The sequence below is a fragment of the Lissotriton helveticus genome, chromosome 5_1 (assembly GCF_964261635.1).
Source record: "Lissotriton helveticus chromosome 5_1, aLisHel1.1, whole genome shotgun sequence".
NCBI classification, from domain to species: Eukaryota; Metazoa; Chordata; class Amphibia; order Caudata; family Salamandridae; genus Lissotriton; species Lissotriton helveticus.
In genome coordinates, this window is record NC_136065.1 from 794,677,266 (window position 1) to 794,749,354 (window position 72,089).

The following is a 72,089-nucleotide window of genomic DNA, read 5'->3' on the forward strand; positions in this document are numbered from 1 at the left end:
TTGTTTGGGAAGGCAGAGAGGTGTTGGACCCAGGAGTGGGGGCCTACTGAATTGGGAGTGTGCCCAGCCCCCAAGTTGGCAGACCGCAACTTGGGGATTGTAATAGACAGCACCCTGTCAATGAAAAATCATGTCGCCAAAGTGACTGGCACCTGCTACGGCATAATGCGTAGCCTTAGAAAGATTTTCAGGTGGCTTCCCACCGAAGCCAGAAAACTACTGGTACAGGGCCTCATCATTAGCCATCTAGATTATGGCAATGCCATGTACTACGGCTTGAATGAGGACTTGCTGGCAAAACTGCAAACTCTGCAGAATGCCACGGCCAGACTAGTACTGGACCTGCCGCCTAGAACTGCTTCATTGCCGTGTTTGAAAAAATTGCACTGGCTCCCCATTCGGCAAAGAAGCCAATTTAAAATCTTGTGTTTAACTCACAACTCATTGTACAATAAAGGACCTAGATATAAAAAAAAAAAAAACTAAACTGGTATGTCCCTAAGAGGTCCCTAAGGTCCAGCAATAAGTCTTTACTGACACAACCCTGCGCGCTCACCTCTAGGTATGGGCAGCGCTCCTTTTCCTACCTTGCACCGACACTTTGGAATAAATTACCCTCTCATCTTCTTTCCATTGGAGAGCACCAGCAATTCCGTAAAGCCTTGAAAACCTGGCTCTTTCCTAAGTAATATCTTGATATTGCCACTTTTCCCATCTGGTTTTCCTATGCTGCAAGTGCCTTGAGACATTACGGTGATAAGCTGCGCTATATAAGAACCTTTGACATGACATGGCATGACACCTCAAGGAGCCTATTGTACAGGTTTCAGGTGATTTTTCTGAGGTCAGATAGATAGAGTTGGTGTGGGGGGTTACGAGGACCAATTACAATTCTGTTGTTTTTCTTCACTGGTCTCCCTCCCCGTGGTTCCTTTCCGATCACCCTTTCCCTCTCCTGGTCACATCAATAATCTGCGCCATAACGGCATTCAGACTTGGTGGTGCCTGAAGGTGGAACGTTCTGGCAACGAGCAAGCCCTGAGGAATTACAAGTTGACAAAACACTGTCATAAAGTTGTGACCTGTGGTTAAGTAGTAAAAGAATATATTCAAAGTGTAAGGAACAGCATCTGCAAAGAGAATACAAAGACTTATGTACAAAATAAAAGAAGTAATACAAAGTTAAAATAAATATAAAAAAATTTACAAAAACAATAAACTGCTAAAAAATGTGGAAAACTAAAACTGTACAACAACATTTAAACATGTTATAAAAGCAGCAGTTATAAACTTAAAAGAAATTAAATAGAAATGTGAAAACAACAAAAAAATAGTATCTACTCTCTTCTGCAGAAGGGTTTGGGCGCAGTGCCTGACCAAAAAGTAGTCCCTGAAGCTAAACCCTGCATTGCATGGCCATGGACCTTCCTGCACATACACAATCATAGGCAATTTGCTATTTCTCTGTGTGCAGCACAAGGCAGCACACATGGAAACAGCAAACACTAGGAGAAATAAAGCATTTCTCCGCTGTTCTGCTGTTTAAGACCAGCTTTTTCCTGGTCTTAATTTTGGTGCTGCCTCCTATTTACGCTGCCCTTGTAAATAGAGGGCTGCGTCAAAATCAATGGGTGTTGCAGTGGAATGCCCACCGCAACACCCATTGCCCCCCCTTTCACGCTTAACACAGCGTGAAAGGGTGACTTATTTACAAGACAGCGTTAAGCCACGTTGAGTGGCTTAGCGCTGCTTTGTAAATAAGGCGTGGCCCCTATCACCAATACAACGTCACTGGTGGTGATAAGGGCTTGTAAATATGCTCCAGAGTGTGGTTTGTGTGCAGTGTTGGCTATGGCAAGGCCCTTTAACAACCATTGAGGGCTGTGTTTTAGCATGGCCTTTGCATGTGAGCAGGAGGGGGCTCCTGGCAAAGCCTGACCTTTGCCTGGGTGCTGTACTCAATCTACAGGGAGTAGACAATGGGTAGGCACAGGGTCTGGTCATGCAGATGTCTTACCGCTACTGGTGACAGCATTTAGTCATTTAGTAATCTATAGATATAGATCCAAATTTTAGGTGGAGAGCACCTCCTTTATATGAAGAAATTCCAAACTGCTGACACTAGATCTGCTCACAGACATTTGTTTCTATAGCAGAGTTTTTAAGCATTGAATTAGCACAGTGTCATCCACACAAAGCTAGAGAGTGACAAAGCCTTCTGCCATGTTTACAGCAAAGTCTTTAAGTATAAGATTAGCAAGTGCCAAGCAGGGAAAAAAAATGTCCCTGGCCACACTCTAGCAAGCAGGGAACGGAGATTGTTCCTGTCACGTGGGAGCAAGGAGAAATACCTGCTCCCGCCAGGTGGGAGCAATGTCAGCTCTCTATGGCTGCCTGCAAGAAGCCAGCAGGGCTGCAGGGGCTCTGGAAATGGGGACTTCATAACCTGGTTCCCTTGAGAAAAGAACAGGGCCCTGGAGAATAGGGTCCCCGGGCCCCTAAAGGCTCAGGGAGGAGGGCTGCGTACCCTCTCCCCATAAAACTAAATACAACCCACGGGGGTGGAGTCCCTAGGGCCTGTAAAGGTTCAGGTAGGGGGCCACGCCCCTCTCGTTAAAAAGTAAATTTAGCCCCTGGGGAATGCGGTCCCTGGGGCCTGTAAAGGCTCGATGAAGGGGGCTTCACGCCCGACCTCCCCAGTACTATTTAAATTTAAAAAAAGAATTGCAGGCTCCTGCTGGCTGGGGAGCCAATAGACTGCACGAGGGTCCTGGGACTCCCCCGGAATCCCCCAACAAAAAATAAGCATCTGGTTGCCCAATATGAGCACCGAGGTATCCAAAATACATATATTTTTTAATGAATAATAATGAATTATTATTCACTGTTCCTAGCCAGGAGTGCCCCCTAATGCCTTAGCACGTTTTAACTATTTCCATGCTTGTGGCTCTCCTATAACTCACGTCCTTGTCATGCACTGCTAGTTTCCCCACATATTACATCAGTCATGACGCAATCTATTACATCATTGATACCATGATTGCAACATCTGAAATAACATCATTGATGACTCTACTGTGCATGGCAGGAGAGCGAGTTATAGTTATCTTCGGGCACAAGTTATAGTTACTTGAGATAACTATGACTTGTGAATTTCAGTAGTTTTGTTGGTTCAAAACGGTATGTTTCAACTGAAATTTTCACATAACTATAATGTCCCTTTAACCTTTTCTTTTTTCAGTGAATTTCTAATATTGTTTTTCTTAAATGGAAAGTAAGTTATTATTACTATACTTAATTATAACTTCAATCTTCTTTTTTTGCAGCGAATGTGTGTGTGTGTGTGTGTGTGTGTGTGTGTATACACACTTTCAAATATTTTCCATTGGCATGACATCTATCTGACCGTCATCCTTCCATGAATCGAGGTGTATGTGATTTTAAGAATAAATTCTCATGGAACATACTTCTAATAAAAAGTGGAATTACATACATGTTTACAAGACAGCATTTGCCTATACTATATTGCATTTACAGATTGCCAACTTTTGTGGTCTACATATTACCGTACGTAAGTGGATGTATTTGGATCGATCAGGTTATAGGTGACGGTTCTGTGTCTAACCAATGAATTTGTATGTGTTATAGTTTCCACCCTTAGTGGTTTACAATAGGTCCTGCCTGGGTGGGATTTTTTACAACATTCGGGCCCGTGTTTATCCTCTTTTCGCAAACCCCAGCATACGCGGCTTGCCTTTCGTCTCCTGGGAGCAGTGGAGCACGCTTCTTTTAACGTCTCTGTTCCATTCTTGTGCACAGAACCGGAAAGAATTAAAGGATTCCGTACTGATCATTAAGTTTTATTTGGAAATTCCTTCCTTTTATAGACAGCTCTGTCTTCGAGTGGAGGACAAAACTAACACCCAGTGTGACACTAACACACAGGTAAGGATTGACACCCCTTCGCCCGCTCCCCACACACACCTACACACACAAACACATTATTACTTCGCCCTCCTGGCCCTAAAAGAGAAGAACAATCTCCAAGGAATCGTCGCCACTATTTTCATATGAATTCCCCGTACCCTTTAGACCCCTGCAGCTTTACTGGTTTTAGGCGGCATTCTTTCACGCACTGCGTCAGAAACCTGTGTGAAAACTCCTCTTTGGAGCTTCAACAAGACAAAGGTGCCGATTTTTAATATTGGGTTTTTATTGTGGGCAAGAGATATCTCTGTCCGGGCTGTAAAACTCCCTACTACGCTCTACATGGCCCGGCCACAAAGAGAAAGAGCTGCATTTGCTGTAAATCTACTTACGATGTTAATGGGGCGCGGCCCTGATCTGTCTCTCGGCACAGAACGGTGCCAGCCACGCCACGGCACATTAACCCGATGAAAATATATCACTAATCCTGCCTGAGCGAGGCTTAATGAGAAAGCTGTGTACGGCTTGTCGTACGGCGCAGGCTTTGCATGTCAATATTGAGGACCCTTTTAAAAGCTAAAGCCCCAAAGAGCAATACCATAAAGACTATGCAAATCAGCCACTCCTAATGAGTATGTCGACTTCAGTTAATCGGGTTTGCCCACAGCTTCTCAAGTGGTAAACGGCAGAGCGGGCCTCGGATCTGAGTCACGTGGTTGAAAATGTGATCTTTGAGCGACGTGCACATGTCCGTCTATTTATTTGTATCATTGTTGTTGTGCCAGGCTCCTCAGCTCTTAATAGTGGGGGAAACCTGCTTCGACACATAAGCATAAAAAAAAACAAAAATGACGAAGTGGACTCTACACTTCATAACAATAAGCATGGTTAGATTCGTGATAAATTGTGGCTGTACCCATTGTTCACTTGTATTAATTTCAATACAAGGGATCAGATACGGCGAGAGCCAGACATCCTTAACATTGAGCAAAATAATAATTTGTTCACTAGAAGAGGTAGCAGGATGGATGTCTGATCATTGCCTGAAATTGAACAGTAATAAAACAGAGGTGATGATAGTGGGCAATGCACCGAATATATGGTCCTCTGCATGGTGGCCAGAAACTTTGGGACAAGTCCCTACGCCTAAATCGGAAGTAAAAAATCTGGGAGTCTTGTTTGATCCCAAATTGTCTTTTGAGGCTCAAATTCGTAAAGCCTTAAAATTCAGAGGAAAATTTTGGACCTCTTACCACCAAATGCAAGGAAAACCGTAGTGTATGCCTTGGTAACATCACAATTGGACTATGGTAATGTACTGTATTTGGGAGCTCCCAAAAGGAGGCTAGCCAAATTACAGGTGGTGCAAAATGCGGCTGCACGGCTTATATTGAATCTGCCTGGACGAGCCCCCACAAGGAAAGCTCTGAAATAGTTTCACTGGCTGCTGGTGGAAGAAAGGGTCCTCTTTAAGTCTATGTGCTATTGCCATAAAATACTTGCAAAAAAAGGACCCCGTTACCTGCACCCCCTAATCTCTAAATATATCTCAGGCCGCAATCTGCGATCAAAAGGAAGGTCGCTACTGAAAGTTCAGAGAGTTCGGAGGGCAAGAATGGGGGCACGGTCCTTCAGCTGTCTTGCAGCAAAATACTGGAACGGGCTCCCAGAAACCATAAGAATGGAATCATGCTCTGGCTATTCTCCTCTGCGTACTCAAGTATAGGAGAATCGCAAGAATGCATTAGTTGGTAAATTCTATATGAGGTGCCTAAAGTTGCTCCCATTTAGCGAGTCTGCTCAGCGCGGGGACACACCAGTTGGCGTAACCATGTGCTTTAGAAATGATAAAATAAATAAATAAAATAAAAATAAAAAAATAAATAAAATATGTGACTCGCACTGGTATCACACACAACAAGCATTTGCAATGCAATAGGTTTCGCATTTGCAAGAGTTTGAGCTATTTTTATTGTAAATGACATTGCCTTTTATTTATGTTTTGGTTTTTGAAACATAAATAAAAGCCATTGTCATTTACAATGCCAATAGGTCAAACTCGCGTAAATGCGAGACCTATTGCATTGCTAATGCTTGTTGTTACCGGAAAGCCCTTTCTACAGCGCATACTGGCTCTTTTAATGTTACTCACAAAAACAAACAAGTACAGGTAAAGCACGAGATGGCTTCATGTTACCAAAAGCACAATGCTCCAGCACTGGAATTATAATCAACATAGTGGCAGAACTTAAATCCCAATGGTAGGAGTCAGGAGGCCTCACAAGGAATATATTAACTTGTAACAATATGCTAGAATCTTTTGGAGGAATATGGTTAAAGACAAGTGTGCACACTGATGAGAGACATGTGAGTCTAGGACAGTGTCTCCTATGAATAATGGACCCTGAGCGGACCCCGAGTAACAGTCTCTTAATCATGCAGTTTTGCCATCTGCACTAATCCTGTTATCATCAGCGCTATTCTTATTGTTGTCATCGGCAATAGTCTCGTTGTCATCGGCACTTGTCTCGTTGTCATGGGCACTAGTCTCATTGTCATCGGCACCTGTCTCGTCATCGGCACTAGTCTCATTGTTATCATCAGCGCTAATTTCGTTGTCATTAGTGTTGTCATCAGCACTAGTTGCATTGTTGTCATCAGCGCTATTCTCACTGTTCTCATTAGCACTAGTCCCACTGTCATCAACAGAGCTATAGTCATTGTTATCATCAGTTCTATTCTCACTGTTGTCATGAGCACTAGTCCCATTGTTATCATCAGAGCTATTTTCATTGTTATCATCACCATTAGTCCTGTTGTTATCATCCGGGCTATTCTCATTGTTGGCATTGGCATTAGTCCCATTGTTATCATCAGTGCAATTCTCATTGTTGGCATCGGCACTAGTCCCATTGGTATCATCAGGGCTATTCTCATTGTTGTCATGGGCACTAGTCCCATGGTTATCAGTGCTATTCTCATTGCTGTAATGAGCAATAGTCCCATTGTTATCATCAGCGCTAATTTCGTTGTCATTAGTGTTGTCATCAGCACTAGTTGCATTGTTGTCATCAGCGCTATTCTCACTGTTCTCATTAGCACTAGTCCCACTGTCATCAACAGAGGTATAGTCATTGTTATCATCAGTGCTATTCTCATTGTTGTCATGAGCACTAGTCCCATTGTTATCATCAGAGCTATTTTCATTGTTATCATCACCATTAGTCCTGTTGTTATCATCAGGGCTATTCTCATTGTTGGCATTGGCATTAGTCCCATTGTTATCATCAGTGCAATTCTCATTGTTGGCATCGGCACTAGTCCCATTGGTATCATCAGGGCTATTCTCATTGTTGTCATGGGCACTAGTCCCATGGTTATCAGTGCTATTCTCATTGCTGTAATGAGCAATAGTCCCATTGTTATCATCAGTTCTATTCTCTCTGTTGCCATCAGCACTAGTCTCATTGTTATCATCAGTGCTATTCTCATTGTTGGCATTGGCATTAGTCCCATTGTTATCATCAGTGCAATTCTCATTGTTGGCATCTGCACTAGTCCCATTGTTATCATCAGTGCTATTCTCATTGTTGTCATGGGCACTAGTCCTATGGTTATCAGTGCTATTCTCATTGCTGTCATGAGCAATAGTCTCATTGTTATCATCAGTGCTATTCTCATTGTTGGCATCAGCACTAGTCCCAATGTTACCATCAGTGCTATTCTCATTGTTGGCATCAGCACTAGTCCCATAGGTATCATCAGCGCTATTCTCATTGTTGTCATGGGCACTAGTCCCATGGTTATCAGTGCTATTCTCATTGTTGGCATTGACACTAGTCCCATTGGTATCAACAGTTCTATTCTCATTGTTGGCATCGGTACTAGTCCCATTGGTATCATCAGTTCTATTCTCATTGTTGGCATCAGCACTAGTCCCATTGGTATCATCAGTGCTATTCTCATTGTTGTCATCGGCACTAGTCCCATTGGTATCATCAGCGCTATTCTCATTGTTGTCATCGGCACTAGTCCCATTAGTATCATCAGTACTATTTCATTGTTGGCATCAGCAATAGTCCCATTGTTATCATCAGTGCTATGGTCAATGTTGTCATGGACACTAGTCCCATGGTTATAAGTGCTATTCTCATTGCTATCATGAGCAAAAGTCTCAATGTTATCATGAGTGCTATTCTCATTGTTGGCATCAGCACTAGTCCAATTGTTATCATCAGTGCTATCCTCATTGTTGTCAGGAGCACTAGTCCCATTGGTATCACCAGCACTATTTTCATTATTGTCATGGGCACTAGTCCCATGCTTATCAGTGCTATTCTTATTGTTGTCATGGGCACGAGTCCCATTGTTATCATCAGTGCTATTCTCATTGTTGGCATCAGCACTAGTTCCATTGTTATCATCAGTGCTATTCTCGTTGTTGGCATCGGCACTAGTACCATTGTTATCATCAGTGCTATTCACATTGTTTTCATGGGCACTAGTCTCATAGTAATCAGTGCTATTCTCATTGCTGTCATGAGCAATAGTCCCATTGTTATCATCAGTGCTATTCTCATTGTTGGCATCGGCACTAGTCCCATTGTTCTCAGAAGTGCTATTCTCATTGTTGGCATCAGCACTAGTTCCAATGTTATCATCAGTGCTATTCTCATTGCTGGCATCAGCACTAGTCCCATTGGTATCATCAACGCTATTATCATTGTTGTCATGGGCACTAGTCCCATGGTTATCAGTGCAATTCTCATTGCTGACATCGGCACTAGTTCCATTGGTATCATCAGTGCTATTCTCATTGTTGGCACCAGCACTAGTCCCATTGGTCTCATCAGTGCTATTCTCATTGTTGTCATCGGCACTAGTCCCATTGGTATCATCAGCGCTATTCTCATTGTTGGCATCACCACTAGTCCTATTGGTATCATCAGTGCTATTCTCATTGTTGGCATCAGCACTAGTCCCAATGGTATTATCAGCGCTATTCTCATTGTTGTCATGGGCATTAGTCCCATGGTTATCAGTGCTATTCTCATTGTTGGCATCAGCACTAGTCCCATTGTTATAATCAGTGCTGTTCTCATTGGTGGCATTGGCAATAGTCCCATTGTTATCATCAGTGCTATTTTCATTGTTGGCATTGGCACTAGTCCCATTGTTATCATCAGTGCTATTCTCATTGTTGGCATCGGCACTAGTCCCATTGTTCTCATAAGTGCTATTCTCATTGTTGGCATCGGCACTAGTTTCCAATGTTATCATCAGTGCTATTCTCATTGTTGGCATCAGCACTAGTCCCATTGGTATAATCAACGCTATTAACATTGTTGTCATGGGCACTAGTCCCACGGTTATCAGTGCAATTCTCATTGTTGACATCGGCGCTAGTTCCATTGGTATCATCAGTGCTATTCTCATTGTTGGCATCAGAACTAGTCCCATTGGTATCATCAGTGCTATTCTCATTGTTGTGATCAGCACTGGTCCCATTGGTATCATCAGCGCTATTCTCATTGTTGGCATCAGCACTAGTCCCATTGTTATCATCAGTGCTGTTCTCATTGGTGGCATCGGCAATAGTCCCATTGTTATCATCAGTGCTATTCCCATTGTGGTCATGGGCACTAGTCCTATAGTTATCAGTGGTATTGTGCTATTCTCATTGCTGTCATGAGCAATAGTCCCATTGTTATCATCAGTGCTATTCTCATTGCTGGCATCAGCACTAGTCCCATTGTTATCATCAGTGCTATTCTCATTGTTGGCATCGACACTAGTTCCATTGTTATCATCAGTGCTATTCTCATTGTTGGCATCAGCACTAGTTCCATTGTTCTCATCAGTGCTATTCTCATTTTTCGCATCAGCACTAGTCCCATTGGTATCAATAGCGCTATTCTCATTGTTGTCATGGGCACTAGTCCCATTGGTATCATCAGTGCTATTTTCATTGTTGGCATTGGCACTAGTCCCATTGGTATCATCAGTGCTATTCTCATTGTTGACATCGGCACTAGTCCCATTGGTATCATCAGCGCTATTCTCATTATTGTCATGGGCACTAGTCCCATGGTTATCAGTGCTATTCTCATTGTTGACATCAGCACTAGTCGCATTGTTATCATCAGTGCTATTCTCTTTGTTTGCATCGGCACTAGTCCCATTGGTATCATCAGCGCTATTTTAATTGTCATCAGCACTAGTCCCATTGCTGTCATCAAGGTTACTCCAATTCACCTAGAACAGGTCTTGAAAACACTGAAATGGGGTGCCTGTTGTGATTGCTGTTGTCTTCCTGCAGATTTTGAAAAGCCCCTGCTGTTGACTTTACCTAAAGAGCAGATCTGCCTTCTGAAGAATCGGACACAGTCTGCTACAGGTGATTCTGGAAGGAAGCCAGGCGCTGACCAAGGCAACCTCCATGGGTGACAATGTATATGCTACGAATGTTGTCTGCTGTGAAGATTAACGATTTCACTGTCTACCAACCACATAAAAATAGGTAGACTTTGTTTTATAAACATCGCTATACTGGGAGGTGTGAAAGTGGCACCGAACAAAACACGTCTTCTTTTATTTAGATGCATCCTTGAGAAATGGAGTAAAAAAAGAGAACAAGCCCACAAGTGGTGGGCGCACGAGCCACTGCGAGCCATGTGGTTTCAATTATCGTGCCCTTGTCTGGGCTCGATAATTGAAACCACATGACGGCCGCTGCACGTAATAGACACCAATAGGCCATGGGCGGAGCAATGCGCCCGCCTTTGGCCTATTGCGTGCTCTCTTGGTAAAAAACACGTACGCAAAGCCCAATAGCGTGCCACAAAAGGAAAAGCACACGCTCGTGCGTGTGCCATTCCTAGGTCAGCTTCTGAAACCCAATTTTTACCTACTAAATGTCTCATGCTGCGCGAGTAATGCTGTGCACTGCAGCGCTAGGCGCGAGAGCTAAAAACTGTACATTTGTAGAACACGAGCTAAACACCCGAAAATAAATTAAACCCCAAATTCCCCATGTACAAGGACACCAGGAGAGTTGTTGTCAGGGTCTATATTTATTTCAACAAGTCATTTGTCCTTAAATGCCTCGAAAGTCCTGAACCAAGAAGGATACTGGGAGCGCTTGTGTTTTGTAAATATTCATTAGAGTAGCATTTTACAATAGCTTTAGACAAGATAACTAAATATAACTGACGTTTTTTAAGGTGTGGATATAAAATGAGCATGGAAGTGCAGCAAATAACTAACCACCTTATTTACAGATTGGCGGAGAGGCTACATTGCTCTCCAAACTGTCTGTTCAAAACTCTATTTGGAATCAGAGCCACTGTGTTTCTGCCGACGGAGCCCCCACTTGCCTTGCCGGCACAACAGTAGACCACAAGCCTTACGTATATTGAGCAGCAGGTCTAAATACCTCGCACTATCCGCCCTATTTAAGGTGGATGTTCCGATTCACTTTCTTTCCTGTTATGGACCTCCAGGAAAATCCAAGTGCTTCCGAACTAAAAAAACCTAAAAATTACCTCCACATCCTGGGTCACTCACAGTGTGTCAGGGGGCTATTACTTGCTGTTTTAAAGAAAGGAGTTTATTTTTGAAAAACAAAAAACTATGCTGAGCGGTGGCATGAAACATGGAGACTGCTTGGTAAACTACATTGCCTTCAGCATCGCTCATATTGCTGCAGTTCCTCTAACGGCACAGAGTTTTTCGCCAGATAGGCGGGGACAGGGCCGGCCCTAAATAGGATTGACAAGGTCATAGCCTTTAAACTTAAAAACACCCACTGAAATTCACCTGTGATAGTTAAGTGAAGTAACTATAACTTGCACACTATCCATGCGTAGTTATGTAATTAATGATGTCATTTCAGATGTCATCAGTGATGTTATAATAAAACATGCAATAACTTATGAAATAAGTGAGGTTTTAGGCAGTGCATGCAAGGGTGCAAGTTTAAGGTACGTTAGTTAACTATCATTGTTGAATTTCAGTCCCCTCATCCTAAAAAAGCAGGCACAAAATTTCTCCTCATGTTGCAGCCAGCCAATCACAGTGCTCTGTCTTGTGTGCCTGGCCCAGTTCCATGGGACCAGCCAATCGGAAGGCTTATTTTGTCATATTTTACCTCAGTACTCCCACGGTACCCCCTTGGTGCTCACTCGGTACCCTCAAGAGTACTGCAGCATTTTGGAAAAAACGCTTTTTGCACTATGAACCAGGAAAGCCTTCTAGGACCCCAACTAGGGCCAGGGGGTCAGCGTACCTTTGCCCTGCATGCTTATATGTTGTTCACTTTTAAAATACTGGAGAAGGGGACTGAGTCCCAGAGTCTTATAATGGCAGCTGCAACATTTCTCTTCATGCCAACTAAACACAGCTCTTTGTATTGTGGGAGTGGTCCGGTCCCACGGGACCATCAAATCAGAATGCTTTATTTGCTGTTTTTTTCCTCTTTAGTACCTCGGTACTCCCTCTGTAGTACTGTGTTGCAAGATATGTATAATCTGTTAGATTTGGGGGTCTCTAGTTGGCACAGGTAGGTACTTGTGACAAATAGGGACCCTCTCCTCTAGTCAGGATAAGGGGATTACACTCCTAAAATAACACCTGCTCACCCCCTTGGTAGCTTAGCACGAGCAGAAGGGCTTTACTTCAGAGGCGTTGTAAGTTAAGCAGTTGTGACCACATACAGTAACCCAGTGACAACACTACAAATGGACACCCTACAGGTTTTATATAAAAAATAAGCAGACTTTATATAGAGTTACCACAAGACCATAAACGACAAAAATACACACTATGATTACTTTAAGATGGTAGATTTAAGCTTAGTTCCATTCAGTTCTTAGATGCGACACTCTGCGTCAATGTACCTTAGGTTGCGTTGCGCTTCCACGACAAGCAATGTCGCAGCGATGGGAAATGCGGCAAAGTTCAGATACAAAGAAATAAAGATGTGAAGATCTTCCAGATGCGGCACGCTTCTCGGGGATGCGAGACGTTCTCGGTTCGATGCGTGGACTGCAGCTGCGACACCCTTACGATGCGACAACAACAGCTCCAGCGTCGAAGCTCTTCTCCCACGATGCGTGAAGCTTCCGCTCGATGCGACAACTACAACGGCAACATCCAAGATGCAATGGCAGCAGCTACGACGGCGGCACGCTTCTCCGGAACGCAAGGTGCTCTTGGTCAATGCGGTGCAATGCGACAGTTCCAGTAGCGACACCCTCCTTCGGAGTTGCGATGGCAGGCACAGCAACGGCGACATGCTCCGACCTCGTTGCGAGATTCTTCTCCTGATGCGGTGCAGTGCGACAACTACAGTGGCGACACCCTCCTTCGGAGTTGCGACGGCAGCAGCAGCGACGGTGACACACTTCCTCTTCGTTGCGGCACGCTTCTCTCCGATACGGTGCAGTGCGACAGTTCCAGCGGCGACACCCTCCTTTGGAGTTGCGAGGGCAGGCACAGCGACGGTGACACGCTTCTTCTCGTTGAGTCACGCTTCCAGCTCCTTGCAACACGCAATCCCTCAGAAGGCCCAAAACAGCAGCAGGCACTTCCACACGAACTCTGGGGAGCTGGGTGGTGAAGTCTGTTGTCCCTGAGACTTCAGCAGGAGGCAATCTCTTTTCCAAGCCCTTGGAGATCATTCAAAGCAAAGTACACACAGTTCCTTTCTCCTTCCTTTGGCAGTAAGGCAACCACTGCATGCCAATCCCCCAAGCAGCACTTCAGCTTGGGAATAGTCTCTCCTAACTTTCTTCAAGTTCCTCTCCTCAGTAAAGGTTTCTTCTTGTAGTCCAAAGAGATCTAATTTCATGGGATCAGGGTCCCAATATTTGTACCCCAAAATCCTTTGTTTTCCAAGGGGAGAGGGGCATTTTCCTAGTCCAAACCAGTTCTGAAGCATTCTGTTTACCAGACTTCTCCTTTCCTTTTACAGTGCAGGGCTTGCACATCAGACGCCCCACAGGAGGTGGAGCCAGCATTGTGGAAGGCAAATACAGTCCTGGAGCACTTTGTTTACAGGACTCCTTCTCTTCTTTCATTGTGCAGGGCAGAGACATCAGCCGCTCCCCAGGGGGTGGAGCCAGCATTGTGGAAGGCAGGCACATCCCTATTCAAGGTTCAGGTGCAATTCCTCCCTCCCATCTAGATGCAGATCTCTCTATTCACCACCTGGTGACTCAGCCTGTCTCCTGGAATTCCCCAGCCCTGTCACTCACAAAACCAGACATAGGAATACACAACCTAGCAGAGGCAGGTTTGAATAGTTAGACAAGCAAATACCTTCTTTCTAAAAGTGGTATTTGCAAACACAGAATATTAAAACCAACTTCATTAAAATGTGTATTTTATTATTCTGAGTTCAGGCATACTAAACTCGAATTTCTACCATGTTCTCTGAGACAGTTAGGATTATAAAATGTAATAACTCTAGTAGCCCATTCTGGCCTATGGAGAACAGGTAGCCTTGCAATAGTGAAAAACGAAAATGGCTGTAATACACTATTAGGAACTGCCACACACACCAGGGCTTGTCCTACCTTATACTTACAATGCACCCTGCCCTGGGGCCTACCGTAGGGGTGACTGATATGAAGAAAAGGGAAGGTTTAGGGACTGGCAAGTGGGTGCTCTTGCCCAGTCAGCATGACAGTACCAGACTGCATGCAGGCTCTGCAATGGCAGACCTTAGACACATTTTACAAGGCTGCTTCTGTGTGTGGCACCAGTGCTGCAGGCCCACCAGCAGCATTTGGATTTACACACCCGGGGCACACTCAGTGCACTGTACTAGGGTCTGACAAGTAAACCAAATAGCCAAACATCGAACCACTGATTAATACATCAATTTACAATAGGAAGCACTTGCACTGTGGCACTGGATAGCAGTGGCACCTTTCCCAAAGCATCTAACACCAGGAAAAATACATGAGGCCACAGCAAAAATGGAAGGGGGACCCACGCCAATGGTGCCAGGTCTAACATAATTATTGCAGCATTTCAGCATGTTTAAACTGCCAATATAACCATCTTGTCAAGTCTAAAAGTCACTTTTTATTTCGTGTCAGTCACTCCTAAAGTAGGCCTGAAACATTTCATAGGGCAGAGTGCATTGTAATTAAAAAGCTGGACATGTCCTTTAAGTTTTACTTGGTAGTGAAAAATTGTGAGGCAGACCTCTCCCATAGGATAACATTAGGTGACCTTTTTGCATTTAATGTGTGCTAATTATTTGATTAGAAATAGGTAGAAAAGTCAAGATTGGTGTTTGAGTAATTGTAATTTAAAATCTTTAAGGGTAAACTCAGATTTTAGGTCACAATTCTGAAAATGCCACTTTAGAAAGTTGGTATGTATTTGTCCTGATCATATGGGACACAAAACCTGTTCCTGGGGCACATGACTGGGTGTAGTTGGCAGTTGGCCTTTGTGTATTCCTCTGAGACAGCATCACAATAAGTGTCTGGGCGTTGACAGGGTGGGACTTTTCTCAATTGTTTCTGGAGGGCAGAGCTGCCACCTACCACAGTTGCACTTCAAAGGCACTGGCTCTGCTTACTCACACTGGACTTCTCATCAGCCTATTGTGCCTCTACTCAGACTGGGTCCAGGGCAGTGAGGTAGAAAATGCAAGAAACCGCTGCAGGGAGAACTCCAGAAGCTTCTCTCGCTACAAAGTGAGCACCAGGTGTAAAATTTGACCCTCAAACCCACTCTTCAGATCAGTTCAGGACCTGTGGAAGAATCAGAAGAAGGACTGTTCTGCTGCTCCGCTGCACTGAGGACTGGTCTGCTACCCTGTTGCTCTGCTACCCTGCTACCCTGCTGCTTGAGTAAGAATGACTGGACCTGCACCTTGAACCCAGGACCTATAGTGGCATATTTATGAGGGCTTTACATTATGGTTGCACCACGCAACGTGGTTCATGCATGAAGCAAACCTCTAAGGCATATTTATGAAGCCACTCAAAGCCCCTTTGCGTGGCTTTGAATGGCTTCAAAAATATGGAGTAATGCAATGCAGAGCAAATAAATGTGTTGCATTACTCTGGCAAGGTAGGCGTTCAATAGGGTTTGCGGTGGGTGTTCCCACGCAAATCAAATGGTTTTTGATACATTCTCAGATTTATCCAAATCTAGTAAACCTGGAAATGTGCCAAAAACATACACCTCCCCAGGTGAAGGTTAATGAGGAGAAATATGTTTATTTCTTCTCTCTTTTCCTCTTTCTATGTGTGCTGCCTCTATGTACTGTTTTTGTGCAGGAAAGTGTCTATGTATGGCACTATAACCATACAAGTCCCAGATCGCACTGAACACCAATGTAGGAAATTGGGTTCCTCTTTGAACAGGGAGCGGAACCCCTATTTAAGCACCAAACACAATTCGTGGCAAGGCGACACTCAAGCATACCTCAATTATCCTGTGCTTAACCCTCTTGTAGCTTTTTACAAAGCAGTCAGGCTTAACTTAAAGGCAGTGTGTAAAGCATTTGTGATATACACAAATAATAATAGAGTGTAAACACAACACACACGAGACAAATCAAACACCAATTAAAAAAAATATAGTAAAATTTAATATATGATTTAAGACCAAAATAACACATATCAAATTATATGAAGCAGACATATGCAGTTTTAAAGATTTAGGTAAAATGGTTCTTAAAAGCACAAAGCACCAACTGTGGTTAACTTGTCACCACCAGACCAGGACAAAGTCACAAGTTCAGACAGAGCATGATAGAGTAGAGGCCAAGCACAAGACCAAGTTTAGCCTAGAGAGGATTGTACCCTAGGTCCTCAGTGCATTATGAAGTTCAACACACAGTTGGCAATTTATGCTTTTAAGCAATATTTTTTACCTAACTCTTTATAATTGCAGCTCTTTAATTCTAACAATTGGATTTTTCGTGTTTTCATGTCAAAAAACGTATTAAAAACGTACTCTATTTTTTCAAATTGGTGTGGGATTTCCTCATGTTGTGTTTTCACTTTATTTTGCTTGTATGCTGGCTAGGTACATTACACATTGTCTCTAAGTTAAGCCTCACTGCCTTTTTGCCAAACTACATGAAAGTTAAGCAGCGGCTATTTTAATTACTTTCGTTGTTCACATGATTGGGATTGTGGTGTTTTTGCTTGAGAAGATCTTACACCCACCTCATCGAACCATTCAATTTCTCACTCGGAAAAACTCAGAAAGTCGTGAGAGTCAAAATGTCAATTGAGGTGGAGATGTGAGTTTATAGTTTAAATCTGATTTATAGACTATTTAAATTGGGGTGACACATACTCCCACCTACATCCGCTGGCCAGTGAGGCTATTAAAGCTGGCAAAGGTAGGAAGGGGAAGTGCGGGGAACAATGGAACTGTGGGAGGGAGAAATTAGGAGAGGATACCAAGAATAAATGTCCTGTATGCTTACAAGCTTGGTAGAAAAGGAGAGGCCAAGCTGGTCGCATGTGGTTTGTTAGCAGCGAGTCAGTGCACACAGCTGTATGCTAATCCAGGTCCATGAGGTGCAGTATTCGTAGATATTTTGAACAAGTGAACTCTTGAAATTCATTGGCAATAAAGTTTACGCAGGGGTCCCGTTTCTTCTCAAATTGTCACAGTTGGTGATTTGTGGTGGAGGAGATTTTTCCTATACCCAGAGTGTCCTGATTTTACTCTTATGTTCTTTGAGTCTGGTTTTTATTTTTCATTCAGTTTGCCCTATGTATGCTAGCCCGCATGGGCATTTAAGGAAGTATATTACGTTCTTGGTATCACAAGTTGCAGTAACCTTGAACTTAATTTTGTTGCTTTTCCTGGGATGAGTGATGCATTCACCTTTGATTACATTATTGCAATTGTTGCAATAATGACAAGGAATGGTCCCCTGATGTTGATGACCAATGTGAGTCCTTTTAGGTGCGGAGAGTATCTCTTTGAAATTTCTACTCTGTTCATACACGAAGAGAGGAAGTTCAGTGAATATTCCCTAAAGTCTGGCTCAAGCTGTATCATGGGCCAGTGTTTCAATAGGATTTGCTTACATTTAGGACTCTCTTTGGAAAATTTAGTGACAAGGATGATTTTGCCTTTCTTCATTTGTTGGGTATTTGTTGAAAGTTCTTCACGCGTTTTCATAGTGGACCATTGTACGGTAGACTCAAGGATGTCCTGAGGCTACCCTCTATCTTTGAATCGTTGGAGCATCTTACTGGTGTTATTGGATAGTTTAACCAGATTGGATGTGATTCTTTTGACACAGAGAAGTTGGGAGTAAGGCAAATGTTTTTTAAAGAGTGTTGATGAAAGCTGTGGAAATGCAGTAAGTTGTTGCAATCGGTTTCTTTCCTGAAAGTGTTGGTTTCCAATTCCGTGCCCATCTTTGTAATGGATACATCCAGGAAGTTGATGGTGGTATCACTAATGTTGTGTGTGAATTCATTCCGGCCATTGACACAATTTAGCTCTTGTATGGCTGTTGAAAGTTCAAGGCGAGAACCTTTCCATAATAAGAAGATATTGTCGATATATCTGATGAACATCATAAGGTGGTTGTTCCAGGGTTCAGAAGATAAAATGTGATCCAATTCAAACTTATGCATAAACACATTAGCATAGCATGGTGCTGCGCAAGTGCCAATCGAAGTCCCATTAAGCTGTAAGAAATATTAATTATCCCAGATAAGGTAGCTGTGGTACAATTAGTAATATAGTAATTCAAGAATGAAAACGTGAGATCCTGATCTAACTCAGTGGTAGTTACGAAGTGTTTAACAGCATCCATTGTCAAATCATGCGGGATCGATGTATATAGTGCCTGTACATCTATAGTACATAGTAAAATGCTCTGGGCATCCTCCAAATTAATAGAACAGATCATGAGCAAGAGTCATTGGTGTCTCTGATATATGTAGACATCTGTTGTACCAAAGGTTGAAGATATTTGTCCAAGTATCTCCCTTTGGGTTCATGGTTTGTTCAGCAAGTAGACACAATGGGTCTGAATGGGGGCTTAGTGAGATTTGTATGAATCTTCTGTAACATATATATCTTAGGACTCCCAGGATTATCCAACAGTAGGAAACGTTTGTCACCATCAGTATTTGTCCCATTCGTGACTGTGGCATCTAAAATGTTTGCAAAGAATTGCTTTGAATTCATCAACAGGATTATTTCCAAATTTCATATAAGTCGTGCAATTGTGAATGTCTTCTTGAAAATTCTGTAGGTAGAAGGCTGAATCCATGATTACCAGTGCTCCTCCTTTGTCTGCTTTGCTACAAGTTATAACAGGGTTATTGACAATTTTTTCCAGAATTCTTCATTCTTTTACTGTAAGATTATATTGTTTTAATCTTTTGCCTTAAACATATTTTGCATTTCTTATTTAGTCTGAATTTCAAAAGAGCCCAGTATTTTATCACTGACGGGAGGCATGAAATTGCTCTTTGGTTTCAACCCTCTTAATGTACCACCTTCAGTGCGAGGTTGACTGTCAACAATGTTGGGAAAGAAATGTTTCAAACTAAGAGTGCGCATGAATTGGAAGAAGCTAACTTCTAATTCAAGAGGATTGGGATAATATGTCGGGACAAATGAGGTACCCTTTTGAAGGGTCTTGATTTCCACGGCGCGTAAAGGATGGGCGGAGATGTTGATAACCAATTCTTGCACCATTAAGTTCTGTGGCTTCTGATTACTCTCTTGGAAGATGAAGGATCTGTTCTTGTTTCTGTTTTGTTGCTTGCCCCACCTGGTTCGTCTAGGGCGGGTGGGCCCTGTCCTAAAAAAGAGACTTGAGAGGGAGTGGCACTAGTTGGTTGGTTGCTCATAGGAGGTAGTTGTTGGTTTGTGGAGGTACGAATCGCATTTTGGGTGTCACTTCTAGGTTTTCCTGTTTTTGGATTCACCATCAGTTGAAGAGGTTTCTGTTTCAGAAGCTTTATAAGATGGTCTGCTTTGACGTCTTTTAGCATATATTTCAGCCCAACTGTATACCTCCTACTTTATAGTTGATTGTGTCTCTTTTAAATTTTCTTATCTTAAGTTTATTTGATTTCTTCGGTGTGTTTCTCAAGTTAGACATTGATGTCATCCAAAGTCTTCACTCAATCTTCTGCTGTTTATGTTGTAGACAATTCTTGTTTGAGTTGATGTATTTTACTGTTTAGTTCTTCTAGCAGTTTAGATAGCTCCTGCATAATTAATAAAATCAAATCAAGAGTACACTCTTAAGAATAGTGTTCCATTTTTCGATAAACTTAGTATTATTCTTGCAAAGTGAAGATTTCAATGGAATTCCTAATCCTCTGGAGATGCGTTGTACTCAGTGGTATTTTATAAGAGTTCTGGCATTTAGGTGTTGCCTGATTTCTCGTTTAGTCACATATAGTAGTTGTTTGATGTTACTTTGAATACTGCCCGTGCTGGAGCTTGTGGTTTCCATTTCAATAATGAGAGCATAAATTCTTTGAGCTTCATTCTCAGAAAAAGCAAACGTGTCAACTCTGTTCTACGTGAGGGTCGATATTTCTTCGTATGACATTATGCCAGTGGGTGCTATATACCAGGACAGGAATGGAAATTAGGAGAGTAGTGGTATAAGCACACCAGGGTATAATGGAATTAGAATGATAAGAATGTTCTTCGTGCAGTCTGAGTATCGCTGACTAATCCACCAGCATGGGAAAAATGGCAATGACGAAGTTACCCCTGACGAAGGGCTGGCCCGAAACGCATTGGGCTTAGAAGATTTTGACTCACCATTAGCACAACAAGATGATATACTGAAGGAAATTATTTATGTGTATAACTTTTTCATGTTATAATACAATTAAAGGCTATTACATACCACTACAACCTTGTTGATTAATTCTTGGATTAAACTCCAGCTCGGGGATCCAGCTGTGCCATAGGGGACATTTTCCTGCTAGGATAACACTCTTCACAGCATTCCTGTATCCCCACAGTTACGCCAGGACACAGTGGACACACCAGGTTTCCACCCAACTAGGTGTTCTGGGGTATAATACCAATCATGTACTGTTTTAAGTATTGCCTCCTTTGCCATCACACTAATCTCAGAGATACACCCCCTACAGTAAATATCTGCCCATTCTTTATCTGTTAGGATACGTTCTACCTCTGCTTCCCATCGGAGTTGTGTTGCCACTTTGAACGGGGAGGGCATCAGGAGCAACATTTTGTAGAGTTCAGATAACAGCTCTTTGTCATCTGGCATAGTGATGATCTTTTTTTCAAAACTGGTAAGGGGTCTGGCAGTGTGAGGCTTAATAGAGGGCTGGGCAACCCAATGGCGAATATGGATATAGTGCCAACTTTCAGATTCTGGTATCCCATACTCTAATCGGAGTTGTTCAAAGGTCATCAGGGCCTCCAGGTCAAAAAAATCTCAAGTGCATTAACATTTGGCTACTTGCCATCCAAGATACCTCTCACCCATTGAGGCTAAAGGAAAGTCAGGATTGCCAATCACTGGTGTCAGCTGTGATAGCAGTATAGTTAGGACCTTGCAGATAGAAACTGTATCAAAGGCCTTGAATGGGCATACCATCAATACCGCGATCTATGAAAATCTAAAGTTTCTCTGAGTCAGGTTTGTGCCACTCCAGCATGTAACTCACTTAGTACGTGCTATGGTGTGGTGTACCAAGACCACCATCCACCTGTGGGATGTAGATTCGGTTCCAGCCTCTGTAATGTGTACATGAAAGGCTTGATTATCTATTGTAATTAGGAAGGGAGAAGGGGCAGGGAGGTCTGCATGACCCAAAGAATTTTGGGCAAGAGAGTAATTTTTATAGCAGCCAGACGGGACAGCCAGGAGAGGCCCAAATCTGTAAGTCAGAGCTGGCTTTGGTGTTATCACTACAGTTCCTCTCTGGAATGGAGCCTGCCTGGCCAGGGTCTACCAGTTCCTGCATATATTGGTTCAGCTGGACAGAGAAGACCCAGTTGAACAGTTTGGCATCAACATTCAGAAGGGAAATGGGTCAGTAGGAGGAGCATTGGACCGGGTCCTACCTTGGCTTAGGGGTCACTGAGATCACTCTGTTGCACATGGTGGGTTGTAAATGGCCTGAGTCTTCAATGGAATTAAACAGGTGGAAAAGAAGTGCGGCCCACTGTGGACAGAAAGTCAGTGCGGCCCACTGTGGACAGAAAGTCTTGTAAAAAGCAGAGGTGAAGCCATCCGTCCTGACACTTTCCTGACCAGGCTCATGCTTTCTGTCCGTGTTATCAGCAGGCGTGGAAGAACACGAAAAATAGGTAAAGAGGTAGCAGGGAACAGTGGAAAGAACTGTATGCATTGGTGTGTGGTCATCAAGACAGTCACCACCATATCGCGTCATCTCACATTTCGAGACGATCAGGGCTCTGCTGTGACCCAATGCAGGAAATATATTTCTCAAAAGTCTGTTCTGGAACATATAATGATAGAATTAAGGGGGCCATGGAGGGCTCACCAGGGGGCAGAAAGGTGTAGCCGGAAACTGTGAAGGATGGCCGTTCAAGCAGAGTCTCAGGCCTGGCTGACTTCTTGGGAGGTGCGGGCGGCTTCGGCTCGGCGTGTCCACTGTCCAGAACACTCCCGCACCTCCCACTCTTGCTCCACAAACTCTGTGGGTTCCACAACCCCACCTCGACCAGTTCAGCAAGCAGACAAGGGGCCAAAATGGCAAAATGGCTGGTCAGGCGGTGGAGCCTTCGAAAAATGCTCCTGCGCCACCGCAGTCTAGGCCACGCCCTCGGGTTGGGGGTTTATAGGGTTTTCTACAGCCTTGACTCATCCGTATACATTTGTATGTTCATATATGTTAGAGTCCTTGCAGTATGATGACCGTTTTTTTTGTTTTTAAGCTCATCAGGAAACATAGTGAGCATAATCTAGATTCAGAGCTTGGATGTGCTGGTTAAAGGTTGTCATCTAAATTAAATAGAGAAGAATATGTTGTACAGTACAGGCAAGTATTGTATGTTGAGCTAATCACTCTCAGCGTAGTGGGTACACTGATTTATGTGCTGTTTGAAAGTATAGTAGCAGTGAGAAGGGTAACAAACGTTATGATGCTGGTCTTCACAGCCTCTATTTTAGCGGTTAAGAAACATCTATAATAGAGAGTATTCGTTCTAAGTTGTAAATGTTAATTTAGTTACAAACTGGGGTGAAAATGTGCATTTTTTACATTATAATGGTTGCTATTGTACCTATGTAATTTATATGTTAGGTGTTTTAAAATTACATATAAGGGGCCATATTTAAAAAAATTACCCCAGACCACTTTTTTGTGTGCTCTGTGGCAAAGGTTCTCATTCATGCATTGTTCATTAGATGGAAGACTCAGACAGGAATGCCACACCATTCAGCTGAATGATACTGACACACAATTGCTGTAAGGCTCAAAGGCTGGCTATTTAAGTTTTTCTTATATATGTTATGCATGTGCACTTTACTGATCTTAACCTCTCCGCGATCTTGGTCTAAGGAGGGCTGGTATTTCTATATAGGTCTACTGGGGGTTGCAACTTGTACCTCACACAAGGGATTTTAATAAGAAGTATTGTTATGCTGCTCTCTCCTTCTTATTTTTAATGAATCAAATGTATGCTTTAATTGATATATGTGTACCAAATCTTTTACTGCTGATCCCATGACATGAGCTGTCGAAATAAAGCTTATGCAACAACAACAAAATTAGGGATAGCAATATCCACATTGCGATTCTTTCAGAATCCCTACTTGGAAATTGTATTTCCTAATGTACTTAAGAATATATTTTAAAATAGCACTTCCTACTCGGGTTTCAAAGCGATCTACCTCATAAATTGTGACCTGCTAGAAATCACTACAATCACATGGATGGTAGCCATGTCTGTGATCACTTTTTAATTGGTTTTGTGCGATGAGCCAATCTTATCATTACGCCTATATAGTAGAGACCATAACAAATGGAAAGGTGAGCTCATCCTTTCCTTAGACAATAAAGTATTCTCATCGTGAAGGACACCAAATGTGTGCGAGGTGATTATATCCCTCTTCCCACCGAGCCATTCAAATATGTATTGCATGATCGGAAAAGGCTAAGAGGGGTTTGGAGAGCAGCTGACCAAGTTGAAGTCTCCCCCTGGGGCAGATTGGGAGGGTGGTGCAGTCCAACTACTTTCATTTTGTGATGGGCTTTATAGTAGTCCAAAGATACCCCAATGTCTACTTATATTTTGAGCTACCAGCCACTAATTTAGGTTCTGGTGGCCTGGTGGCTGGTAACCCTAGCAGTGGTTGTTTCTTTCTTCTTTGTCATTTAAGCGCTTCAGGCAAATCCTTACTATATCAAGCGAGATTCTGATGATAGAGGCAATGTGTGTCTTGAAAGAGGCTGGCCAGGTGGATTCGGTGGTTGGGCAGGCTCCACCTTACTCTGCTTGCATTCCTCGCTGGGCCTCTGCAGGGGTGGCGGCTGTGGTGATCACGTGTTTGCCTCTGCGCACTGTGTGGACAGCAGGGGGCCATGCCCCATGAGATGAGTTTTTGCAGCTGCTCGGTCCTCATGGGAGCGCTTGTATTGAGCGCATAGGCTGGGCCTGCTATGGTGCCTCCTGCAAGGTCAGGGTCAGTGGGGGGAGGAAGGGGAGGGTAGTGGGCACATCACCCGATTCTGTTGGGCCGGCCAGCCCATGTGCGGTGAAGGTGGAGGGCGCAGAGGGGCCTGGGAGGGTGGGTCAGAGGGAAGCGGCCCGTTGTGTGCGAGGTACAAGTATGAGTAAATATAAGAAGTAGGCAGTGTCGGAAGAGCTTCTGTCCTTCCCCAGACAGGAGAAGGTAAAGGCCACAAGGAGGCGTGCAGCCTCAGTGGCACCAATGGCAGTCAGCATGGGAAACAGCGTTTACAACGCTGGTCAGAACAATGCAGTGCCATTAAAACGCAAGCACTACAACAAATGTGTCATTGCCACACGTTCCATTACAACGCAACTCATTATAACGACTTGCTTTATCAAACTCAGTTTTGGATTTTAAATCAAAAATCTTCCCTACTGTTGCATAGACTAAAGTTGGATTAGTACTATTCCAAACTCCAGCACTTTACTAATGCAAGTTGTTGTAATGACTTGCGTTGGAATGGAAAGTGTGGTAATGATGCATTTGTTGCCTAGCCTGCATTGTAAAGGCATGTGTTGTAAATGTATGTATGAATACATGGCCTATTCCCCAGAGTTGATGCCGGGAGAGAAGTGGAGGGTGGGGACAGGTGATGCGATGGGTCTGAGGAGGAACAGAAGCTTGGTCCAGTTCTGTGCCTGGACAGAACTGGTTCTGTCCAGGCACAGACACCCTCTGCTGCCAGAAGAATTTTTGTGTACAAATACTGGGGACCAGACCCCTGAAATTTGGAACTCATCAGGATCAAGAAGACTGCCAAGAAGAAGAGCTGGAGAAGCTGTGAGGAGGAACTACCACTTTGCTGTGTGGTTTGCTGGGCTGACCTGCAGTGGCTGCTTCTGTCTTGGGCAGTGAAAGGCCTGGACTGGACTTTCTGCAACCTAATTTGTGAGTCTCTCCAAGGACTTGAAGTAGTGCTTGCCCCCTGTTCACGAAGTCCCAGGAACAGCAAAGACGTCAAGCTCTTCTGCTCTCAGCATCGGGGACTGTGTGTTTTGTGCTGTATCAGAGGGGAAGCAACTCGACGATGAACTACGACACCGTGGCGGACTCCGTGTCCTGAAGGCACCGCAAAGGGCACCACCACTACACCGCACTCTAACCTTGGTCTCACCGGCGACGCCTGTTGATGCCGCCACCGAGCTGCTGCTTGCACCGTGACCTGTGGGCACCACACTCTGCATCGCCTTGCATCCCACTGAAGCCTTGGCGCCGCAGAGAGCACCACCGCAAAGCCGCACCGCGACCTTGGTCTATCCGACAAAGCCTGTTGAAGCTGCCATGAGCCACTGCTCGAACCGCGACCTGTGGGCACAGTACTCTGAACCACCTTGCTTCACGAGGACGCCTTGGCCTCCCCAGTGCCACTGCTCCACACCAAAATTGACACCGCTGCTTGCGCCGTGTTTTGAGGGCACCGCTCGTAAGTCACACGAAGCACCGTCCTCATCCCGCACCACAGCCTTGGCCCACAGATGCCGGCACCATCGACTCCCGCACGTCAGCTGACGACAGCGCTTCAGCAACGACGATGCCGCTGCTTGCACCATGACCTGCTAGCACCGTGATGAGCACTGCCTTCATCTCGATCCGTGACCCTGGTCTCACCGATGGAGCCATCCGACGCCACCCCCGAGCAGCTGCTCCCACTGTGACCTGGTGGCCCCGCACGCCGCACCGCTGCACTTCGCTCCACAGCACCCGACACCTGCTGACTCCAGTGCTCTGGATTCCATCAGAGAGGAGCTCGACTTGCAGCGTGAGTGACTTCAAGGGCCTCATCGCCCTGCACTTCTCACAGGTAATAGTGGCCCGCGGTGGGAGCGTTGCCGGCCGGTGACGTGGGGCAGGGGAGGGGCAAGGTAGGGGGTAATAAAGTACCGAATGCGGCCAAATAGAGGTAAGTAAACATATAAATAAATAAAACAAATTTTGTTGCGCGCGCTGCATCGCATTTGGCGATGCAACGCGGACAACGAAATTTGTCCTACTACCAAGGGCGGCTACCGCTCACAGGTACTGTTTGCGGGTCTTCCCGACACCATAGCAGGCCTGCGAACCCGCAACCAGTCAGGATTGTTGGGTTTGTTGTTCACGATGCCATGGTAGCAGCGAATGGAGCTATCAACATTGAGGAACTTTGTTTGAAACTTACTTTGATAACTACAGACTTTTTTTACATATAGTATTGTGGATTTTTGTCGTTTTTGGCCTTGTTTTAATTACATAAAAATATTGGATATTTTTTTCTAATCTGGCGTGGTGTCCTTTTGTAGTGTGTACACTGTGTTACTGTGGGTTATGTGCATTTGCTTTACACACTGCCTCTCAGATAAGCCTGACTGCTCGTGCCAAGCTACCAAGGCGGTGAGCAGGGGTTATTTTAAGACTGTAACTCGCTTATCATGACTAGAGTCGAGATTTTTGCCTGGCTTCGGCCCTTGCCCTAGCCTACCAGAAATCTAATTTCTAACAACGGTTGGGGGGGTAAGCTTGGGCACAGTACGAGGCGGAGTTTCTACGTATCTGACTTGGACCTGGAGGCCAAATGGGGCGAATTGGAGTTTTATTTGTGGCAGCACACTATGAGTACTGCAAAGGGGAGAAAGACTATATTCACAGCAAGTGGTGTGCCTATTTTATATCATTCCTTTCAAGGGCATCCCACCCAGGGCGGGGTGGGTGGACCCTCAAAATTCTTGTCAGGGGCAGGAGAGACCTGTTGTGCGAAGGGGGCCATGTAGATGTTGAACAGCGTCGGGCTGAAGGATGAGCCCTGGGGGACGCCGCAGATGATGTCGTGGCTTTGGATCGGAAGGGTGGGACTGAGGCGGACGCTCTGGGTTCTGCTGGAGAGGATGGACGTTCTCTTGGATTCCAGCTTCTTGGAGGCATGTTTTTAGAGTGCGATGGCAGACCGTGTCGAAGACGGCTGACAGGTCCAGGAGGATGAGGGCCGATATTTCACCGTTGTCTAGTTGGCGCCTGATGTCATCTGTGGCGGCGATGAGGGCTGTCTCGGTGCTGTGGTTTCATCTGAATCCGGACTGGGATGGGTCCAAGATGTTGTTGTCTTCCAGGTGGCGGGCCAATTGCCTGTTGATGATTTTCTCGATGACCTTTGCTGGGAACGGGAGCAGGGAGATGGGCCGTAAGTTCTTGAGGTCCTTGGGGACCGACTTGGGCTTCTTGAGGAGGGCGTTGATTTCGGCGGGCTGCCAGCTTTCCGGGAATGTCGCTGTTTCGAAGGAGATGTTGATGACCTTCCGTAGTTGGGGTGCGATGGCTGCGTTTGCTTTGTTGAATACGTGGGTGTGGGCACGGGTCTGACGGAGATCCTGAGTGGATGGAGTTCATGACCTTGCGTGTCTCGTCGTCGTTGACGTTTGTCTGGGAGGTCAGGCGGATGGCGCTGGTGGTATTCACAGGGGAGGAGAAGTCTGGCGTAGTCAGGGCGATTGTGGTATTGAAGCTGTCATGGATCTCAGCGATCTTGCGATGGAAGAAGATGGATAGTGAGTTCCACAGTTCTTGTGAGGGCGGGATGTCGCTGGCGTTGGTGCTGGGGTTGGAGAGTTCTTTTACGATGCTGAAGAGCTCTTTGCTGTCGTGTGCATTGTTGTCCAAGCAGTCTTTGAAGGAGGATCTCTTGGCTAATCTGATGAGGTGGTGATGTCTGTGGGTGGCGTCCTTGTGGGCTGCGTGGCTGTCCGGTGTGCGTTCGTGGAGCCATATTTTCTCCAGTTTCTGGCATGCACGTTTGGAGGTCTGGAGCTCGTCGGTTAACCAGGAGGCTCTCTTGCTGGCGTGGCTGTTGGAGGGTTTCTTGAGCGGGGCGAGGGTGATGGCGCAGTTGTCTATCCACTGTCTGAGGTTGCGACTGCGGCATCTGGGTTGGTGGGGTCGGTGGGTGGGTTCTGGGCGAGGGTGGTGATCAGCCGGTCTTCGGTGACTTTGCTCCAGCAGCGGTGAGGCAGCTGTTGGGTGCGGTGGTGTGTGGTTGGTTTCTTGAAGGTGAAATGAATGCAGCAGTGGTCGGTCCAGTGGAGTTCAGTGGTGTGGTCGAAGGTGACGTGGGTGCCTGTGGAGAAGACAGGGTCCAGCGTGTGTCCGGCGGCGTGGGTGGGCGCGGTGACGAGTTGTTTGAGGCTGAGGTTGTCGAGGTTGTCGATCAGGGTGGCGGAGTTGGAATCATTGTTGTTCTCAAGGTGGAAGTTCAGGTCCCCGAGGATGATGTAGCCCGTGGAGGCGAGTACGTGGGTGCTGGCAAGGTCAGCGATGGAGTCGCTGAACTGAGCACGGGGTCCGGGGGGGTCTGTAGATGAGTGTTCCTCTGAGGGTGGTGTTGGGGTTGGTGTGAATCCAGAAGTGCAGGTGTTCGGTGGTGTTGAGGGTGTCGTCTGTGTTGGTGGCGACCTTAAGGGTGGACAATGGCTATTCCTCCTCCCGTTCCGTTGGCACGATCCCTGCGGGTGATCTTGTAGCTGTCCGGGATGGCTATGGCGATGTCGGGTGCCGAGGAGTCGTTCCACCAGGTCTTGGTCAGGAAGGCCACGTCTGGGGTGGAGGTTTAAGCAGGTCCCAGAGCTCAACGGCATGTTTGTGTGCGGAGCGGGTGTTGAGGAGTATGCGGCGGAGGTGGTTGGGTCCAGTCCTTGGAGGTTTGGTGGTTGTGTCGCAGGTGAAGCTGCAGGTGCCGCAGGAGAAGGGTCTGTGGGTCCGTTTCGGGGTGGCCTGGAAGCAGGTGTGGTTTTAGCCGGCATTGAGTGCGTGGAGGCTGCTAGCGTCATAGTGGAGTCTGGTGTCGTAGCGTTCACAGGGTCCAGGGGCTCTGGCGCTGGACGCGGTCCAGGCGTGGATGGGCACAGACGGGCGTGCCTTAGGTGGCCACGCATCTGCCGCCATTATAAGGGGAGCTGGGAGGGAGAAGCAGCTGGGAGGCGGGAGGAAGGGGAAGCGAATGGGCGCGGGGGAGAGGGGGAGCGGGGCCGCAAGGGCAGCAGTGGCTGGACATGAGCAGTGGTAACGGGGGACGAGGAAAAGCAGCACCCAGGGATGGGCAGAAAAAAACAAGATGCAGGGCACAGGCGCTGGTGGAACTGCAGAGGGGGGAGCGACCTACCTGGCAAAGGTCAGAGGTCGCTCTCCTCACCGCGCGGCTGCCGCCGTTTTAAGGGGAGCTGGGAGGGAGGAGCAGCTGGGAGGTGGGAGGCAGGGGAAGCGAATGGGTGCGGGGGCGGGGCCGCAGAGGCAGCAGCGGCGGGAAATGAGCAGTGGGCACAGGGGGGGGGCAAGGAAAAGCAGCGCCCAGGGACAGGCAGCAAAAAAACCAAGATGCAGGGCACAGGCACTGGTGGAGCTGCAGCGGGGGGGAGCCACCTACCTGGCAAAGGTGCATCTATCTGTGACTTGAATGATTCCTGGAGAAGTCTCAGTGTGAGACGAACCGCTTCGGCTATGGTCCTTTGAATTTTAAAACTCAATAAAGAACAACCTTGCATAAAAAAAGAAAAACAACTTGAATTATGAACATCCTTTCTTGTGCTCACTGCTTTGGACATTGTTTTGCTATTACACTGTAAAGTGCTGAATCTTTTTGCTTTAATATGGGCATATATGTGTTGTACCTCATACTCGGCTATGAAGAGATTTACCAGATCCAGTTACGAAGCCTGCACCCATGGTAACCCCATTCTTATGGTAATAGAAGCTGTTGCCAAAGCGGAAATAGTTTTTCCTAAGAGCTATTTCAAGGAGTCCAGTATAAACCAGGTAGGGACCTGTGATGGCTGGGGTCTACGGTCTAGTGTTTTCTTGACTACTATAGGGACTTCTACTTAAATGTTTGTATATAGTGCCTGCATATCCATGGTGACTAAAATCTCACCTGATTCAGCAAAAGGGGTGTCTTGAATGGTATTAATTAAATCTATTCTGTGTCGATGTATGCCTTGGTTTCCAGCACTTGTGGATTACTGAAGAAGTTGCTGTTTTTACATAGTGGCTCCAGTATTGCGTCACAACCTGAGACTATAGGTCTACCAGGCAGTTTCTCCTGATATTTATGGTCATTAGGCTTTGAGTACAGTACAGGGATGTGTGGGTTGGGTCGGTTCAAAAAGTCAAATCCATTTTGGCTCAGAATTTCTTCATCTGGTGCTTGTCTGGTAATGTTCAAGATTAACTCCTGGGTGTGGTTAGTAGGATTGTTGTCAATTTTTAAATGGTGGTCAGTGTCTGCCAGTTGTCTCAGTATTTTCCCACAGTAGTCAGCAGCGTCTTGGCTAATGATTACACCCCTTTGTCTACTGGTTTAATTACTATCTTAATGTTGTTTCTTAGAATCCTACAGGCCATGTTTTCATATTTGGGAATGTTGTAGTGTACATAGCTGTTTGCTGCTAAGGGTGACTATGTCTATAAGTACCAACTTCTCAAAAGTGGCTATTTCAACCAGTATGGTGTGTGGAGAGGGGCTGAACAAAGTGCAGGGCAATCTGGTGAAGCTGGTGCTTCGCTATGCCCTCGGGTGTGGCCTATGTAATTAAGTGTGTGTCTTACACAGTATGCCGCATGACTGTATTTGGATGCCTCTCAGTAAAATTCCAGACATATCACACAAGAACAAACATTTGCCTAAAACAAACAAACCTTTCGGCCTATCCATTATCTAATGATATTAGATAATGAAAAACAACATTGATAATGTTTGGCGTAGTCGTAGTAAAAGTACTTTTAATCGGCCATAGGCCAATAAAGTAACACAATAAAACAGCTAGTCAAAGTCAAAAGTCAAAATATTCTTTACTTGGTTGCCCTACTTTTTTAGGAAACCATAAAAGTACATAAAAAACATTTCATTATATGAAATAATATTTAAAAACGTATATAAAATGAAAGCGGAATTAGTATTACATACAATCATTAGAACAGTGCTAGGAGTTCGGGAACACAAATCTGGTTAAAGTGCTTGTGCATCAGAAATTATTCATAGTTATGACGATATTTAATACAGGCCTTCAAAAATCAAGCAATTGATTTAGTACGGAGTTCTGTGTCTAAAAATTGTAGTGCAAGGAAAGCAGGGCGACAACATCGCAGGCCCAAATGTCTCAGTAGAGGAATAATAATCCATCTCCTACGTGGAAACTCATAGTATCTGCAAAATAAGACTATATGGATTGTAGATTGCACTGAGATTCCATCACACGGACACAAAAAAAATAAAACAGCTAAACATACTGTTGATTGATTTCATAAAATGATACAGAAAATAACATATAAAATGTTACATCAGAATGTTCCAAAATTAGACTGATTGCACAGGAGATAATCCACAAGTGCAAACCATGGACAAAAACCTATGTGGTCCACCATACCTAAAGGTAAGGTTCATGCATATTGTAATATAAGTAGTAGCTTGAGCTAAGTGCAGTCACAGACCAAGTAAACAACTGACAATAAAAAGGAATATACCGATAAGTTAATTAGTAGACATATTAACAGGCGGGGATAAAATTCATGGTCCATTTGGCTAAAAATAACTAGATGGACATAAAATAAACCAGAAGATGGCAACAATGGCTCCCTCACTGCAGCACTAGTGCATGTGCAATCCATGCCATGTTCTGGACCGCAACTGTAACTGATAAAGTGCAAGTGCTCTATTACTTAGGTAAAAGGCCTAGTTACATACTGATACCACCTGTTGGACCTGGCCCTTTTTGCAATGTTATTTTCAAACATTTTGCCTTCTTCCTGCTATTTTTTCTGAGCTGTTTCTGCTGGTTTTAGGACTCTGGGCACCTTACCACTGCTAACCAGTGCTAACGTGCATATACACTCTGTCTAAATTGTATTGATATTGGTTTATCCATGATTGGCATATTTGATTAACTAGTAAGTTCCTAGTAAATCACAAAAGGTGTGTCTGGGACATGTAAATCAAATGCTACTAGTGGGCATGAAGCACTGAATGTGCCACCCACATAAGTAGCCCTGCAAACATGTCTCAGACCTGCCATTGCAGTGTCAGTGTGTGCAGTTTTTAACTGCCATTTCGACCTGGCAAGTGTTTCCACTTGCCAGGCCCAAACCTTTATTTTTATTACACGTAAGGCACCTCTAAGGTAGGCCCAAGGCAGACCCATAGGCAGGGTGCATTGTATTTAAAAGGTAGGACAAGTACTAGTGTGTTTTACATGTCCTGATAGTGAAATACTGCTAATTAAGTTTTTCACTCTTACAAGGACCATTTCTCCCATAGGGTAACATAGTGATTGCCTTGAAATATCTTTTACATGCAATTTACCATTGGGAGCTGATAGAGATTTGGAGTTTGGGGTCTCTGATCTCCAAATTTGAAAGTACAGCTTTTGATGAAGTTCGTTTCTTTGTTGCGTGTTTGAAAATTCCACTTTTAGAAAGTGAGCATTTCCTTTCTTAACCATTCTGTGCCTCTGCCTGTCTGTAAAATCCACGTCTGGGTGAGAATGACAAGTGTGCTCTTGCTCTTGTGCATTCAGTCTAGACAGTCACACAAAGGGAGCTGAGGTGTGCCTTGCATTTCCTCACTGCCATGACCAGGCTGATGGGCCTTGCTAGAGTGGTCACTGACACCTGAATAGGGCTGTACATGTCCTCACAGAGAGCTCTCCTCCCTTCCTGTACTGTTTCTAGAGCCAGATAATGGAAAGGCAGGATCTTACGCACTACAAAAACTTTCCTTTGTAGTTTGCTTACTTCAAAGGCAGAAAGGGATATAAGTATCGGGCCTCTGACACCCCAAATTCACAACACTTCTTGACTCTTGCCCTTGCTTGCTTCCTGTTAAGAAGACTATGGGCCATGAAAGTATTCACCTACCAGTCCATGGGCTCTTCTGTTGAGATCCCAGGCTTGCCAATTGGTGCCAAATCCAGTTCATGGGCCCTTGGAAGTAGAATCTGGTAATCTGAAGAAGAAAATCCATGCTTCGACTTTCAGCACCCGTTTTTCCGGCACAGCACCACTGTGTGGCTCAAAAATAAATGCATCATGGCTGTGCGGCTAAAGAATCAAAGCAGTGCATGCAGTGCAGCTGAAGATTCACCAAAGCCTGAGTCCTTAGCGCTGTTTCACCAATGTCCGTGGCATCTGCTCCAACTCCAACGCAGTCCCTGCCTTGCGGCTGAAGAATCGATGCATTACCTGCATGTCGGCTGTGAAATCGATGTAGTGCCTGCTTCAACAATGCCTCATCAACACAGTGCTTCTGGATTTTCAAAGCATTGTACTTTAACGCTGTCTCTTCATCGATGTTGCCCAGCAGGGAGAAACTGAGATTGCATGTCCGGAGATTGATGCATCTCCTTCCCTTTCAGTAAGGAACCGATGCATCAACTCCCTTGACAATAAGGAACCAACACCTCACCTTCCCTGCGCAGCAGCATAGAACTGACACATCACCACCCCTGGCAGTAGGGAACTGCCACCTGACCTCCTTTGGGAGTAAGGAACCAACACATTATTTGTAATTTCCAGCTCCTCACCTAACCTGTGCCTGTTTTTGTCTTTGATTTTGATGCATCCCAGTTGCTTTGTGCTAAAAGTGACACATCAATAGATTCCTATGGACTGTATTGAATAAACCTTTTAAAAGTGATATCTTTAATTGTGTCTTTTGAATTTTAATCATTTTGGTCTTGTTTTATTCAGATAAATAGTGCTTATTTGGACTGTTTTGACTGTGCTACTGTGTGTGTGTATGTACAAATGCTTTACACGGTTCGGTTCAAAAACTTTATTCGATTCATACAACGAATCATAAAAGTACATTTTAAAATTTACAGAACGCAATTTGTCCATATAAAAAGAACCATCTATTATTACACATTTAAAAAAAAAGGTAAAAACATATTTGATACATTCTACAAATCAATTGACGAAATATAAGCATACAAGTAATAGGACCCACATTAATTACCCTAAGTCAGCATATAATATTACACACAATAGTTACAAATTGAGAGGCCATCATACAGCAAAGATACAAATTCGCACAGCCAAGTACAAATCTGCGGCCAGATTATCCATAGCGTTTCCTAATCTGGAGTGACACTCGTATGAAATTTAACATAGCGCAACATACTCCAGTAGAAGATAGCGATAACAGGTACCGTATTTTCCTGCGTATAAGACGACTCTTTAACCCTTTAAAATGGTCTCGAAAGTCGGGGGTTGTCTTATACGCCAGGAACAACATTTTTGGGAGTGGAAACAACGATCAAACTGCCTTGAGCCTTTGTATTAATGGGAAGGCATGGTGTAAAATATGCATCATTTTGTCAGTAGAGGGTGCTATTGTTTCAGTAAACATGCCATGGTTGTGTTTGCACGTCAAAGCCTTTTCTGATAAGCATTGGTCTTCTGTAATCTTGTTTGGCCGACTAAATAAGTATTGCTGGGGTTAAGGAGTGTTCTGTATGGGTGTCATGGGCTCCCTATTCGAGCTGAAATGCGCAGAGCAAGGAATTGAAGGATGCGGTGCAACTTGTGGTAGTGCTGGAAAGGCACCCAGGGCAGACCTGTGTGCTATTCACGAATGACACGCTATCACTAGAGTTATGCTGCTCTATAACAAAGGCCACGAGAGGTATGCGGCAGGGGAAGACCAACGTATGTGCAAGGCTGAGCAGAGTTATGCTGCAAGAAATGCCAAGTTATGCAGTATGATGCGGTACAACATGTACCAGTATAATAATTGTTTGGGACTTTTAACATCTACTTACGTTTACCGTACATATTTGATGACATGACGTTGGAAGAGGGGTAGTCTTATACGGCGAGTATAGCATGAAACCTACATTTGATCAAGAAAAGTAGGGGGTCGTCTTATACGCCCAGTCGTCTTATACGCCGGAAAATACGGTAATCATAACCTTCTTTATAGTTAGTTGGTTGCCGCCCCTTAAGGATAGGCTTAATGAATCTAATCCTTGGCTCCTTATACAAAGAACAAAAGAGGACAATATGTATGGTACTCTGGCTTACTCTGCTATTGCAAGGACAAGGGGGCAGCCTCTCACACCAGCCCCCTTGTTTAGGAAAGGCAAAGAGAAAGTGAAGGATATTTAATCTGAACCTTGTTAGGTAAAACCGCCATTGCACATGATTTGTAAAAGTTAAATAGAACTGATGCTGTAATGTACATGCATAATCGGCAGGCCCACCCAAACTTGGTGTGTGTAGGGATTTCCAATAACTTGCTTTTATATGGGCTTTAATGTTTCCCTGGATATTTTCGGGATTATCATAAACATTTCCCAATCCTATCCTATGCAGCATATCACTGACATATGACAGCCAAGGGATCCGCTTTGCATTATCGAGGCTCTTACAGTATTGAAGAATTTCTTTAGAGAGCTGTAGGTCATCAGACAACCATATTTTACCCCATAGTAATAGAGGCGACAGACGGACAATATCCGTGACCCTGCTCATTCCCATTTCACTGTGGCAGAAACTATTTGATGAACCCGGTGGGATCGATAATACCCGCTTTAGGAATTTATTTTCCATCACCTGTATTATAGCAGGGCTTTCAATCCCCCATACCCCCGACCCATAAGTAGCCACAGATAGGCATTTGGATCTATAAAGAGTTTTTAGGTGTGCTACCGGTTTTTGACCTAGTTTACCACAAAAACGAAACAGGCCCTCTATGGATCGACTGGTACTCTGAACTCGAGCTTTCATTAATGGAGCCCAGCTCAGTTTACGGTTAAAAAGATTTCCCAGGTAGTTAAAATTGTCTACCTTTTCAATGGTAAAGTCATTAACCTTAAACTTCCTAGATTTTGTCCCTTTTGGACCACAGACCATTGCAAAAGATTTTGCAAAGTTTACTTTCAGGTCTAGGTCCTGCATGAAGGTATTAAAAGCGTTTAGACAAGTCTGCATGCTATTTCCTGTAAGGGTCATTAATACCGTGTCGTCGGCATAAGAAAGTATTGGAATACTCCGGCCATTTACCTTTGGGAAATCACAACAGTGATCCAACAAATACTTCTCCAGGCCATTTGTATATACTAGGAACAGAAAAGGCGCTAAGATGCAACCTTGTCGCACACCCTCGGTTGAGGGAATGGATTTTGTCATTTCACCCCCAGGTCCGAACCTTATAGCCACGGTTGTAGCTGCATGTAATCTGCGGAGTAATGTAACCAGGGGTTCCTCAAAACCCATATCGTCCATCATCTGCCACAGCTTACTTCTGCAAACAGTGTCGAATGCGCTTGACAAGTCCATGAAGGCAAGGTAAATTACAGAATTCCTTGCCTTCATGTACTTGCCTATAATTAGCGCCAAATTCAAACACTGTTCGACTGTCCCCTTTCCTCTTCTGAATCCATACTGGGAATTCACAATTAGGCCCACAGAGTCTGCCCATGTTTCTAATCTGGCCAAAATGACCCTGCCCAATAGCTTACATGACGCATCAATTAATGAGATAGGGCGATAGCATCGGGATCACACCTATCGCCCTTCTTAAAAATCGGCACCACCACTGCCTCCTTCCATGACACAGGGATACGTTCAATAACAACTGCCCTAAACACGTTTAGCAACAACGGTGCCCAAACTTCAATGTTATGCCTATAGAAGTCCAGAGGGACGGCATCCGGGCCCGGGGCTTTTAATAATATGCCTTTCCTCAAGGCCTCCCCCACCTCTTCCAATGTAAATGAAGAGCTAAGAGACAAAGCTGTGGATGGGACCACCAGGTCCCCTGAATTGTCCAACAAATGAAGAGGTAATAGCGCCTTTGGGTTGAACATTTTACCAAAATGGGCTTTCCATGATTCACTAGTGACCTGCATCACTATCTTATCCTTATCATCACTTGAAAAAAGGGGACGATTTACTACTTCCCAGAAGAGCCTGGTATCCTTTAACTCAGAGGCCTTCTCTAGATCTTCCCAGGCACAATTTTTTAAGTCCTGTTTCCTTTTTTTAATAGCCTCTTTATAGGCCCTTCTAGTTGTTCTTACCATTTCTCTATTCCTAGGTTTTTGTTGTAGGGCCATTTTTAGGGATTTATGTGATGCGGAGCACACGGAATCGAACCATCTAAAGCCCTTTGAGTTGTTTTTCCCAGCCGGTTTTTTAAGATGCTCGGCCACGTGCCCGCATAGTTTTTCAAAATTCCCAATGACCTTTTCAGGATCAGATGTTGGCAATAGGCATAATTCGATTTCAGAACCGTGAGCATTAAAGATCTCTGCCTCTAGGCCAACGGCATCTATTTTCCCCCACTTCAAAGTGACGCCTTGGTTCCTATTATATTTTATGGGTTGTTCCCAAACTGGATGTTTTATTCCAGCAGGACAACACAAGGTTAACATTAAGGGGTTATGATCACTTGCAGCATTTGCTACTACCTCAAGCCTATGGACATAGTGGAGAAAGCTACTAGACACTAAAACAAAATCAATAGTGCTCATCAAACCTCTAGTTCCCTGGAAAGTTGGTATTGGTGATGAATTTGGGGTAGCCCAAGGCTCCACCATACATAAATCGTTTAGCATAATGATATTGTTTAAGGCGTCCCCCTGGGGCGTGTGTTTAAAGTGCATCAAAGGTTGTTCGTTCAAGTCCTCCAAACCACACACTTTAGAATCACCAAATTTACACAAAGAGCAATTAAAATCACCAACCCAAATAACAAATAATAGAGGCCGTTCACTACGTGCTTTACATATTGCTTCCTCCAGACTCGTGATTACAGATATGTCATTCTCATCAAAGATATTATGGTACCAATTGATCATTAAAAGTGGCTCTGAAAACAAGGCTTCCAACAAGAGCAACTGGTACCAGGGAGTGTCCGCTATCTTTGAAGTTATCACCTTCTTCAGTTTAACAGAGAGGGCTGTCATTAACCCCCCCTTTGCCCTTCCGGATGGTGATGGCACTGCCAAAACATTAAATGATTGAAAGCCATCAATCCCCCGTTCCGTTCTACTCCATGTCTCCTGAAAACACAGGATATCCTGGCCCTCCACATAATCCAACCAGGCCTCATCCTCCATTCTGCCAGCAAGACCTGCGATATTCCATGAGATTAGGCATAGCCTAGGTTCCCCGGGATTACCATCCTTCAGTGCTGTTCGGGACTCCAAATCTTGCCCAGATATAAATAAACTCGGCTCACATTCTGAGTTAGTAGAAATCGCTGGGTCCAAAGAGTTGATAATCTGTACATCATGGTCTGGGACAATCGCCAGAGGGTTATCCCTCTGTCTTACCCCCTCACCCTCCCTCAGCACCAGGTCTTGTATAAGCGAAGCATTTCCCTTCTCTCCTGCTACTTGTCAATCTAGCCCCTCCATACCTAATAGAGGATCAAAACGATTTCTTAGGGATATGTTGTTATTTGGAATCCACCCCAGATATTCCTCTCCCTGAAACTTATTGTTGGGCGGTTGTAAGGTAATTGCATAAAATTATTGTTGTTATTTGGCAGCCCCATAAAACATCCATCATCCTGGTACCTCATACCATGATGATTTTGGGCAGCTCGTGCTCCAACATTGATCTCTGTCCACCCAGAATAGCCATTTCCCTGAGATCTTGTCCCAGGGTAACAGACATTAGGAGGAGCATGATACAGGTTGGGATAAAAATATTCCAAACCTATACATTGAATATCCCCCATTCTGGCAAACCTTGCTTTATGGCAAATCAAGTCTTTGACCCAACTGTCCCTAAAATTAATAAGGATGCAATCTCCCTCTAGGTCCTTCTTACTTGGCCCAACCCAAGGGACCCTGCGAGCGCTTAATATTTGTGTTGCCGAAGAAGGTGGGAGTGGCCTATTATTATTTAGCCAAAATTTTACTTTATTTACAAGGTCCTGACTTGATTCGTATTTGTTTGGTGCAACTACTGGGACACCTGTCGGAATTGCCATAAAAGGGGCTGAGTCAGGGGGTATATTTATACAAATTTGTTTGTTTTGGGAGGTTATTTTACTAGAGGGTGGCACTCCGCTCGGTGGAATTGATTTGGACCCAGCAGCTGCAACTGGCGTAGATACAGTTAGATTTGACGTTGATGCTATTGCTGTTGCAGTTTTAGGCCGAGAGGCCACAATAGCCGCCGTAGTGGGTTTAGTCAAAGTGGTTTGCACAGGGATCCCCTGGGGGTCCACAGTTGCGGGAGGTTGAGGTATTTTACTTAGATTTTTCTGGGCCCCCTTCTTCGTTATGGTGCGATTACCCATGGTCTCAGATGGATTGCTATTCTTAGCCAATGTTTCCAGAGAGTGTGTGTTAGCTGATATTAAGTGCTCTAATTGGTCTAGTTTTAAATTAACAATTTGTGTTCTCTCTAGAAGGGGCATTAAGAGGCTTTTTACCAACTTCTCAATATTTGCCAATAGGTCTTCATTGTTAATATTAATGCAACGAGGAGTCGGATCACCAACATCCCCAGAGGGGATTCCCCTTTGTCTGGCTGAGTTAGCAAGAACTCTAAGTGCAGATGTCTTTGCTGACTTAGTTCTGCTTCCCTTAATATGACCCCCCCCCCTCTTTTACGTTTGCTAGTTTTTGTGGCTACTGTGTCAGAAACCAAAGGTTGGGGTTGCAAGGGAATAAGCTCTATGGAGTTCAAATTACAATGTTGCGTACTATCCCCTGCTGTACTTAAACGGTCTTCAAGTGAGCAGTCCACTATGTCATCCATAGGTATTGGTTGAGAATCAGGGATTACTACAAGATTTGGACTAACTTCCAAATCATTGACTATGCTCTTTTCTGGGGTAGTCATAGAGCCAATCCGGCCCAAAGAAGAGCGTTTCCCTGTAACTAAATCTAATGACAAGCGCTTTTCTGTGAGGGCAATTTCTTTTTCCAATATCCCCGTTGCGCGAATAATAAAATCATCCAGGGTTCCAGTTGCCTTGGCACTACTTGTCTTTACTGATACCTGCCTACCCTTCCCTGATCGTAAAGACATCATATAAAATTAATATATACAATCCAAATACAAATAAGGCAAGAAAATTGATATAAACCTAGGCAAAGACAGCTAAATAAATACCCAATTATGAAAATAATTAACATTTTTAAAATTTACTTTGGGTCCTCAAGTCCACAACGAAAGAGAAAGGGCCCGGCCCGTCCTTGTACGTCCTTGGACGGCCTTAGACGGCCCGCCCTTTGCCCGGGCTTAGCCCCGGGCGCTCCCGGGCGCTCCCGCGCAGCGGGATACAAGAGTTTCTTTTGTAGTGCAACCTCCAATTAGAAGAGTGGGCGGGGCGGTGAGGGAGAGCAGCCCAGGTGAGTCGGGCGTGGGTTTTCCAGGGACTCCTGGGAAAGCGAGTCCTGAACCCGTTGCTCGCAGCCCTCCTGCCCAAGTCCACACTCACAGGCAGCTTCCAGATGACGGTCAGAGTCCCAGGGCGATGCGGGACCCACGAAGCGGGTTCCGCGAGCGGTGATGTCCAAAGGGATTCGTGCAGGCTACAGCAGCAGGCTGATTAGATGAGTCCCACGTTGAAGCAGCGGGTGGGGTACTTTATCTCGTTCCGGTGGGGGCGGGCCGGTGAGGGAGAGCAGCCCAGGTGTGTCGGGCATGGGTTTTCCAGGGACTCCTGGGAAAGCGAGTCCTGAACCCGTTGCTCGCAGCCCTCCTGCCCAAGTCCACACTGACAGGCAGCTTCCAGATGACGGTCAGAGTCCCAGGGCGATGCGGGACCCGCGAAGCGGGTTCCGCGAGCGGTGATGTCCAAAGGGATTCGTGCAGGCTACAGCAGCAGGCTGATTAGATGAGTCCCACGTTGAAGCAGCGGGCGGGGTACTTTATCTCGTTCCGGTGGGGGCGGGGCGGTGAGGGAGAGCAGCCCAGGTGTGTCGGGCGTGGGTTTTCCAGGGACTCCTGGGAAAGCGAGTCCTGAACCCGTTGCTCGCAGCCCTCCTGCCCAAGTCCACACTCACAGGCAGCTTCCAGATGACGGTCAGAGTCCCAGGGCGATGCGGGACCCGCAAAGCGGGTTCCGCGAGCGGTGATGTCCAAAGGGATTCGTGCAGGCTACAGCAGCAGGCTGATTAGATGAGTCCCCATTACACATTCCCTCTGAGATAAACCTGATTGTTTGTGCCAAGTTACCAAGGGGGTGAGCAGGGGTTATCTTAGCTGTGTGATTCCCTTACCCTGACTAGAGTGAGGGTCCTTACTTGAACAGGGTGTAAACCACTGACAACTAGAGACCCCAATTCTAACACCACCCACTACTGAAATAACTAAAAATGCAGAACTCTAATATTAGAGTGGAAGAACTAGTCACTTCCTAATCACAACCACTGCCAATAGGAATCTGCTTATGCAAAAAACAGTCAGTCTACTTGTGTTGGAGGAAACGTTTCAAAAGGCAATTTGAAAGTGACAACTCCCCAAACTCTGACAGTAGAGTTTCAGCCATTCTGCTCATGCTACAGAATACAGTGAACAACAAAATAAGATATGTTTTATGGTCTCTACCCTGCCTTGACAAATGGAACATGATTGCTTTTCATTCGGCTTGAGGCTCGTCTTGTTCCATCTTCAAGTGTAGCTGTTCACCACTGGAATGCAGCCCTCATGTTTTATAAAAAGCATATTTGCCCACTGCTGAATGACCTCATCAAGATCAGGTTCAAACTGAGGAGCAAATTTGATGGACAGAAACCTTCCAGTGAGGCTGTTGCTGCCGGCTTTCTGTATGCACTCGCTATTTATGTGCCACCAAAATATTTTCTTCACAAGATCCTTTTTTGAAGGGGTGGGGGCAGAGGGATTGGTCATCAGAGCTTCCAGATCTAGCATGAGGAGCCATTTTTTAATGTGGGCTAGCCCAGGAACAATCATGTCCCTATCCAATAAGAGAAGTTAACGAAGGCCTTACCTATTCAACTCAAGCTCAGGGCATGAACATAGCCTAACCCACTATACCAATGTTCTCAGAGTGGCTAAATTATCAATCTGCTTTAGAGCCAAGTCGAAATACAAGAGGTCTAGCGACATGGATTAGGGGAGGGATAATATGGACCTTATAAAATGTGTTTTCACTGACAAAGTGTCTGTCCACAGAACCTTTGCCCCACACCTCAGCCTCATATAGTGCAGCCAACTGGACCGCAACCTTATAAACCTCCACTACTTGAGATGCTGCTCTCTGGCTAGAATCAGAAACGCATCCTTCTGATAGCCACTGATTTATGTAATAAAACAGCCCTGGACTTCTTGATATGGGATGGCCATGTCATGGAACTGTTGAACCATATATCAACGCAATCGAAGTGTTTGACTTCCACAAGTACCTCAGACCCCAGTGTTAAGTTCCTACAAAAGGAGCTATGTGGCCTTAGAGACATGAGTTTAGTTTTCTTTGCATTAATCTCGAGCCCCCTATTACTACAGATCTCCTGAAATTCGTTCAACAAGTTCTGAATCCCCACCAGTGTTCTGGAGATAAGTAGTGTATCGTCGGCAAACAGCAGGCAAGCGAAGGGGACACCACCAAGTTTAGATGCGTCATTGATGCAATCATGAAGGTAATTAAAAGCATCATTGATATTGTGGGAAAACAGCACTGATGCCAATACGCATCCCTGACACACACCCTGCCTATTTGAGGCTAATCCTCTTCATTACTGCCCCATCCCTATCCCAATGAACTTGGGCAAAGTTATTCTCATGTAAACTCTACAAGAACCCTTCCAGGGATGGAGGAGCCCCCATTGACCTAAGAGTGGCACAGAGATTAGCAGTAGGGACTAGATTAATGCTGCTCCCAGATCAACTAAGGCAACATATAGATGATCCTTTAAGATCTTACAGTACTTCCAGAGTATCAAGGAAAATCAATTGTGAGTAAATAAATTGAAACCATTTTAATTCGGAAAATATAAGATTGTGAATTAAAAATTACTTAGTTCTATGAAAGAGGTAGTTGTCTTCAGAGTTGTGCATCCACACCACTTTCCTCTGCAATTTCTCACTTCTAGACATTCACACCCTCTTCCGTACCAGATCTTTCTGAAATATCCATGTGCGTATCTCATAACCTTTCTCCTTTCATTTTCTTACAGTCTTTTCACTCTTTCCTTCTGCGTGTACTTCACTATATCACGTACATTCATCTGTCCTCTTGTACTCTTTATCTCACACACCCACTCACTTTCCTCACATGCAAATATAGCAATTGTTTACTTTGGTGCTGTCAATGTTTAAACAGTCTTTAACCCTTTAAGTGCTGCCGTCGGCCAACGGTCGTCACGGGCACTACCTCCCCAGTGCTGCGTGCGACCGCTGGACGTCAAGTTCAGCACTGGATAATGGACAGCGCAGCACTGGGGAGGTTTATTTACGAAGCTCCTAAGGTGTTAATATCTCAATCATACATTTTTGCATAAAATGGCAATTGAAGTTGGCACAATTTGCTCTGTGCACTCTGCATAGAGGCCAAGGATTAGATGAGCATACAGGTTTTCACCGTCATGGCCAACTAACAGACACTTTGAGAAACTTGCACCGACTTCAGCCTTAGTTCCAAATCTGTCAATTGTCTCCATCATGCACACCTACCACCAACCTGAATTGCATCCCAGACACCTATGAACAAGTTGATACAAGGCAATAATAGTACTTATGTGACATTTACAAAGCCAAGAAAATCTATATTTCCATGGCCTTCCGTCCACTTTTCACCTGCAAAGTAATACAGCTTAGTGCCTTCAGCTGCCTTGCGTTACCGTGTCAGAGAGGTGTTACATGGGTGTAGAATGGGTGTTCCTGTGCATCCACTCATGTATTTTGACACAAACCCAAATTTACAAATGTCAGCAAACCTGGGTCTGATCCAAATGTTGGGCCTACTTGACCTTGTTGTGGTTCATTCTGCAGCACACATACAAAGAGGAATAAGCCTCTAAGGATTAGTTTTGTGAAGGAAGGCTACAGTTCCTTCACAAAAACAACCCTAGCCACAACACAGGCCCCAGACTCCATGGTGGAAGGGGGCCTGTATTGGCACTAAGTTGCCAGTGCAGGGAGAGTGCTGATCAGTAAGCATGATATCTTTGTAAATATGGCACAGTTCAGCTCAGTCGTCTTCGGGTAACGCAGTGCAGCTCCTTGCTTACTGCGTTGCCTTGTGTGAAAGATTAGAAAATCTCAGCCCTAGAGATGTAGCATACGCATTCTAGTTGTTGCACGTCACGTAGGCGTGACGTGCGACGGGACACGGGAGAAGCTGCGCGCGCAGGCTGAGGCAGAGCGCGCGAAGAGCGAGAGAGTGATCGGAAGCGCCGGCCGGCGCTCCTCTGTACCTGTATCTACAGAATAAAGATCTTTACTTACCATACTCAGCATAGTGCCATTATTTACAATGGAACACTTTACAGTGGCGACGAGGACGGGAGGCTTCCACCGGCACCCAACAGAAAAAATAAATAAAAAATAATTCGAACCATCAACCCCACGTGGGCTGCAGCACAGCAGGCGACCCCAGGCCACGGGGGACACAGCACAGAGCGGCGCTACTGGGCCAGTGAGTGGAGAACACAAGGGGGCAAGACTGCACCCACCAAGAAAGACAGGCAGAGGAGCGTGGCAGTGCCACAGCAACCAGAGGGGCGGCGCAGTGGCCAGAGAGGCAGCACTGCACACCACAGAGGACCGATCACCGCAAATACCTTCCAATCACACCGCGGAAGGTAGGAACAGCGCTGGCTGCCAAGGGGGAAGAAGGGGGGACTGGCACTAGGAGTCCCCAGGAGGACGCCGATACAGAAGTAAAAGACAGCACCCCAGGGAGCCCCACCAGCAAGGCCGTCAAAGCGACAGAGAGCAGGGAGGTGAAGATGAGCACACCGGCAGGCTATGCAATCGCACCGGTGCAATTCCTACCGAAACCTGGTGAACCCCTGATGAAGTGGGAGGATTGGAAGGAATATATTGACAATTTCATTGGGGTCCTGGAGGACGAAAATGAAGAGAAGTTCACCCCCCAAAGGAAGAAACGCATCTTGCTGCTGAACCTGGGACCAGAGGGTCTCAGGATTTACAAGAGTTTGGTGCCCAAGAAGAGGGAGGACACCGATACGGATGTATATGCCCATGCAGTAGAAGACCTGGATGAGAGGTATCGCCCCACCATATGTGTGTCTGTGGACAGGTTCAACTTCCAGCAAAGGAAACAACGGGCTGGAGAAACCATAGAAGAATATGTAGGGGCCTTAAGGAAACTAGCGGCCCCGTGTAAATACGCGCTGTGGGAGGATGAATTCATAAAGGACCAGATCGTGATGCACACTACGAGTACACAGGTCCAAGACAAGCTGTGGGCGAGCGGTGACACCACGCTCAAAGAAGTTATGGTCATCGTAAAAAGGGCCGAGCTTGCCAGAAGGTGTGCTGCAGCAACCAAGAAAGATGTGGTCACTCCGACAATGGTGAACAGGGTACAAGAAGGAGACCACCGTAAGGACCAAAGAGGAAAAGACGCAACGGCCAAAGGAACGAGCAGGTGGCATGGGAAACAACCAGGGAGTGACAGCAAGAAATCGTGCTACAGATGCGGCAGCTGGTCCCACGATGCCCGTGACAGAAGATGTCCTGCGTTCAGAGCCAAGTGCCTACACTGCGGTATCCTGGGCCACTATGAAAAGGTGTGTAGGAAGAAACATTCGAAGGAAACTGTGAAATGTGTTGAACAAGGCGAAGAAGATCTGGAAGAAGTAGCAGAAGAAGAGGTGATCACGGTCCTGTGCATATACGACCAAGTGATGAGCATAGAAGGGAGGAAATCCACAAAACCCATCCTGGACATGTCAATGGGAGGAATTACCATCACCGTGGTGGCGGACACAGGATCCCCTTTCACCATCATCCAACAGGCAGTATGGGAAGAAACATTCAGACCCAAGTTGGGAGCGGAGTTGGAAAAGCTAGACATCAGACCGGTCACTTACAATGGGGACCGCATTCCAATGTTGGGGTTCCGCCGCCTACTGTTTGAATTCAGGGGCCGGTCAGCATGGTGCAAGCTGTACATTGCAGAAAAGGGACCCTCGGTCCTGGGATGGCTAGACCAGGGGGACCTAGGAATTAAACTGGATCCAGGAGGGAAAGAGCAGATTTTACTTACTGAGCAAGAAGAATGGCCGGACATGAACAAATGGAAGGAGAACTACCCGAAGGTATTTGGTGGCACAGTAGGACGGATGGAAAACTTCCAACACAGGATTGTGCTCAAGGAAGGGGCCATTCCGGTAGCCCACAAGGTGAGGAATGTGCCGATTGCGGTGAGAGAATCAGTCCAAACTGAACTCCAAGAGTTGGAAAAGAAAGGAATAATTGAGCCGATAACATGTGCAGAATGGTTGGCGCCCCTGGTGGTCGTAATGAAGCCAAATGGGAAGGTCCGGCTCTGCGTGGACCTGAGAGAACTGAATAAGAATATCGTTGTGGAGAAATTTCCCCTCCCCAGAATCGAGGAAATGCTGGCCAAGACCAGGGGGGTGCAGTGGTACTCCACTATCGACTTGACCTCGGCCTATCACCAAATTGCACTGCACCCGGACAGCAAACGGCTCACATCTTTCATCACCCCGTTTGGGTGTTACCAATTTTGTCGGATGCCTTTTGGGCTGGCCTCAGCAGCCGCTGTATTCCAGAAAATGATGCACCAACTGTTCAGAGACTGCAAGGATGTCCAGTATTTCCAGGATGACATCTTGGTGATGGGGCGAGACCAGCAAGATCATGACCAGAAGCTGGGAAAGGTGTTGAAAACATTAGAGAACAAAGGTCTCACAGCGGAGTGGTCGAAGTGTCGGTTGGGACTGCAGTCGGTGACGTACCTAGGTCACGAGATCGGACGACAGGGCGTTACCCCCAAAACGGAAAATGTCAAAGCCATCGCTGAAGCACCGCCGCCCAGGAGCAAGGAAGAGGTCAGGTCGTTCCTGGGGATGGCGGAGTACTACAGCAAGTTCGTGGTACACTTCGCTTCCAAGACCCACCATTTGAGGCTGTTGACCAGAGACAGCACAGTGTTCCAATGGACACCGGAAGCCCAAGCGGAGTTCGAATTGATCAAAAGAGATGTCACCGGAGCTGTTCCCCTCAAGGGGTACGACCCACAAGGCACCACCATACTGACGACAGATGCCAGTGATAAAGGCCTGGGTGCTGTACTCATGCAAGACAGAGGCAGAGGGGAGATGGAGACCATCAGCTTTGCATCCAGAGCACTGACAGATACAGAGAGCAAATACAGCGTGATCGAGAAAGAAATGCTGGCGGTTGTATGGGACATGATGAGATTCCGGCAATTTCTGTGGGGAACACGCTTCCTACTCAGAACAGACCACAAACCGTTGGTGAAGGTGCTGACGTCGAGTGGACATGCCAGTGCCACCCCTCGGATATCCAAGATGTCTCTAAAGTTGCTCGAGTTCAGGTATGATGTCGAGTACATTCCTGGGAACCGGAACCGAGTAGCGGACTATCTGAGCAGGGCAGCCGCCATGGAGCCAGGAGAGGAAGACACTGCCGGCAGTGGGGAGTTGGTAGCTCTAATAGAGGACCAAGAGAAACTGATCAGTCTACAAGAATGGACAGAGTCATATGAAGAAGACACTGACATAAAGGAAGTGAAGGGGTACATAGCACATGGATGGCCCGAAAAAAGGAACGTAAGAGCAACCCTCAAACCGTACTTCGAAGTGCGGGAAGAACTTTCGATAGGAGACAGAGGGATCTTCATATACAGAGGGGAAAAGGTGATTCCCCCAAGGACCCTCACCTCAAAACTGATGGACTTGCTACATGAGGGACACCTGGGCATAGGGAAACTCAAGGCACGCGCCAAACAAAATTACTGGTGGCCAGGTATGGACATAAGGGCTGAAAGGCATGTCAGAGAGTGTCCCCAATGTCAACGGGCGGACAAGACATTAAAACCATTGAGGCCAGCGATAGGAAAGTTTGACCCCCCTTCAAATCCGTGGGAAGAACTATCCATAGACATTTTGGGACCGGTCCTAGACGACCAAGGCACACAGAAATACGTGTGTGTGCTTATGGACCGATATTCAAAGTGGCCCGAATTGAGAGTAGATGAAACCATGGACACGGAGAACATCCTTAAGTTTCTGTCTGAGACTTTCACGAGGGAAGGAATACCTAAATCGATCTTGAGTGACAATGGGCCCCAGTTCACGTCAGAAAAGTGGAACAAGTTCATGCACAGAAATGGCGTCACTGTCAAACACACCTCAATCTACCATCCGGCCGGAAACGGTTTAGTGGAGAGATTTAACAGGGTAGTGATGGGAGCCATACAAGCGGCCATCTCAAGTGAACAGAACTGGGAGAAGGCGCTAGAGAACATGGTATGGGCCTACAGAATAACCCCTACTGGAACGGGGTATAGTCCATTCCAAATACTGAGAGGACGTGAACCCTTTACCCACGACAACAGAATTTGGAAGGAGAAGCTCATCACCAGTGAATGGTCCCCCGCAGTGGTGCGGGCCAACCTGGAGAAAGCACAGACAATTTACAGCAACCACTACAACAAACGTAGGAATGTCAAAGGCACAGGTCTGGAGCAAGGAGAGTGGGTAAGAGTAAGATTGGCCACCCTGCAGAAGAAGGGAGAAAGCAAGTACAGCAAGCCGTTGCAAGTGGTAGAAGTGTATGATCGGGCTGCCTTACTAAGCGACGGGAACGTGTGGTCCCAAGACCGCATGGCCAGGTGCAATAAAGTTTTGGGCTGGGAACAACAGAGCGCCGACTGGGAAGACAAGGAAGGCCCCGAAGTGGAGAAGTATCAAGCAGACGTGGAACAGCAAGTGGGAGAGAGAGATGGAACGGAAAGTGGAGAAGAAGGAGAAAATGGAAGTCAAGGATTGGAATGGGACAGGCTGGAGAGAAGCATGCATGGAGGAAGAGTTGAGAACGAAGGGACAGTAAACCCTGAGACCCAGAGTCAAGAGTCAATGGAGAACCCCGTCAGGGTCACAAGGAGTGGAAGGCAGGTGGTAAGACCTTCCAGATACCGAGATTTTGAATTGGACAATGAACTGTAAGTGACTCTTTCTTGTTTAATAAAAAGGGGGAGATATGTAGCATACGCATTCTAGTTGTTGCACGTCACGTAGGCGTGACGTGCGACGGGACACGGGAGAAGCTGCGCGCGCAGGCTGAGGCAGAGCGCGCGAAGAGCGAGAGAGTGATCGGAAGCGCCGGCCGGCGCTCCTCTGTACCTGTATCTACAGAATAAAGATCTTTACTTACCATACTCAGCATAGTGCCATTATTTACAACGGAACACTTTACAAGAGAGTCCTCAGTTCCCAGGATGCACTACAACAGAGTAATAAGATGCACTACAATAAAACTACAAAAACACGTCTGGAAAAGGCAAATAGCCTTAGGAACTGCAAGCTAAAGTAACGTGAAATGTCAACAGAGACTGCATACAGTCATTATTGAGAATTCAATGTTAATGCCACAATGTAATTGACATGACTAAAGGGCCCCGTAGGGACCCTCAAAGGTTGCTTTTGATTACTGCTGTTCCTTACGCTGGCATGACCCGCCCCACGTAAATCACTGGGTGACACTGAGTGGTATTGGCGAGCGAGTTAATAAATATTATAGCGACTACAATATTTTGGATTTTGAGGAAGGTTTTCAGGAAGGGGTGATCCCTCTGATGTGTCTGGCAGGTATTTTGCTTGTTTGGAGGGCGAAGATGAGTCCAAGGAGGGTAGCATCTTCCAGATGAAGGCCAGTTGAGAGGTGTGCGTGAAATCAGGATGCTAAGAATGTTGTAAACAGTGTAAGCAGGCCAACCCGAGGCACGAATGCATTCTAATGAGGGGTGCAGATGCCAATCAACGCTTTTGTGGTAAATAAAAGAGCCCTGTTTGTGAAACAAGGAGTTTACCACGGCTAAAGAAAAGCAGGATGTTTGCCCTGCGTTGCTCTCAAGCCGCAGTGTGCTTAGGCCCCCCCAACAAAAGACTTTCTGGGACAGACAACACTGAAGCTGTGTATTTTTTTCTCTCTCTGACGGAGGTCCCTGACAACCCATCTGCTCCGAGGGCTGTCACAATTCTCATCAGCGTTCTCCAGAGGAAGCCGACCCAATGACTCGCCACTTTAACGGCCTAACCATGACGGGGGATGGGGTTTTGCACAGGGAACGAAATTATTGCATTGTAGAAAATTCAATTGCATCCAACTCTGAGGAGAATTCCCGCCTCAAAGCATCAGGGCGCACAGATTAAGGACTGCCTATTATCGTTAATTTATATTCATCACGGGGCCATCCGTACCGGTCTCCGTACGGCATTCTAGAGGGAAGAGTGGCATAATTTAAGGAATGTTGTGCTTATGCTAATTAAAAAAATGTATGAGCAATAAAGATAAAGCTTTCGGATTGAAAGTTGATTGCCAATTAAAGTTTACGACAGTTAACTTGGGAACAGACATGTAGTAAAATATTGCTGCTTCGAGTTAGATTCCAGCTGTCAACTCATTTCATGCCATGCCACGTGATATGTTATATCATGTTACCCGCTATGGCGTGTTATTTGATAATATCTTATGCTATGCTGGGCAGTAAACTGCCATCGTAATCTGATCAGAGCACTTTGAAAATCCAAATCTTTAGAACAAAAGACCGTCGTTAAATAAGAAATGACCAGGGAAGCAGGCACATCTTCAGATGTATTAAACTTTCAGAAATATTTCAGAGGGCAGAGCGAATTGAACTCCAAAGTCACAGCGTGTGCTGGATACCTGACTTATTGACTTACTGTCCTGCAGCTGTAGGGTATTTGGTAGGAGAGATTCACTAATGGAAAATGCTCTGGGAGTAACCATAGTTCTGTATGCTGAAGGCCTCATTCTGAGTGCCCCGGTGTCAGACCTCAGTCAGTCAATAATACGTTAATCGGTTTAAAACAACCATAAAAGCATACAAATAAAACAATGAAACATTTAGTAATTAATTAAACGGACACATCTGCGGAAATCCATCATAAAATGTGTGTCCAGATAAAATGCTAAAGAACAAAGTTAAGATAATCACCCTAAAATGGGTCCTATATAAGAATTTAAAACAATTGGCACTGATACAGCTCATATTTGTTTCCCCACTGATTTACTATGTTTAACAACATGAGTAAGAAACCTAGAAACCGTAATACACACATCTGTCTGGAGCAATTGTAAATGCTCTACAGCCTCTTTAAAATTTCTTATATTCAAAATTCTGAAAAGTGAATTTTAAAAACGAAATTCTTTGTTCTTTATAGAGATCACAGAAAAAAATGCATTTCAGATTGGGGGTAACTGCGGTCCATGGGCATAATTTCAGATCCTTCCAGAAAAAAAACATTAGAAGGGTAGAGCACCAAAAAATGGACCAGACCAAGTCTAAACCTCAGCAGAATAAATGTTTGATGGCTAGTTACTCCGAGAAGATATGGTTCAATATCAGGCGTAGCACACAATGGTAAATACATTACCACCCTACTGTTGTTCCGCTTACCCTCCCATCTGTGCTGCTTCCTGTGCTCCAGTATTTCCTTTTTAACCAAAGGTTAGCCTGGCAATCGATAGGTATCGGAATAGTGATCATCTCTGTCCTACCAATAAACTGAAGTTGGCTTTTGACATAAGTCAACCACCTAATCTTATTGACAGCGAGAGGTGCCAACAGTCATTAATTATAGACTGCATTAGTACCGCCTCAGGTCCTGACCAGATTGAGAGCCAAAGTAAAACAGGAGCTAATTTGATGGAATCTCCAATGTACTGCAAATCCAATTCCATATGCACATTTGAGGCGGGGGTGCTGCCAGGAAGTGATAATAATCTGTGCAAAAATGTTTTTTTACTACTTTGCGAAGCAGTGTGATCAGAATAACCCCATACGCTAGTACCTTAGGTAGATATAGTAACAGGCCATGCTTTGTAAATATTAAGAGCATCATCCAAGGGGAGGGACCCTCATTTGGAACCAAATTTGGAAAGGGCCGCAATAGCCTGCTCCAGCTGGGTAACCCTTACACTTTTCAAATGTATCTACTACGATGATGAAATGGGTATCATAACTCTTACCCCAACCCAACGGAAAGTATTTGGGTCTTCACTAATTCAGGGTAGGGGAAGGCCGAACTTTCCTCCAGATATGAAGAGTTACTGGGGGTTAATACCTCATTCTCAGCAGCCGAAGTGTACTGGTGAAGCACAAGAGATCCTGGAGATACCATAAATGAAGTCATTCGGGTGCGGTTGATTACTTTTCTTACTGCCCCACCGGGATTGCCGCAACACTCAGAACGAGGCTGTAAGTGAATATGTACCGACACCATACATTGGTGCTTTTGAGGCACAAGGGGTGATTAAAGGGATGACCATGATTCAGATGCACACAGGAGCAGTACAATTCCAAGGATAGCTGCTGATGACATGCTATGTAGATAGCTGCCAATCATACAGCTGAATCCCGTCACCATATGGACATTCAGTGAGATGGATGTTCTGTGCACCCAGAGATTGGAGAGGCTACAAATGGGAAGGCAACCTTCGGACTCCAGCCTTTATATCACCAACAGGAAAAACGTCTACAAAAGAGACACCCTCCTACTTACAACACATTTGAAAACGATATATTAAGGGCAACAATGAGAACTGCAACAATGACGGGTTCCTGCTTCGTCAAATCGTACATGCCTGGTTTTGTTTTTGCTAAAATGGTGCCCCTTCTCTACTACTTCCGAATTTCCTCCTCTCCATTGACCTGTAACTGAAGGGAAACACACAAAAACATGTATGGGAATTTAGCAGTTTGCCTGTTGTTTACCTAGTATATAACAAACACTGGTAATTATGTGATAGCAGCAAAGTGCTACTGCATGGAAACAGTACTTTTGTCTACTACTCGCCCACCCCACACTTAATGTACAACTCATCATCTGGACATATGTATGTATATATCATTTCATTAGCATAGTATTGTGCATCAAGTATGCAGGACATTTGCGTTAACTGGGGAAAGACGCTAGTATTGGGAGTGAAGTCGTGAGCGAAGTCGTGAGGTCCTGGAAAAAAGGAGAAAAAAAAAAACTGCAGCGGGGGAAGTTAGACTTCCTATACTGAACTGAAACTGAACCTGAACCTGAACTGAACTTCTTTTTGAAAACTCTCTCTCAGGATAATAGGCACAGCGGTGATAACAGGATCTAAAGATCTGACCTGATTTTAGAAGTACGAGGAATAATTACTTTTGGGTCTAAATGGGCAAACCACAGAAGGAAGGAGATGATGCAGTCAAGCTCAGCAGAGTGGAAGCAGCTGCGCGACAAAGGGCTAAAACTCGCCTTGCCCTTGCTAGAAAAGCAGAGCGTAAAGCTGCTAAAGATAAGAATAGAAATGGTAATGGGGTAGAAAACTCCGCAATGGAAGATTCTGCACCTGAATCAACAGATGATGAATCACTCCCCCCCTCAGTTTCTCCGCAGCAGGAAGATCAGCGAAAGGCAGTATTGGAGGGGGGCAATGTGGAGGACAATAATAGCGCAGATTCTCTGCCCGATTCTGAGGTAGATGCTCAACTTCAAACCCCCAAAACTCCATTGATTCCTGCCTCGGCTGTGCTCCAGGCAGTGGAGGAGAAGAGAAAGAGTGGTGTCGGGGGGAGTGGTACAGGGGGGAAGGAAGTGAAAGACTTTCCACTTTTTGTGAAAACAACTCCAAAAACACTTCCCCCCACTTTCGGTGCAGCTTCTTCAAGTCTCCACTACTTCTGTGGCATCATCCTTGAAAATACCAACTACGAATCCCGACACGATCGAAACACTATCTCAAATTTCGCCCCCCATAGTAGATGCGATAATAAATGAGGGGGATTCCTTGCAAGATGTAATTTCAGGACCTGAAGGAACGGTGGGATATGAAGCTAGCCCATCTGGTTCTGAAAAGAGAACGGAAGCGAGATATCAGCTAGATATTCGCGAAATGCTCAATTTAATTCTCGACGAGATCCGTGAAATTAAAAACAATCAGCAAGTAGAGATAGCTGCTCTTCATGCCAGAATGGATAAACTCGAGGAGTTAACAGTCTCGCTCCCTATCAGAGTAGTGGAGGCGGAATCCAGGATCTCCGCGCTGGAAGATCAAATGAATCTGGTTTCAGGAGCAACCAAAGAGGCCACTAAGAAGCGGATTTCTATGGAAAATAAACTCGAGGAGTTAGAAAACCACTCACGCAGATCGAATCTGAGAATCGTGGGGGTCCCGGAAGGGACAGAAGGTTCTGACACAGTGCAATGGGCTAACTCCTTTATCCAAAAAGTAGTCCTTCCAGAATTTGAAGGGGACTTGACGATCACAAGGGCCCATAGAGTACCAGCACAGCGTTTTGCAAACTCTCTATTCCCAAGAACCATCTTATTAAACTTTGCTGACTTCAGGATAAAAGAACGAATCCTCTCTAGGGCATATCAACAACGCCAGTTCAACGTCACCGAGACGGTGAAATGTAGAATATTTACAGATATGACAGCGGTAGCTGCCAGAAGAAGAAAAGAATTTGTAAAAATGCTGCAGCTATTTAAAACTAATGGTGCCCAGGCTTCGATTGCACAGCAATCAAAATTGAAGGTTCTTGTCAAAGGAAAATTCTTTCTGTTTACAGATCTGGATGAGGCGCAAACTCTTCTCGATGAGATATCCGCAAAGGCCTAGTTTTGAAGATGGAGAGGGAGAGAAGAAAATAGAAAGAATCTGGATTTATAACCCGTAGTAGTTATGATAGATAGGAATTATTTTTATTTCCCTTTCTTCAATAGCTAAACAGAATAGCAGAGGTGGGTGTTCCGGGTCATTGAGCCACATCAGGGTGTAACAAGAAGACACCCGAAGAGGAAGTAGAGGGAGGGATGGGGGCTGCGTGGACAGGGAGGGGGCTCCTGCATCCCTGGGGGTGGTTTGGGTGGGGGGGGGGGGTAAAAGCAGTAAAAAGATACAAGTACAGCAGGATCGTTATTTTGATTTCTCTTTTGATTGGTACAGGCTAGATACAATTTTTTTTAGACGCAGAGATGAGTTTTGATTCATGTAATATCCTCTCCATAAATGAAATGGGCTGCTTAATAAACAGAAGTATGGCTCGCTTTTAAAATGGGTAATTACCCTAAAGCCCCAGGTGGTCTTTTTACAGGAGACACATCTGAAGACTAACTCTCCAAAGTTGTTTATGCCAAGATACTTATCGTATGGTTTTTTTTCCTCAGCTGGGGTGGCCCAGAGGGGGGTGGCTATTTATTTAGCTAAGAGTCTTCCTTGGGAAGTCATGCAGACACGAAGAGATTCTAAAGGCAGATGGCTCTGGGTGCAAATAAAATTATTTGGGAAGATATTAAATTTTGTAAATTATTATGGCCCAATATTTGATGACATCTCGGCCTTGATAGAAATCAGCGAAATCTTGAGGGGCACTCCAGGACAAATCATAATAGGTGGTGATTTCAACTATATCCAAGATTTGAGAAGGGATACCACTAATAAGAATAAGAAACAATTAAAGCCAAAGACGAAAGGGGTGTTGGAAGCATTTATGACTGAATTCCAATTGCGGGACTCTTGGCGCTCCCTATATCCTAATACGGAGTCCTATACTTGCTATTCGAATAGATTTCACACCGCCTCTAGAATAGACTTTTTTTTTACTTCCAAATCACTTCAAATTGCAAGCGCATTGATAGGCTGCAACCCCTTTTCAGATCATGGGAGGATTGAAGTTGAATTGATGCTGGAAGGTACAAAAGAAGAACGTCCCAGGTGGCAGATGGATCGTACCCTTTTACAGAATACTGAGTGGGTGGAGGGATTTAAAGTTTGGATAAAATAATTTTTTTTAGTAAATAAAGATTCAGCGGAGCCTTTCTCTATATGGGGAGCTTTTAAAGCAGCAGCTCGGGGGCAAATGATAGCATTTTCCTGCAATAAGACAAAAGTTCGTAAAGAACAAATTGCTGTCCTTCAGTGTGCAGCGGAGAAAGAATATGCGCTAAAACTTAATCGACTACCGAATAATTGGGAACAAGCGAAAATAACGCTCAGGGATTTCTTCACTCTCGAAGAGATAAATAGCTCGAAGGCCTACCAGCAAAGGCTATATGAGGATAGTCAATTGATGGGGAAACTTCTGGCTAATTCAATTAGAAAAAGACAAGAATCTTCCATCATTTTGAAAATTTTAGACCCTCTGGATGGCACAGAGATTCGGAATGAGGGAATTACGAAAGTGTTCCTTGATCACTACGAGAAAATTTACTCCACAGATATCCAGGTGGAGGGAATATTGATTAAAGAATACTTTGATAATTTGGAAATTCCCAAAATTTCGGATTCCAGGAGAAAACAATTAAGTTGCGAAATTAGCACAATGGAAATTCAAAATAGTATAAAAGCAACATCAGGGGCAAAAGCATCGGGGAACGACGGATTCCCGATTGAATTTTACAAGGTATTTTTAAAGGAATTGGAGGATCCCTTGAAAAATGTATTTAACTATATCAGGAGAGGTGGAAAGGTTCCCTCTGAGTTTAAAGAATCTACAATTATCAGCTTTGTGAAGAAAGACAAAAATCCAGAAGAGGTAAATTCATATAGACCAATCAGTCTATTGAATTCTGATTATAAGGTTTTTATGAAAATCTGGGCCCAAAGATTTGTTTATGCAGCACAGGAAGTAATACATCAAGACCAGACTGGTTTTATAGCTGGTAGATTTATGGCGGCAAACACAGAATATTTGATTCAGGCCTTAGATTTTTTTAACATTAATTCAACTTCTGCATGCATCTTAATGATAGATGCAGAAAAAGCATTTGATTTAGTTAATTGGACAGCGTTATTTTTCTCTTTGGATTATTTTGGATTTCCGGCCCCGATTATTAGTATGCTACAGAACATTTATGAAGGGGCATCTGCTCAGGTCATAGTTAATTCCAGACAAGCAGGGAAGATTAAAATAAATCGAGGGACTAGGCAAGGCTGCCCGCTATCTCCCCTGCTTTTTACTTTTTTTTATTGAGCCGTTGGTCATAAAAATAAGGAACAATGATGCAATAATACCCCCTATTGTCGGAATGTCAAAGTTAAAATTGTTCGCCGACGATATTGTTTTGTATTTAGCCCCCGAAAAAGAAAATATTTTACACCTCATGAAAGAGCTTAAAGATTACGAGAAGATTGGGGGGTACAAGATCAACGAGAAAAAAACTGAAGTTCTCATTTTAAATTCTAATTTAGATTTTCTTCCACCTCACCTCCAGATACAAGCAGAAAAACGGGATCCAATAAGATATCTAGGGATTTACGTGACTAAAGAATATCAACAACTTTTTCGACTGAATTATATTAAGATGAAGAACAAAATTAAGAGCATGCTGGAACAATGGGATTTATTACCCCTGACCTTGATCGGTAGAGTCGCATTGATAAAAATGAACATACTCCCTTTGGTTTTATTTTTATTTAGTAATATCCCAATCAAAGTTATTACGGTGTATTTTAAAGAACTCGAGTCTATGATGAGAAGATTTATCTGGAATAAAAAGGCCCCAAGAGTCAAGCTCTCGGTTGTACAACTTTCTGTTATCCAAGGTGGGCTGGCTCTCCCTCATTTTAAAACATATTATGAAGCAGCTCTTTTCAATATAGTGGCAGGATTATTAAGAACCAGGCAGTCCAGAGATAATTTCTTTCTAGATAAAATGCTAGAGGAAGCAGGTTCTCAAATTTTTTTCTTTTTAAAAACTGCAAAGCTGCCTAAAAAAACAAGATATAAGACCTTGCTTGTATACTCATCAAGATTACGGCTTTTATATAAAAAATGTGGTTCAGATGGTTCCAGGTTCTTGAAATTATTAGAATGTGGTAAAATGGGACTTAAGATATCTCGGAGTCACCTGCAACAATGGGGGTCAGTTGGATTTGTGGAAATAAGACACTTATTTACTCGACATGAGATAATTAGCTGGCAAACGGTGGTAGATAGAGCATATCCCAGGCGGCTGATGTTTTTTGATTATTTACAATTGGTTTATTTGATAAGAAAGGAGATAGGGGGTTCTGATACTTCATCTAATGCCTTGATATCTGCCTTATATGGGGAAAAACATAAGGGAATAGGATTTTGGTATAAAAAGCTACTCCCTTCTGGACCTTCTCAGGTTATTATTAATCATCTAAATAAAATAAGCCTCAAGACACAGTGCGTTTTGTCAGAAAAAGATTGGGAAGTGATATGCCAGCTAGGAAATAAAGCACTCCGGGCAGCTAATTATAAACGAATGTCCTTTCTCTCCCGTTGGATGGTGTATTATCCCCCGGAGGTCCTACAGAGATTATTCCCTGAACATGAAAATAAATGCTTTAGATGTAAAATCAGTGGTCAGGGTGGTTGGCATCATATTTTTTTCTCCTGCCCAAAATTGGAATCCTTTTGGAAGAGGATTTTTTCTGACATGGAATTGTCAACCGGGAAAATTTTACCTCCTGAAGCAAAAGTGGCTCTTTTTGGTATCTGCGAAGATAGGAATAGGCTCAATAACTCAGAAGAAGCATTTATTTTTATTTCCACTGTCGTAGCACGGTCTTTGATTTTACAAAATTGGAAATCTGAGGAAATCCCATGTCAATTAAAATGGGTCAATAAAATGAAAAGAACACATAATTTCGAGAGAGCCTATGCAGGCAGGGTGGGTGCGATTAAAAGATTTGAAAGGATTTGGAAATATTTAGAGAAGTTGGAATTTATTAAAGGAAATTGATATTCTACTATTGTTTTATTCTAGCAGCTACTGTATTTTTCTTGCACTTTATTCTGCTATTTTGCTCTGCACTTTATTGCACTTTAAAATAGCTGCACTTTAACAATTGTAATAATAATATTCGTTCCTGATTTAATTGGCAGGTTTCGTATATTTTTAAATCAGCATTTAATGAACCATTTCGTACTATTGACGTATGTTGTTTGTACTGGCACTTTAGAATAGTATCTTTACTATAATTAATGCTTATGTATTTTAATCAAATAGGGTTATGAGAACTACAATAGAAATCTGATTGTTTAACCATAGTCTTCTTTGTATATAGCCAATTTTGCACGATTTCGCTCTAGCACTTTAGTATGGCTAAAGTATTTTAGTTCTAAATTAGTAGCATATTACACTTCACTGTACTCGTATCTGAAGTATTATATAGCATTTCGCTGCTGTTTACCAATTTTCTATTATTAGTTCCTATATTGGCTAACCTTTTATGTCTGTGCATTACCCTTTCAAAGAAGGGTAAAGATATCAACCTTCCACGTCTTCGCATTAGCACTTTAAAGAAGGATAAAGATATATTTGTGGTGTTAATTTGCTTTGTTGTTAGCTTAATTCATAACAGGAATTTTTGATGTAGTGGATTAATTGCTTTCCTGCTTATTCTTGCACTATCGTGCACTAGCATTAGCACTTTAAGATTAGCTTACCATGCCGTAGTAATGTATACTTTTAGATTGTCTCTTGTAAATTGTATGAAATTTTATCAAATGTTTAAGAATTAATGTACCAATGTCTTCCTGCTGTCTTGTTCAATAAAAAAAAAAAAAAAAAAAAAGTATGCTCGTTCCTATGTGCTATAATCAGATTATTCGTCATTATATTTTGCAGTATTTTTTTTTTGGGGGGGGGAAGTTTCACCACTTAACTCCAATCTGCAACCCCTTGTGTGCAGCAAAAACGTACTTAGCTACTGTTGTTATTTTTAAACTGCTACTAAATTTCAATAGCTTATAGTGATCACCTTCCTTCCCCAAAGCCACACCAGTCATTCCCTCAGGACATCTCACACACTAACAGCGGAATAGTTCTGTGAACATAAAGCAGCCACATTAACATAACTTAGTACCTTATATAAAATGCTGAGAGGTGCTTAGCCAATTAGGTTGCTTGTTTTAGCTACTGCCTGCATGCTAAGGGCCTTATCATGACTACGGTGTGGTCCAATGGATTGCCGTAGCTACGGTGGCAGAGTGGGCACTGCTACATCGACGGTCCAAACCCCCTATTAAATACATTATATTTTGTCGGTCCGCCAAAGGATCGCTGCAACTGCCAGGGATCTGTGATCCATCAACGGAGCTGCAGCGGTGTGAGGCCGCAATATGCTGGCGATGCTGCTGCAGCACTGCCAAGCATATTATGAGTGTCCTCACATCCACCCTTTTCATTGCAGTGAGCCTAACATGAAAAGTGTGGCGGTGAGGAAACAAAGGGGGCCCTGCAGGGCTCCCTGTTGCCTCAAGGACTGGGATACATACAGGGGGGCATATGGTGTGGCCCCCAGTGTGAATGCACCCCCTTTTTCCGGACAACATTCACTTCACAGCCCATACCGTGCAGGAACGGGCTTTGGCAGTCCGTCGGCACTGTAACTCTAAGGCTCAAATATGAGCCCTGAAAGGCATCACTGTGGTACTGCCAAAGGACTGTCCACCAAACCAGGAGAAAACTCCTAATCTGGTGGGTGGTTAACAGTCTACTTTAGCAGTGTGGGAGCGGGGCGGTGGTGTGGCGGCCCACTCTCACACCGCCAAAGTCATAATCAGGCCCTAAGTTCAGTGGGAGTGTGCCTGAACATGGGGAGATTGGAGGGAAGGGTGCTAAAACCATTATTACATATATGCTGTCAAACATTAGCAGCTTTTAACGTCTCTTTCGCCTGATTTTGCAGCCTCGCTTTTCACATATAATTGCTGGGATGATAATTCTGTGCTCTAACTCTTGTTAACTTCTTGAGTATACTGCAATAATACTTTCTCACTTTCATGTATGCTGATTTGTCTAGGTGCACAGGACATTGCCTCTGGCCCACCGCCACTTGGGTTGCCACGAGGATTGGGCCACTGTTGAGTTCAGCTCGAGAGGCCTTTTTGCTGTCATTTTCACATGAGCATTTAGTCATGAAATTATTTGATACTTTAACTAACTGAAAACCAGTGTTGGCTGCAGGTGCTCCCCCAGCACTTATTTTTGGAGACTGAGACTATTTGGTGAAGCTGAAAGTTTCTGAGACATATGTAATTCATTGAATGCCCCCAAGGCAAGATGTGAAAGAGAGCTTTATCCCCGGTGATATGGAGAGTGGGGGAGCATTGTGAGAGAGAATGGTAGGGAGGGAATACAGAAAGGGATGTAGGGATACAGAGGGTGATGGCGTGTGTTGGGGAGACTGAAACAAGTGGACAGCCTAATAAAAGGGTGGTGTCCTTAGTTCGGTAGTTATAGATGTCGTCCTTATGTGATGTAGCTGGCCCAATCCTCTCCCCTTTCCCATATCGCTTATGATGCTCTCTGACATCAGACCCACTAGGCAGCTGACAAACCGACAAGTTACTTTCTAAGGCGGGTGGGAGCTAGGTAAGTCTCTGAGTGCAGGAAGGTTCAGTAAATCAAAGTTGAAACTCTACTTGGTGAGTTGTTGGTGATAAGGACGGACACACTGAGACACAACTGACATACTCCATGGTATGTTTGCTATTGCCACAGACACTCTACCCAAAGGATATAATATGCCAGACTTTTTGCTCACTTCCCAGGTGACTCCAACTGGTTTCTGCTCTCACTGAACTCTACTTAGTTCATAAATACCCCACACATATTGCTATCAGTTAATCAATATTACTAGAACATTACATATATTATGTCACAGAGACAGTCACTCTCATGCCCTCTCTGGGTCATATCCATGAATTTCAACTGCCTAATCAATTTTGTTAAAAGGAACAAAATACTGGCTCAGGTGCGCCATCATAAGTCAGACACAGCCCTATTACAAGATACTTATATACAACAGGCAGAAGTTGCTAAGGTTAAGGGAGACTAGGTTGGTAGAGTGGCCATCAGCAGTTGAGCGCAAAATGTAGCAGATGTCTCAAACTCCCACAGGAGCACTAACTCTTACAGGAAATGTGGCGTGGTCATTTTGGTACACACATCTCTTCCCCATCAGATTGTTCAAATATGTACTGATGATAATGACGATAGACATTTCTTCATACAACTCAAACTAGGGGAATATTCGTTATAGGTGGGCTTAGTGTCCGCACCTAATGGCTGTCAAACTACCTATTTTAGTCAATTGAGTAATGTGCTCACATTATGTAGTAAACTAGTTTTGGGTGGTGAATGGGTTGGAAAGGGCAAAATTATGTATTCGGAGGTTCTGGAGGGAATCTTCTGTCCCAGATAGGATACTTTGGTTATCCGTGATGTCCAAAATAGTAGAGTGTAAAAGGATCATCTAGGATGAATGATTAGATGGATTTTTACGACAAGACATGGGAGACATTTGCCTCTCCTAGGGCCCAGTTGTAAGCATGGGGTTTTTGATTAGCTATGTGGATCTATCCACAATATGGATATTGGATCCCTGGTAGATCCCAGTTATCATGGTTGCGCTCCTGCTCAGGCATTCTGGGAATGGAGCTGTTCGACTTACATTATGGAATTGTTGTATGTGTGAGGGGAGCAATATGTTTTAGTAGTTAACTTTATTCGGCTACAGTTAACCTTCAAAGTGTACTCAACCAAAAATAGCATTAACAATAAAACATATAATGTAAAAATTCATAGCAATCCTTTTAGATTTCATCCCTTGTTGAAAACATATGTAAATAACAGTATTCGTCACATGCTCTATAAAATTATTAAGAGTGCATCATCAGTCGCATCAAAGAAGAACATCCAAGCTACATCGTACTATTTAATAAAACATTCCCACAGAAGCAAAATAAGAAACAGTGCAATGAGTCCAAAAAGTGATCATGCATAGTGCAACCAATAGTCATGTGCAAATGGCAAAATAGTTTTAAAACGTGTTTAGTTAGCACGACATTAAGCAGTAGGCTTAAAAATTGTAGTTCTCCTAAACCATACAGGTTGCAAAAATTGACTAATAGCAAATACTATTTTTGGACTTATATCGCTTTTTAAAATCCTAAAAGCTGCCAAGTGTCTGTAAGTTCCCATGTCACTGCAAATGGGCACAATCCATTTGCGTCATAAATTACAGTATTCAGGACAAAAAACATTATATGTATCTCGTCTTCGTCATTCATACCACACGCTGGGAAAATAATAGAGTCTAGCTTCATGTACCATTTACAAGTAAAAGATTGTAAAGGTAGAGACCTGTGGTGAAAGCATATATACATACTTCTAGCTAGGGGCGGGGATATTAGATCAAAAAAGTTCTCAAAGGTGGGAAACGTCTTAAAATCTAGAAACAAAGTAGTCAAGGTGCCATTTGAGCTATTTGTTGTATATCCATCATTTATATAAGCCCAATAACGAGCTTTCACCGCCTTGAAATCGTCTTTGCGAATCACAGTTGGGTCATCCCAATAGCTCTGTAATCCGAATGTCCCCAGCAAAACCAAAACAAGGTTAACCCATGGGAGATTCCTAGCTCTTGTGATTTTTTTAAGAAGTCAATACATGAATCTTTATAAACTCCTAACTCAGATGTGGTCCAGAGTCGGACCCAATAAACTAACATGTTTAACAGCCAGATCAGCAATTCTTTTCAAACCCACATCAAAATACAAAGGGGTAAGGGGTGAGCTAGAAGGAAGACAAAGCAATTTTCTAATGAAACATTACGCTGTACCATAGTGGAATAAAAAGGGGATGCACCTGTTTTCTGTATTGATGTTCAACTGGATTAATTTTATGAGAATGTCAATTCATTTGTTTAGCCTGTGATCGAGATATGTGTTGTGTGTTGTATATCCAATATGTATGCAATGCATAAAGTGGAAATTACCTTGTAGTTACATTTCTTCTTTTTTTAAAGCAGTCAAAACACACAATTGAAAAATACAAAAAAAGAAAGTGGAAGGTCCTGGGCTGACAGTGGCATTTGGCTGTATCTTCTAATACAAGTTTTGGAACTAGCACCTAATATTATTATTTAAATTTATAATGCGCAGCAGCTACCCAAAAAGGGTTTCCCCGCGCAACCGCAGATCCGAGGTGTGGATGGAATCATAGTAGCACGTTAGTTGTTAAAGAGCCATGTCTTCAGGGATTTGCGAAATTGAATGTAGTCAGTCTTATTTCGTAGTGCTGTAGGCAGTGCATTCCACAGTGAGGGGCCTAGGTAGGAAAACGACCTTCCGCCCATATGGGAAGGTTTGATTTTGGGAACAATGAATTTCCCTTGCGTGGAGGACCGGAGGTTGTTAGAGGGGAAATAGGGACAGACCAAGGACTGAAGGTATTGCGGGGCGTTACCTGCTTTGATCTTATGCATGAAACTCAGGGCTTTGAATTTGACTCTGCTTTCTACTCTGAGCCAGTGCAAGATTCGAAGATGAGGAGAAATGGATGTGGCTCTTGGGACCCTGCACAGCAACCTGGCTGCAGAATTCTGTACCCTCTGCAGCATGCGGGTTACGACTTTGAATCCAAGGTGAGCACATTTCCGTAGTTCAGCCTTGATGTGATCAGGGCATTGACCACGGTTTTCTGAGTGGACTCTGGTAACATCCAGCAGATTTTCTTCAGCAATTTGAGAATGGCGAAACACATAGCCATTACTTTTACTGCTTGCGAATGCATGCTACGTGAATCATCAATGATGATGCCCAGATTACGAGCTTGGGGGGAGGGTGTGGGGAGAGCTCCCATTTCACACGGCCAGTTTTGAGGACCCCACAGATCTTTGTTTTTTCCAAATATGAGCACCTCAGTTTTCTCTCCCTTTAATTTAAGATAGTTTTGTTGCATCCATGATGCTATTTTGATTAGACCCATTTGTAGGGGAGAAGAGTCCTTAGTGTTCTTTGAGGAGAGAGAAAAAATAATTTGGGAATCATCGGCAAAGGAATATAAGGACAGCCCTGATTCGTATACCACTTCAGCTAGGGGTCATACATACAAATTAAAAAGTAGGGGACTAAGTATGGAGCCCTACGGTACCCCATGAGTGAAAGAATGAGTTTCTGAGCAGGATGTACGGGAAAAAACTTGAAAGGTGCGATTGGTCAGGAATGAGGTGAGTCAGTTGAGAGCTGAGCAACAGATGCCCAAAGAACTGAGGGGCATATTATTAAGAAACAGCATTAACATTATTTCCGCTTTAGCGGCAGAAAACTTCCCCTAAAGCGGCGATAATGGGCTTGATAATACACCCTTGTGAATTCCCATAGAAGCCCATGTTCTGATGTGAACATGGGCTTCTACGGGAATTCTCTACGGCGTATTATCAAGCCAATTATCGCCGCTTTAGTGGCAGTTTTCTGCCGCTAAAGCGGCGATAATGTTAACGCTGTGCTTGATAATATGCCCCTGAGATTATTGATTAAAACAGTATGAGACACTGTATCAAAAGCGGCGCTTAAATCCAATAGGATAAGAGCCACGGTGTTCCCTGTATCCAGGTGGCGGCGTATGTTTTCTGTAACTCCTAACAAGGAGGTTTCAGTGGAGTAACCTGCTCTGAAGCCAGACTGGGTGGGATGCAAAAGATTTTGGGTGGTCACGCACTGAGCGAGATGCAAATAAACGTGCTTCTCTAAAATTTCCGAGAAAACTGGCTGCAGGTAAATAGGCCGATAATTTGCAGGTTGATCATAAGTGAGTGTATCACAGCATGTTTCCAGTCAGGTGGGACAATAGCTTCCTGTAGGGAAGCATTCATGTAGTTCTGAAAATTCTTGACTCGTGAATAAAACTTCATCATAGCATGACGATTTTTATATCAAAATACCGAGAATGGCTAGTACACTATGTACAAGCATTTTCGTCATATTCCAGTAACGATTTCACCTCGAAATCGTCATTTCCGTCTTGAACCCTTGGCTTCCATTTTGTGTACGGCAGCCATTTTGTGGGTTGCCCTCACATAGGCTTATAATACAGCTAAATTCGATTCCAAAGGACACGTACACCTTAATCGACTTTTCTCTGACCTGAGCAAGCTGAAACCATTGCCCCAGGCCGAACCTGTTTGGTCAGTTCCTCTCCCAGTGGCCGAATGAGATAGCATCAAGGCACAACATGCCATAAACCCTTTTCATCGCACACACCCTGCCTAATCTTGCTCACACCTGTCCCTGCTCTTTTCTCTCACTTGCTTTATGATGAGGAGGTGCCCGTTTTTATTGGGGGTACACCGATATCTGATGAAAATGTTGGGCCTTGCCGGGTAATTTATTGTGGGCTGAACAAATTGGAATGTGGGCTTGTCATCATGACTCTGCTTTTTCTTTGTAGTAAAAATATGTGAATAGTCTACTGTAAATGTAAGAATGTTTGCCTGGAGCTGAATATTTTATATAAAAAGAGAAGCCTGGCTTTGTAAGATTGAGCAGTCTCCTGAGAATATACATCCCGTGTTGTTGTGCTTCTAGGACCTGTTACTTGGTTGCAGCCAATAAAATCAATCCTTGACTTCACCTAGTAGACTCTGAGTTTCTGTGGTCTAAATCAGGAAAGTACTCGAGGTCTTTGGGTGTGTACCCTGACACCACTGGGTTACCGGTTCGGTACCGGTTCTGAAAAACCAAGTACCTCAGTTGGTGCCCAACGTGGGGCGATACCCGCGGTACCGGTCCAGCCAGAGGTTCGTGAGGAGCTTCGTTTGAAAATTCTGGAGGAAGGCCAACCACTTCATCGACCCCTGCATGTCGACGTGGTCCAAAAGTCTTTGCTGCGAGGTTCCCCGCTTCCCGACGGCTACAATGGACTGCTGCCCTGGCTATCGCCCTGATTTGAACCCTTGAAGTTTGGTAGAGCGAAATGATAGACGAGTCTTCTGGTGACGTCATCGATATCTCAGTTAAGTATAAGTGGAGCGTCTCCCAGTCCTTAGTTGGTCTTAGTTTGGGTATCCCTTTGGGATCACTTTGTTTGGAACTTGCAAGTGCCAAAGCCAAAGGACTCGTGTATTCACGAGAAATATCGTAATCGATAATCCTTTGAAGTTTGAAGCTAGACTAGAGAGCGAAGATGCCTGGTCTTAGCAGACATGGAAATTTGTTTTGTCTTGGTTGTAATAATAGGGATTCCCGATTGGAGGACTCGTGTCCGGTTCCTCCGATTGGAACTCCAACATATGAACTATATGTGAAACATGGAGTAGGCCCCATCACATATAACGAAGTGTGGATCAAATACACCAGAAAAGATGGTGTTTTAAAATGCCCCCAATATGGTAGCTTTGACACGGAAATCTTAGACAATCTCAAAGTTAAACTTTTTAAGAAGAAAGCCCGGCCGGCGATGTTTGACTCTTTCCGCCTATGGCGTAAGGAAGCCAAACAGAAGGAAATTAAATTAGCAAAGAAAAATAAGAGAGAAAGGGGTATTTCGATAATGCAAGCTGCTATGCAGTTTAAAGACAATGAAGAAGAACAGATGAGTGAGCAGTTGCACAGGCAACGTAAAATGGTAATAGATAAATGCTATCCAGTTTTGCCGCCTCTTCAGCAAGATGCAGCAAAAGAGCTTGAAAAAGATCCCTTAATGTCGCATTTGTTAAGTTCGCCACCCCCTTATGCGCAAAATGCTACGGCACCTCCGCAACCTTTAGTTGCGCAACCCGTGGTTGCATTGCCTCCTGCTCCCCTACAGCACCCACCAGCTGTTCTTCAGCTGGCTCCTGCTCCTCCGGTACAGCCTCCTCAAGGGCCACCGACTTTTACATCTGCTCCTCCTATACTTCCTACAACTTTGACTACTATATCGACTACCACTCCTGGTACTTCTCCTGACACTGCCTCTGCATCTGCCTCGTCTCACCCTGCTTTCCCTCTTGTCTTTTCATCGACTTCTCCTTCTGTTCGTCAGAGAGTGGCTAGTACTGTCGCTAGTTTTTTGCATCCTCTCTTTGGTGCAACGAGTGTAACTCTTGACACAGAGCTCAAGCAATTGCGTAACCAACTGCCTGATTCTAGGGAGAAGGAAACGTTGAATTGTTTGGCACATAAATGGGTTGTTGACCCGGAAAAACATGATTTAGAATGTGTTATGGATGTCTTCACCCAGTGGGAAACATCAAAGCAGAGATACGTTTTTGAGAAAATGTGTGTTTTTCTATGTGAAGATTTAGAGGAAAATGATTTGGACTCTAATCCTCCTGAGTTGAGCCATGTATGGTTCAAGTTTTCAAAAGGCGCAATTGTGGGTTCAGATGTTAGGAAAGCAGTTGCGACGTTGTTGTCGCTTAGGACTGATGGTGTTTCCAAGTTGTTGTTTGAGTCTGATTCCTCGGTTAAAAAGAAGGTGAGACAGTATCCCATGAGAGAAGTTCCCCCACAATGGAGGGAAGGGAACGCGAATGCTGTCCCACCTATTCTGCCACACTTTCAGGGTGTGTAGGTACATGTCCCATGGAAGCGAGCTAAAGTTTTGGCCCTTAAACAGACATTGCCTGATCCCCGTAAAAATCCCGCAGGGTATTACAAAGAGTTGTCACAGACTTCTGGGTCATGTATCATGAATTTAGCAGATATAGACATGTTGTTTGGGAACGTTGTTCCACAGCCTTTATGGGGAAAGATTCGTCATGCAGATCATGATCAGGAATTAGGTGACTCATGGGCTAATATTGCTGCTGCAGATGCCCTACAAGTTGGTGGTGCTAAACCTGAGCCTTTAGTAGCAGAACTTCCTGGTAAAATCATTGATTACATGAAAACCTTAATGCCTGCGATGCGTGTAAATTGGGATAAGTTGTCTGCGTGTAAGCAGAAGAAAGATGAAACAGTGTCAGATTTCTTCACCAGGTTTGAAGAAACTTTTGTCGACCACAGTGGTCAAGATATGAGCACAGAAGGTGGTCAGCGACTGTTCGTCGATAAATTTGTGCACAATCTGCTTCCCGAGTTGTGTAAAAAGTTAAAAGATTCAGAGAGTTCATGGGCAGTTTCCTCTTCAGCACAGATATTGGCTACTGCACAGTACTACGAAAATCGAGACAAAGATGAGAAAGATAGAGCAGAGAAGAAAACTAAAGAGTTAAAAACGAAGGTTTTGTTACAGCAAGCATATCCGCCACGTGGTGGTCAAAATAGTGGTGCTCAGAGTAACTATCAGAATAACTATCAGCAACCTCAACAGTTTCAGAGGAACTCGCAAAGAGTCGAGTATACTCAACCACGTGTCCCTGTAGGCCCCAATCAGTGTTCATATCGTAAGGAAGAGGGTCATTTCAAGTGTAGTTGTCCTATTTTATTACAGCGTGCAAATGGTGCTTCTGGTGTAAGAGGTCGAGGTGTTCAACAAGCGTCTAGAGGTAGAGGACGTGGAAATTTCCCCCAGAACACACAGTCTCTTCCACCTCAAAATTCGATGAATAGGTTCGATCAGCAGAATAACGCATCTGGTAGGACGGCTCAGTACTATGCTGATGATTACTATGCAGAAGATGAGAATATGGACTGTAATGATTGCTAGGACAGCCATAGACAAAGAGAGGGAGTTGTTTCAGTTCCAGTAGATCAGAGTGGACCATACGTTGAGGTGATTACATCAGGTGTGTCAGAGCCTTTTCTGTTGGATACTGGTGCTACAAAGAGTTCTATTATGCACTCCAAACTCCCTGGCGCACCTTTGTCTGGCGAAATGAATGTTTCTGTAGGTTTTTCTGGCGCCCCAGTTAGAAATCCGATTTCTGACCCTTTGTCCCTTTCTGTTGGACCTTGTGAATTCGAAGCACCCCTTATTCTGACAACAGGTTGTGGTGAAAACTTGCTAGGATTAGATTTGCTGAAAAGATTGTATGCAACTTTGTACTGTTCTCCTTCTGGAGTACAACTTACACTGGGTAAGAAAGTGGTTTCTCCAATGTATTTGTCAAGGGATAAACTTCCAATGGAATTGTCATCTCTCCCTAATATTCTTTGGGCTACTGGTCCTAATGATGTGGGTCTTTTGGAAATACCACCATATGTTGTAACATTGAAAGCCAATGTTAAAATGCCACGAATTCCCCAATACAAAATCTCTAGTGAAGGTGAAAAAGCTTTGCTAGCGATCATTTACGATCTGATTGAAAAAGATGTGATTGAAGAGACAAGAGGCAACGTTTGCAATAGTCCTGTTCTGCCTGTTTTGAAACAAACTGACCCTTCCCAGCCACCTGTGTACAGATTTGTGATTGATCTTAGAGAGGTGAATAAAATAGTTGTGCCACAATTTCCAGTTGTTCCTGACATTACTGCCCTATTGACTATGATTCCAGCTTCTGCCACCTGGTTTTCGGTGATTGACTTGAAGAATGCTTTCTTCAGCATCCCGATTGCTGAGGAGAGCAGGGATATTTTTTGCTTCAGTTTAGGAGGACGAAGCTTCCGCTTTAAACGCGCTCAACAGGGCTACTGTGAAAGTCCATCAATATATAGTCAAGCTTTAAAAACACAGATTGATACGATTGTTTTACCTGATGATGCTACCCTCATTCAGTATGTAGATGATTTGCTTGTTGCTGCCGATACTGAGGAAATCTGTAAAGAAGCCACGTTGTCATTGTTGCGTCATTTGTGTGATTTGCACCACAAAGTGTCTCTCTCAAAATTGCAATATTGTCGACAAGAAGTGACCTACTTAGGTCATCTCTTATCGGAGGAGGGAAGGAAACTGACCCCAGAAAGAATTCAGGCAATTGCGAAATTGAGTGTGCCAAGAACACAGAGAGAAGTGTGTGCTTTCTTGGGCACTACATTATATTGCAGGCAATGGATACCAAATTTTTCGTTATTAGCCAAACCTTTGGTGGCATTAACGTGTAAAGATACACCCAATCCCGTTCCTTGGTCTGAAGAGTGTCAGAAAAGTTTTTTTGAATTGCGCACAGCATTATGTTCGGCTCCTGTGTTAGGTACCCCCAACTACAGTAAGCCCTTTACATTGTATGTCCATGAGAAAGAGGGTTGTGCATTATCAGTGTTGACTCAGTTGTTTGGAGACAAGCAGCGTCCATGTGCATATTTTTCGTCGACTTTGGATCCGGTAGCTAAAGGATTGCCGAGTTGTTTAAGAGCAACAGCGGCAGCAGCTGTTTCTATTTGACAGTCTGCTGGTCTAGTGATGAATAACATGTTAGTTGTGATGGTTCCACATGCAGTAGACACGTTGTTAAACAGAACCAAGACACAGCACTTAACTAGTGCTCGATTGTCAGGTTACGAATTAACCTTGTTAGCAAGTCATGTGCACATAAAAAGATGCAACACTCTCAACCCAGCTACGTTGTTGCCAATTGTAGAGGAGTTAGATGATTCAGAACAGCATGATTGTTTTCTTAAAACAGAAGAAGAAACAAAAGGGAG